The sequence below is a fragment of the Felis catus genome, chromosome X (genome assembly GCF_018350175.1).
Source record: "Felis catus isolate Fca126 chromosome X, F.catus_Fca126_mat1.0, whole genome shotgun sequence".
Taxonomy (NCBI): Eukaryota; Metazoa; Chordata; class Mammalia; order Carnivora; family Felidae; genus Felis; species Felis catus.
In genome coordinates, this window is record NC_058386.1 from 12,875,149 (window position 1) to 12,947,237 (window position 72,089).

At 39.2% G+C, this 72,089-nt stretch overlaps 1 protein-coding gene across 1 annotated transcript; it reads right to left on the reverse strand.

Annotated features, from left to right (window-relative positions):
• Positions 1–18,473: 18,473 nt before the first annotated feature.
• LOC101086540 (calcium and integrin-binding family member 2-like) lies at positions 18,474–57,523 on the reverse strand. The gene is given in 4 exon segments (XM_045051091.1): positions 18,474–20,071; positions 20,074–20,098; positions 20,101–20,299; positions 57,441–57,523. Coding segments are annotated over 4 exon segments (732 nt in total). The 3' UTR covers positions 18,474–19,646.
• Between the last annotated feature and the right edge of the window lie 14,566 nt (positions 57,524–72,089).

Genomic DNA, 72,089 nt, shown 5'->3' on the forward strand with positions numbered 1-72,089 from the left:
TCCAGGCTGCCCAAGGACAAAGGAAAGGACAGAAAACAAATGGTTAAACTGTTTAAGAGTCTCCACCAGTCTACAAATATCTTAGTAAATTACAAGAAAAAGGCAATCTTATCAATAGCCAGTGCAGCTCTTTCTGCCCATGGCCCTGTCCCCTTGTTTTAATAAAATCACCTTTTTGCATCAAAGACATCTTCAAGAATTTGTTCTTGGCTGTCGGCTCCGAACCCCACCATCACCCCAAAACCTCATCAGAAGGATTATGAATATAGCACCAAGTTCTTTCTTAATTCTCTGAAACAATGATAGTCTTTGTTCCTTCTCTGGATGCATCTAGAACTTACTTTTAACCCAGGCCAAATATATACATTTATACAGAATGGCCCTCTCAATATGCCAGAAGAAAGCATTTCTTTGTTTATACACTTTAATTTTAATTTTTTTTTTCTTTTTGGCTTAGGCCTGTTATGTAAGAAGCTCAAAGTTATGTTAACCAACCTACAAAGGATTAAAAAAATATACATAAAGCTGCACTTAATTATAAAACTGAGTATTCAAAGACCCAAAAGAGGCATGTTCTCTATATTTACAAGGGAAATAAACACCTTGCTAGAGTGCCACAGAAGAAATACTATGAATCTCCCCTTGTAATAACAGGCCAGCAAACACAGAAATCTAGTAAGGTATGCTGAGTTGCTAATGGTTCTAAGAAAGTCAACTTGTATATTTTTTAAGAGCAAAAAAAAAAAAAAAATCTTATTTTCGGGATCTATTAAAATATTTGGATTCTACAAGATTAACCTCTGATGGAAATTAAATTTCCAAATTGTTTATTGTGGTTTAAATGGTGGATGGAGTCTGGCTTGGGCAACAAGAGGTTGGTGCAACACTATCATCATTGCCAGCTCCTGCCATTCTCCCTGGAGCTATTGTGAGGGGGAGGTGGACAGAGTTTCAAGGCTTTACTAGGCTTCTGTGCCCAAAAGTCCTGCACTCAAGTGCATCTGTCAGCCCTTCTCATCTCCAATGATTTCAAGACACCACAGAGATTTAAAAAAAAAACAAACAAAAACAAGACCGCTGGTCTCTGCAGAAGGAAAGGGCATTTTGCTCTAGGCAAGAAGGGAAGCCTTGTTTTAGTACCTTGTAACTAAGAAATAGAAGTAGGGGGTGGGGTGGGAGGGGAGAGAAGGGTACTGGTGAACAAGGTGCAGAAGAATGAAACCAATGATTTTTGAAGGGGAACTTTTAAAATGGTGGAAAAACCTGGGTATTCAAACTAGTTTTAAATCATGAAATTGATTTCCACCCAGCATGTTTATTCTTATGTTTAATTTTTATTTTCTTTCTTTTTATCCTAGGACCAGCCACAAAAGAATTCATTCAAATTCTACATCTTGTCTTCAAAAACCAGGGCAGCTTCCAGTTACATTTGGGGCTTTTTTTTCCCTACCATTACAAGGAATATGACAGAAGTATTTTAGTTCCAAATGAATTAAAGTCTAATCCTACTCTCCAAAACACAACCAGGCCAGCCTCCTCCATGACTTCATGCACACCTTCCTTCTGTGCTCTGACCTCTCATTCTTTATTTTCCTTTCCTCCCCCCCCCCATTTATTGCTTACACTGAACCTCTCTCCATTAATATATTTTCATCATATCTTCCTTTTGGGCCATGATGCATCTCATAGACCAACCTTTCCATCTTCATCATCTTCACAGCAGCTAACATTAGCTGAACATCATGAACTTGGCACTATGGTGTTTTATGCAGATTGTCTCACAGAATCCATGACCTTATGCAGTAGACTTTTACAGATTAAGAAACCAAGGCACAGAGAGGTGAAGTAGCTGGCCCAAGATGACTCTATATTGAAGGGGGGCTGAATTTGCCACCCCAAAACATGTCTCTTTGGCATAAGGATTATTTTAGGTTAATTAATTTTAAGAAAGAGTAGAGATAGGAGAAGCTCTGAAAACTGAGTAGAAGTTATCCTTTTGTAAGAGACATTTACTTTTATGAAGGAAATCTCCATTTGTAAGGGGGTCTCCCTCTCTGTACCAAGAAGAAAAAGATGACTCTAAAGTTCCAGAAATTCTTATCAATTGAGAAGACATAGACTTAATCTGCATAACACTCTTACCCTAGCTTCCTGTGCTTTGCCTGATTATCTCCTATAATTGCCCCCCTACCCTTGTTTTTAACTGAAGATGATACTTAACATGATGAAGGCGTGGGACATTTCAGGGAGTTACTCTGTTTTCCTGGATATCTCCCATGTATACAGGAGTTATACATGTTATTAAATTTCTGTTTTTCTCCTGCTGATATCTTTTATTATAGGGAGTCTTGGCCAAGAATCTAGAAGGGTAGAGGAAAATATATTTTTCCTTACCTACAGTATAAACACACCTTTAAGTATACCAGTCTCTCTAGTCCTTTAGAACACACTGCTTGAATTTTGTTCCTCAACATTTAATTATGAAAAATTTCAAACATACAAAATGTTGAAAGGATATTACAGTGAATACCTACCATCTAGATTTTACCATTAATATTATACTCTATTTGCTTCAGTACATATCATCCACCCATCAATCTATCCTATTTCCTTTTTTGATTCGTTTCATTTCAAGGGAAACTGACACCATTACATTTCCCTCCAATACTTAAGCATGCAATCATTAACTCCTTGCATTTTAATGCTACAAGGAAACACTGATATGGATAGAATAATACTCCAATCTCTGGGGACTCGCAGTGGCCAAGTAGTGCACACCATTTTTGTTTAAAACAGTAAATGACAATTTTGAAAGACTACTTTTCTTTAAAATGTGGTGCCTTTCAAAGTTAGACAATACTTTCCATGATCCTTGGGATATTTTTATTAATATGAAGAGAAATAAATTCCCATCAGTAGACATAGAAGCCAAGAACAAGTATATACCTGAGCTCCAAATTCTTTCCAGAAGACATTTCTCAACTGCAGAATAGTCACTACTTCCAAGTTGGATGGAATCACTAGGGTGTTATTAGATTTAGATGAGAAGGAACAGCACATTAGTGTGGGGGATGTCTTGGGAGAATACCCATGAGCAACAATAAATTAAGAAATCAGAGCTGGTGACATTAGAGAAGATTGTGCATCTATTTGAGTCTGAGGAAAACAAACTATATGTGGTTCATTCTGAATCACACTGTACTGACTTTTAGTTCCCCAAAGGGCTTTATAAGAAAACAAAATATGAAATCTACAAGGTCGATATTTAATTTTCCAATAAGACATTTAACTTGGCTTAATTACAATCTGAAGTAGGCTCCAGGCTCTGAGCTGTCAGCACAGAGCCTGATGCAGGCCTGGAACTCACAGACGGCAAGATCATGACCTGAGCCAAAGTCGGACGCTCAACCGACTGAGCCACCCAGGTGCCCCAAGTTATGTTTAAATTTCAGATAAACAATGAACCACTGCTGAGTAAAAATATTTCCAACTGAATTTCATGCAAATATTTTTATGTATTTCCCAAATATTGCATGACACATTCTTTTTTTAAGTGTATTTATTTTGAGAAAGAGCATGCAAGGGAGGGTCAGAGACAGAGGGAGAAAGAATGCTAAGCAGGCTCTATGCTCAGCACAGAGTCCGACAAGAGACTTGATCTCATGACTGTGAGATCATGACCTGAGCCAGTGTCAAGAGTTGGATGCTTAACCAACTGAGCCACCCAGGCACCCCTGCATGACACATTCTTATATGTTTATGTGAAATTCAAATTTAACCAGGTGGATGTCCTGTATTTTATCTGGCTATTTCTAGAAGAGTTTGGAAGGCTCCCAAGAAGTTCACTCAGTTAAAAAACTCTCCCTGTGAGATCTTAATTCCTCTTATCAATGATTGCATCTTCATTAAGCTAAGCATTAATCTCTTCCTTAGGTGAAGAAAGAAGTACCTTTCCTATTAAAATTCATAATCCCACTATGCAATTCTTCCCCCCCCCACACACACACACTATGCAGTTCTTAAAAGGAAGACCTAAGTCTATATGTTCTGATATGGAATTATCTCCAAAATAAATAATTAAGTGAAAAAAGCAAGGTTAAGTAAAGCATGCATACTGGGTAATCAAGGTTGTCTCCGGGGGGGGGGGGGGTGGGGGGGGTGGGAACTGGGTGTAGGTGGAGAGTGGGAGGACTGTGGTAAGGAGTCTACTTTTTTATTCTATTCTGTACATTTTGAATGTTCTATCATGTGCATATATCATCAATTTAAAGACAAATAAGTGTAAATTAACAAGCAAAGAAGCCAAAAAAAAAAAAAAAAAAAAGAAAGAAACCAACAGAACAAAACACTATTTATTCCCAAACAAAACAGAACAAAACATCCCAAGAGATGCCTAATATTTGGTGGAAATTATTTCAACCTCTTTGATTTCCTATCTGACTTTATCAGGTCACCTTAAGAGTTCTGGAAAACTGGAGATAAACTATTTTATAGTCATGCATCGATTCTGTCTTGTCGAAATCAATCTGATATTTTAAAGTGGAAAAAAAAATCTCCCTTCTATAAAGGTGTTAACTTTTATCTGCAAGAATATACTTATTTTATATGCTTTTCTATATTTTATTCTCTTCATTTTCAATATATTCCTCCTCTCTGTTTTTTCTCACCACGAGCTTAAACACACACACACACACACACACACACACACACACACACACACACCTCTCCTAGTAGAAGATATGAAGGTGTCCCTTTGTGAATAACAAGAAACACAGTGATCTGCGTTGATCTAAGTTTCTCTGTCTATATTTTCAACACAAGCTTCATTACAAATTACAGAATCAATTTTCAACCTACATGGATAGGGGTTATGTTAAAGGAAAGACCAAATTCTTATCTAATGTTCCAAAAAAGTCAATGGAACACATACACACATCATTAGCAACATTTCAGGTTAATTAGAAATACACTGAGGGGCACCTGGGTGGCTCAGTTGATTAAGTGGCTGACTCTGGTTTTAGTTCAGGTCATGACCTCATAGTTTGTGAGTTCAAGTCCCATATTGGGCTCTGCTCTGGAAGGGTGGAGCCTGCTTGGGATTCTCTCTCCCTCTCTTTCTGCCCCACCTCAGTTCATGATCTTTCTCAAAATAAATAAACTAAAAAAAAAAAAAAAAAACACTGAGATGTTTGGTAAACCCTAGAAAACCCCAATCAGGAGTCTATTCAACCTCTCAGCTTATATTCAACATCAACATAAAATTTTGTTTACTGATCTAAGCTTTCTCCTGGAGGACATTCAATACTCATGCTTTTGAACTACCTCCTCCCCTTCCTGGCTCATGTTACATTTCCTTTGTACCCAACTCCAGTAGCTCCTAATTCCTGCTTTTCTTTTGAAATCTTTCCCAGGTAACAAATGGGCTGTGTGCCCCTCCGTTCCCAGCTGGACCTCCACCTCCCTCTTTATTTGGTTATTCCTTCTCAATCACTTATTAAGCATCTATTTTGTGTCAGACACCATTCCAGGTATAAAAACAAAATCTCTTCTCTTGTGCATTTTACATTCTAGTGTGGGGAGCTGGGGTGGGGTGGGGGGTAGTCAAAGGAATCAAAAGTAACAGGGGCATGATTACATTTTAGAAAGGAAGGTAGAGTCTGGAAAGGTCTTTATGACTTTTCAGGAGGATAAGATGGAGCCCTATAGATACCTAAGAGAGTTCTAGACAAAAGAAACAAAATACCAAGACATAAGTGTGGAGCCTTCTGGGTATGATCCAGCACAGAGTGCCAAGGGGACTAGAGCAGAATGAGAAAGAGAGATGAAGTTGAAGGAAATGGAGTCAGAGAGGTACCAGGCAGCAAGATCGTGGAGGCTTTCTGGCCATGGTAAGAACGTCACATACTTGAAAAGATTCATCAAACTCCACAAAGAAGTCACATAAGGCTTTTACTTCAAGGTAAAGGATATGGTGCAGCAAGAGAAAGAGAGTGTAGGTAAGTATTTGGGGTCCAGAGAGATCCCATGTGCAAGTGCCCCAGCAGCTAGGTGAGGCCATGCAACAAAGTTCTGGCCAATGAGGTAGAGCCAGAAGCCATGAGGATATAAATATGAATATGGACATGAATCTTGGAAGTGTAGCAACAGCCATCCTAGGACAGTGGGGATGACACTAAGGTTTTCAGAGCAAGGAAACAGAAAAAGCCCAAATCAAGGTTAACATGGTTCTGCGGCCATACCATACCCAGGTTTCCCACCTTCAAATTTTTTGTTGCAGAAAACCAATGAGCTCCTGAAGGAGTGCTGACAATGTTGTCTCTCTCTTATTCATGGATGTGAAATGACCTTCCTTGGGGTTACATGTTCCAGGCCCCATGGAGGTTAATGTATGCCCTGACCAGAATGTGGGAAGGCTTGTTCCGATCTTCCCTAAAGTGGTCCACAGAAGGCCCCACTTCAGATGACTAGTAGAGAGCCTCTGGCGCACAGATGGTGCCACTGCAGAGAACTACTCTGTGACCTCACTACCATGCCCCTCACTCCATAAAAGCTGGGGATTAAGGTCCATATTGGGTGGGAAATGGGGGCAGAGAATAGCTGTGTGCTGCCTGCATACTTTGCTCAATCCCTCGTTAGTAAGTTACCCTGAATACAACTCTGTGTAAATGGTATGGAGCGGCTTCCTTTGTTTTCTGGTCTGAAAGTGTTTTCTCAGTCTGGAGGAAACTTTATAGACTCTCCTCCAACTTCTCACAATTGTTTTCCTGTTTACACTATTATATTAGGATTTTCTGTTGAACATACAACACTTCAGTGTCTCCAAACAATGATGTTCAAGCTCCTTAGAATAGCAAATGCAGTAACCATGACTTGGCTTATTTTCTGCCACTCCCTATTATCCACTCTATGCTCATGATACTTTAATTTCTAAGAATTTCCATCAAGTATCTATTGATTCAACCCTCAGGGCCTTTGCTTATGACGTCTCTTGGCCTGCTATGCACATTGCACTTTTCTTTGCCTGGCAAAGAAACTCATTCTTTAAGATCCATATCTCAAACCCAAGATTGCCCTTTCCCCTTACTCCCACAGCACACCCTGCATTCCTTTACCTTGGCATTGACCATACTGCATGACTTTCTATTTATGCGTCTATTTCCGCCACTACACAGTGTGTTCCTCAAGGGCCTGGTTCATCATTGTTTCCTGAAGCACCCAGCACAGTGCCTGGCACATAACTGAGCACAACAGATGTTAAACTATTATGAAGTTAACATTGTCTTGTTTATGTGTGGCAGGAGGTCAAATAGAAGAAAGTCACCAGTTCTAAGTATAGGAAGACCCTATTGTGTAGTTCTAACTAATCTTTCATGCTTGAAAGTACAGTCCTGTAAACAAAAAAGTATAGGTGGTCCAGAAGCTCAAAGATGTTTTCTGAGGTCTTCCAGGGAGAATGAAAGAGAACCTGAGGGCAGGGTTGCTTCTGGTATCTTCAATCAATAAAACCAGAGATTTCATATCAGGGGATTCATTTGTGGTGGCACTGTAATATATCAACCTGGCTAGGCTGAACTACATTTCTACATTTTCCTTCCCTGTATGTTCCTTAAGGTGGGCCATGGGAGAAACTCATGAATTCGAGAGCAGAAGAGAAGCAGTAGCCATTTTGTAGCTCACACAGGTTGTCTCTGGCCAGCTGATTGGCTACAGCTGCTCACCTTCCCCTAGGGTCTTCTTTCTGCTTCTCTAACTTATGATCCAGGTGTGTGTTTAGCTGCATGATGAAACACCCTGGCTTCTGCAGTATACCCACACTAACAACGAGGTCAGGGGCAATGAGAACTGACATGGGTTTCTGTCCGGTGGGGTTTCAGCCCAAACTCACATCTATTCTCCCTTCCCGAATGCTTGCCCTGCAGACTTCAAATTTTAGCATCAGATCTAATAACAGTAGCCTTACAAAGACTGCTTAACCAGCTTCCACAGTTGTGTCAAATCACATCTCTGTAATAAAGCCCTTAAATATATATAGGAGGTTGTGTGTGTGTGTGTGTGTGTGTGTGTGTGTGTGTGTGTGTATGTGTGTCTGTCTGTCTGTATCTGTGTGTGGGTATACACACACAAGGAGATTTTATATATACCAAATTTCCTAGTAGTTCTGTTTCTCCTAATGAAAACTGACAAATGTAACATCAATTCTAGAAACTTCCCAATACTTCTTTTCTTTATCCCTGGTCTCTTTTCCTGAAGTGATTTTCTGTATAGTCTTTAAGTGGCAATTACATTATTGTGTTTTCCTGGAAGAGATCTGGGAGATGGCATCCCACCCTGCAGACTTCTCAATGTAGAATATGCTTTGGCAGCAATAAAAAAGAATCCCAGAGTCTGTAGGAACAGAGAGAGAAAAAAAGGCTGGCCTGCATTGGGATGATTCCAGGGTGTTAGGCTGCAGAACTCACATGAGGTCATCAATACTGAGGAATCCATTTTATTGTCTATGTTCTGAGTTGGCTCACATATAAGCATAGCTTATACTCTGCCCAGGAGCCAGTTGCCAAAGAGGCAGGGAGAGAAGTGATGAATGAGACTTCTACAGCAGTACACCCAGGGAGAAGCCAAACAAATATTTTCCACAGCAGATTTTGATGGTGGGAGCCTAGTGCCAGAATACACTTTATAACATGTCCAACTCTAAGAATATTTGTAGTATCACAGTTGCAAAAATGTCAGAGGATTCTTGAAGAAAAGAAAATGAGCAAGATAAAGGAGTCCTGATTTTACACTGAATTCTCAGCATCCCTTCAATTAGCCCCCTAAAAGTTTGAAGGATTGTACACATACTTTGGTGACTTCGAAGGCAGCCCCAATCTAACATTGTTCCTGGGGCACGATGAGAGAAATGGGAGCCAAAGGAAACACTTGCATCCATATGAATTGAAACATTCTGTATGTAACAGGTGTTTCCCTGAGTTTTACTTGCCTCTGATTCAAATGTGTTCACGTTAATAATAATCCTCAATTTTCTGATCCCTGTTTCTAGCGGTCGGTATAAAATCTGCATCTTCCTCATTTCAATGCCTAGCCCAAGTATTCCTGGGAATCCCTGGAGATGTGTTGCATGGGCATCAAAACTTTAAAACTCCTACCTCAGTCTGTCATACTTTGTCATCTAGACATGAAATCATTGCCATTCTGTCTCTATTGAAATCAGCTCTGTTAAAGACTTCTAGTGCTTACATAAATATATTTCTTCTCTCCTTCTGGGCAGTTGGTCAAGGTTCTAACATTTGTTGTAATCATAATCTGGGAGCATAAATTACATGGGTCACTTTCAAACTATAGGATTTAATTACACGTTTGAGACTTTCCAGCATTTTCTCCCCCTTCTGTGACAATCAAGGAGTCAGAGTATTTTAGATAGTATAGCCTCCATCAACTTGGGTCCCTGGATCTCTACAATGAGCAAATTGTGGATATGAGGAATAAACCTTTCTTACAGCAGATCACTGGGATTTGAGAATTAGAGGTTTGTTATTGTAGCATAACTTTCCCCACCGTAATATTAGTTCCCGTAGCTGCAAGCCCTCTACCACTTCAAGTTTTTGAAATGTCTTTAACAAAGGTTTACTACCCAGCCCAACTCACTTTTTAAAGAACCTCAGTTGCTCAGAATTGGAATCATTCTCCTTGACTTATAATCCATCAACATCTATAGCCCAAGTATAGCTTGCTAGCTTGCTAGCTAGCTAACTGGCTATAATCTATTTTTTAAAATAATATAATAAGCACAATGAACCCATCAACAAGCCAAAAACCTAGAACATTACAAATAACTTACATCCAATATGCAACCAATATGAATATGCATTCCTCCCCAATTCCATAATTCTGCCTCCTCTCTAAATAAACATAATTTTGAATATTATGTTTATTCTTCCTTTGTTATAAATGTGTGTTAAGTCATTTTATCATACATATCTGTGATATATAAAGTTCAAAATAATGAACACTAGCCGTGATTTTCATCAGTCCAATTGTTATGAAGTTGAACATCTCTTTGGTTACTGACCATACATGTTTCTTTTTCTGTAAAATACCCATTTGTGTTAGCTACCAATTTTTCCACTGAGTTACTTGTCTTTTTCTTACTGATATGCAGAAGTTCTTCTTATATACAGGATACTAATCCTTTATGCATTGTATGTGTAGCAATTCTCTAACCAATTTAATTTTGTCTTTAAAAACTTTAATTAGGGCGTTCTTTTGATAAACAGAAATTTTTAATTTTGTCTTTGAAAAGTTTGAGAGTGGGGGTATGGGGACAGTAGACTTCCTGGGAGGTATGAACCCAAATGTTATACTTTGGGTAAAGACTCTGAACTGTTATTGTTTGTATCTCAGACCGGTGAAGTCAAAACAAAGCTAGCATTACAAAATAACAATGTACACACACATTTATACATACATTTTTACAGAGACAAATACCAGTGTGTTTTTCCCTTATGGCTAAACATGCAGTTCAGACATTGCAAAAATCCTTTAAAATGGGTAGGCAGTAAACAAACAAATAGCATTCTTATGATGGTTGAAATCCACTGTTAAAAGAAAAGGAACAGGTGGTGCAATTAAAATCAGAAAGACTTTTTACTAAAGATAGTCAAAGTAAAGATCAGCATAGTGTACTAGACTGGACTTTGACAGCCATTTCTGTGAGGTATTTTTTTACCTCAAAGGACAAAAATAAGAATCAGAGGATGCAAAAGTCCATGAAAAATAGAGGACAGTTTGTACACTTTAAGGCAAGTCTGATGAATTATCTAATAGTAGATAAAATTACTATTATTTACATGGAAGCTTAAGAAACAGAATGTTTTCCTGGTTTTTAGACTACAGCATGACCAAAGATGTTTTTTCTACAATGTTTATGCCACTGACAAAGAAATTTCTAATGCAACAAAAAGGGTACCTAAAACCAACATCTCTCAATAATTTCTCAAAAAGTTCTTAAGAAAAAAAAGACCTTCCTCAAAAATGCCTGTCAATTTTAATTCCACATACTTGTAAATTTTTTTTCTTTCCTTCTTTTTTTTTCTTTTTTATAAAATGTTTGTTTATTTTTGAGAGAGAGAGACAGAGGGATACAGAGAGAGAGCAAGCAGGAGAGGATCAGAGAGAGTAGGAGACAGAATCTGAAGCAGGCTCCAGCCTCTGAGCTGTCAGCACAGAGCCTGACGCGGGGCTCAAACCCATGAATTGTGAAATCATAACCTGAGCTGAAGTTGGATGCTAAACTGATTGAGCCACCCAGGTGCCCCCCAATTTTTTTCTTCTTATTGGCAGAAATCAAAATAAGGTGGGATCATAAAACTGTATTCTGTACATCAGTACATAAGAGTATATTTAATATGATTTTATTTGACTAATTATAATCTATTTACTTGTACTTCAGAAAGTTTGCATCCCTTCATGTCGGGTTGATATACACATTTTATCAATAAGAGGTGAAAGTTTTTTTTTTTTTTTAATTTTTTTTTTCAACGTTTTTTATTTATTTTTGGGACAGAGAGAGACAGAGCATGAACGGTGGAGGGGCAGAGAGAGAGGGAGACACAGCATCGGAAACAGGCTCCAGGCTCCGAGCCATCAGCCCAGAGCCTGACGCGGGGCTCGAACTCACGGACCGTGAGATCGTGACCTGGCTGAAGTTGGGCGCTTAACCGACTGCGCCACCCAGGCGCCCCAAGAGGTGAAAGTTTTAATTGATTATGTATAGTATTTATAGACAACTCCTCTAAAATCAGAGCATTGGGCCCCTGGCTCTGTAATTTACCCTCTCATTTTCCATAATCCCCATGGGTAGGGGTAAAGAAAAGGTGGTAGGGGAAGATTTCCTATTTAAAACTTCTAACAATCACAGGGGCTTCTACTGGAGGACTGGCATGATTGCTTTCTAATACATACAGCTCTTTGGGGAGACAACTTGAGGTATCTTGAATTGAAGATTACACATCCACCCCACAACCACACATCCCTACATACCTCCCCATCCCCCTATACACACAGTGCCCCAACTTCCTGGACTTCTAAAAAACAGCTGAACTGCTCTGCACAATAAATTAAGAGAAAACCAGAGTCGGGGCGCCTGGGTGGCTTAGTCGGTTAAGCGTCAGACTTCGGCTCAGGTCATGATCTTGCAGTTCGTGGGTTCAAGCCCCACTTCGGGCTCTGTGCTGACAGCTTGGAGCCTGGAGCCTGCTTTGGATTCTGTGTCTCCCTCTCTCTCTGCCCTTCCCCCACTGGCACTCTGTTTCTCTCCCTCTCAGAAATAAACATTAAAAAAAGAAAAAAAGAGAAAATCAGAGTTTCTGGATATCCCCTAAGAGGAGGTGGTAGGGGGCCTGGGAAAAGGAAGAACAGAGAAGAGATGAAAAGAGTCTTATAAGAGAGAAGCTGAGAGTCTTAACAGGAGCCCAGGAGGCAAAGAAGAGGGCTTTTACAGGGATTTTAATGGGAGGAGCAACAAGCATATAATCATGAGGCAATTTTATTTTTGTCTCTTATTAGCCCAGTGGTTCTCAACAGCCGATTTTGCCCCCCAGGGGACACTTGGCAAGGTCTGGAGACATTTTTGGTTGTCACAAGGAATGGAGGTGCTACTGACATCTAGTGGGTAGAGACCAGGGATGCTGCTAATATCCTACAATGCACAGGACCCTCCCCACAGCAAACAATGATTGAGTCAGAATGTCAGTAGTGCTGAGGTCGAAAAACTTTTATTCACCTTTTAAATTTGTTTAGCAGGGTTGCTTCTTCCTCTGGCCCGTATGAAAATAACTCTATGAATTTTCAAGTTGCTCTCAGGAAATGCAAGCAGTCTTAGTCTACCACTAGAAATGTCCATTTACTTGTGTAAGCAATGCTCCAAATTTGCTGTCAAGTTGAACTATTCACCCAGCAGTGGTAGAACTATACTAGATGATGTTTTTGGTTTCCCCTTACATTAACATTCTATAGAACATGAAATTCATTTGAAAGTGTACTGATTCCTAACCCACCCCAGAACAAAACACTGATTAAATCTCAGTTACTATCTTCTTTGTTGTTGTCATTGTTGTTTTGGATTTTGCCTCTTTTAGTGAGAGAGTGTTGCAGAGTGGTAAAAAGTTTAGACAGTAGAGAACACTGCCTGGATTTGAATCTGTAGGAACCAAGGCCAACTCACCCCAAGACCAGCCACTTTGGCCTGAGCATTATTTTGAGTTAAAAGCAATCCAAACCCAGCAGATTCGGGGAAAGGTCTTTATCTCCCTCTCAACTGCCTGCAGGGACCAGAAGAGAGCTATTAACAGAGATTCTTCTTTACCTAAGAAACTTATCTGTAAAATAGGGCACCTCGGTTTTCCAAATATCTCTTTTCACCTTCCCACTAACGGTCTTTCTTTTGTATCCTCAGATCTCTACCCCTCTCCTGAGCACATATAAGCCTCAAGTTACTTGACTGTCTTTGGAATTTTCATGTCTATACGGATTCCTGTACTTATGCTATTAAATTTCATTTTTTCCTGTTAATCTGTTGCATATTAATTTGATTCTAAGTTCAGCTAGAAGGATCTTGAAGGGCAGAGGAAATTCTTCCTCCCCAACAAATCCCAGCTCTGCCACTATCGACTTTAACCTCTTGAGGCCTCTCATTTATAAAATGGGATGATAATAACCCTACCTCATAAAGTTACTGTTAAGATTAAATGAGTGAAATATATTTTTTCAAGAGGAAAGTTGGTATTTTAGTATCTTGTTTTATGGATTTCTGATCTAACAGTGATTAGCTTAGACCAGAGGACATATTATCTATATTTCTATGAAATTCTCTCAAATTCCACCACATTATCCTGCACATAGTTAGTAGAGAAATTTAATATTTAATGATTCGAGTTCAGTACAATTACCTTCGGATGATAAAATTCCAAGAAAATAGAAAAATAAAAAATATGTCTTCCTAGCCTCTTCACTTTCATCTTTTATATGGAAGAAATTGAAAAGTTCCCAGAAATTTTGTAACTATTACTGGAAGTAAATACTAATAATAAAATGTCACATCATTGATGAAAAAAATAATTCACATAAAGATTATAAAGTACATAGCCAAAAATGTGATTGTTCTTAAAACCTTCAAAATCACTGGTTCCAGATTCTTAATGAAAGTTAGAAAATGAAAGTATATATGGAAAGGCCCATGGACAGGAGGTCTATGGTCATCCCCTATTTTGGAAGTTTCCAAGGATGACTTTGCGTCATCACTGAATGGATGACCAAGAAGCAATAGATTTGTGTGTTTTTTTCAGTCAGAGAGATGCGTTTGTAGTAAATTCCACCAAGGAGAAAGGACCCATTATGGAAGCAAAAACATCTTCCTCTAAATTGACATTTGCCCCTTTGCTCACTGCTATTTTCCATATTTATATGTGAGTGATAAGGTCTGGTAATGGCAAAACCACTTATCTAGCACCATATCTTCAAAACACATTATGTAATTATTCCATTTTGAATTATTGTTGATTCTAAGAAAAGTACTTCTCTCATTTCTCAGCAACTGAAATAAGCCTGCTCAATGTTTAATTTTATCCATTTTCACCTAAATGGGGTACTGAAAATCAGACAGAAAGGGGTTCTCAGTCCTGTGGAATTTGGGAAATCTCCTCTCCAAAATATAGTCCCATTAACCCTTGAGCTGAGTGTATCATGAGGAAAGACTTCTCGAAGTAGGGAGCTGAAAGGTAGCAAATTGCCCTCTGAACACTCTGGAGGCCTAGAACAAGTTAAAGAAGGAGGCATATGCTTTTGTCTCAAAAAGATAAGCAGGAGCCATGAAGGCCATGACAGAGCCATGAGTGTTATAAGCCCTTTCTTCCCAACTGCATTATCACCTCTTAGTCCTCACAGAAACATTCTCACTTCTCCTGACCAATGGAGGCAGCTACGGACCTCCTGTCTCCTCCTCACTCTTCTCCTGTTCTTCTGATACAAGACTCATTTCCCTCTCTCAGTGAATTTGCTCCAAGCTTCCTCTTCCCATCAAATATCCAGCTACCTAATGTTTTTAGATTCATTTTATGTCACTTATTATTTACTAACCTTGCAGCAACCACCTGTAGGGGAGCAGAATTTGCTACCCCAAAATATGTTTCCTTGACATAAGGATTATTTTAGGCTTATTATTTTTAAGAAACTGCAAACACAGGAGAAGCTCTGAAAACTGAGTAGAAGTTATCCTTTTGTAAGAGCTATTTACATTACACCTGCGATTACAGATAGAGTCAGCTAACAAGCATCTTTTTTTTTTTTTTTTAATTGTAGAGAGAGGGCAGAGGGAAAGAGAGCATCTTAAGCAGGCTCCATGCTTAATGCAGAGCCTGACACAGGGCTTGATCTCATGATCCTGGGATCATGACTGGAACCAAACTCAAGAATCAGACACTCAACCAACTGAGCCACCCAGGCACCCCATAAGCATCTTATTTTAATATGCAACAACCATAACAAGCAGTTTAGCAAACAATGTATGTCCCTTTCCTCTTGTTGTGTTTTAGTTTAGTCCAGATCACTTTTAACAAACAAGTGGTTAAGATCAGGTGCACTGAAGAAACTGCATTTTTGCTGGGGGCTGAATTGGAAATGAGGAGAGGAGAGATAAATTAATGGTCCAAGTCTTTAGGGGAAGCCAGGTCTAGGTGAGACTGAGCAGGAAAGGGGGTGGGAATACCATTTACTGATCACATCACATGCTTTAGAAATGGCAGGCCCTGTTCTGATGTTTTCAATTTCATTATCTCATGTAATCATCAAAACAACACTATGTAATAGAAAAGTAGGTAAAAGGAGCATCCCCGTATCATGAATAATGAAACCAAGTCTTAGAGAGGTTAATTAATGACTGAAGGTCCTAGAATCATATGTAAATTCAAAGTAAGATTCAAACTCAGGGCTTTCTAACTCATAGCACATGTTCTTTCCTCAATGCTAGCCTGCCTGTCAAACAGAAATTATCAAAGCTATACCCAAAAAACCCTGTCAAGACTAATAAACAAATTCAGCAAAATTGTAAGATACAAAATCAGCTGTATTTCCATATGCTAGCAACTAATAATTCAAAAAGGAAATAAAAAAACAATCTCATTTATAATGGCACTAAGAAGAATAAAATATTTACAAATAAACTTAATCAAGGAGATGAAAGACTTGTCCACTAAAAACTTTAAAATAATAATGAAAGGATTTAAAGCAGACAGAAATAAATGGAAAGACATCTCGTGTTCATGGATTGAGGAAAAAATTAATACTGTTAAAATGTCCACACTACCCACACTGATCTATAGATTCAATGCAATCCCTATCCAAATCTCAATGGCATTTTTCACAGTAACAGAAAACACAATACAAAAATTCATATGAAACCACAAAAGACCCCAAATATTCAAAGCAATCTTGAGAAAGAAGAACAAAGCTGAAGGCATCACACTTCCTCATTTCAAAATATTTCAAAGCAACAGTAATCAGAAACAGTATGGGCAGAAAAACAAACACATAAACCAATGGAACAGGATATGGAGAGTCCAGAAATAAACCCATGCATATATGATCAACTGATTTTAGACAAGGGTGCCAAGAACACATAGAAGATAAATGGTATTTCAATTAAATTTTTTTTTTTCGTTTATTTATTTTTGGGACAGAGAGAGACAGAGCATGAACGGGGGAGGGGCAGAGAGAGAGGGAGACACAGAATTGGAAACAGGCTCCAGGCTCTGAGCCATCAGCCCAGAGCCCGACGCGGGGCTCGAACTCACGGACCGCGAGATCGTGACCTGGCTGAAGTCGGATGCTTAACCGACTGCGCCACCCAGGCGCCCCGATAAATGGTATTTCGATAAATGGTATTTCGGAAAACTGGATATCCAAATGCAAAAGATTGAAATTGTACCCTTAAGCCATATGCATATGCAAAAATCAACTTAAAATGAATTAAGATTCAAACATAAGACCTGAAACCATAAAACTAGAAGAAAATATAGGGGAAAAGCTTCTTGACATTGGCCTTGGCAATGATTCAGATAGGATACTAAAGGGATTCTGACACCCAATTCCAGTGTGTGTGAGGTGATATCCCCCACAAAAGCAAACAATTCTTTGGACATCAGCTGCGTGTCCTACAATTCAACACAATTCTGACACAATCTCTCCAGAGGTGGCACCGAGTCCCACAGGTCAGGGGCTCAGTCCTACAAAATTGACTTCAGATGCCAGTCGCAAGCCCAGGTTATTGCCTGTGCTTCTGACCAACTGGCTATAGATCGAAGGTTCCAACGACCCCCTCCAACTGAGGATGCCAACTGCAAGTCTAGGTTGTCACCTGTACTCCTGAACAACTGGTTATGAACCCTATGACCCGACTCCCCATCCTCAGATTTAACTAATTTGTTACAGTGGCTCACAGAACTCAGAGAAACATTTTAGTTACTAGATTACTGGTTTACTCTAAAAGGGTATAGCTCAGAAATAGTCAGATGGAAAAGATCCATAGGGAAAGGTATGGGGAAAGAGCATGGAGCTTCCATGCCCTCTCCAGGTGTGCCATGCTCCCCATTATCCACACATTCACCAACCTGGAAGCTCTCCAAATCCCATCCTTCTGGGTTTTATGGAGGTTTCATTACATAGGCACAATTGATTGAATCACTGGCCACTGGCTATCAATTAAACCTCCAGGCCCTCTCCCCACTTAGGAGGTCAAGGGGATGCCCCATCCTGAGGTGCAGTCCAAAGGTCACCTCGTTAACATTACAAAAGAACTCTTGTTGCCATCATTCCTTAGGCAATTCCATGGGTTTGGGGAGCTTTGAGCCAGGAACTGTGGTTGAACAGCCAATAAATATATGAGAAATGTGTATTTTGGTCATCTGGATGACCAAATGTATATTTGTTATAAATCACAATATTGCAGACACCTAAAAGCACAGGCAACAAAAGGAAAAAGAACAAATGTGATTGCATTTAAGTAAAAACTTTCTGTACAGCAAAGAAACCGATCAACAAAATGAAAAGGCAACATTCAGAATGGGAGAAAATACTTGTAAACCATATATCTGATAACGGGTTAGTATTCAAAATGTATTAAAAATGCCTACAACAGGAAAAATAAATCCAATTTTAAAATGGGCAAAGGAACTAAATACATATTTCCCCAAAGAATATGTACAAATGAAAAAGAAAAAATAAAAAAAGAATACATACAAATGGCCAGTATACGAAAAGCTGCTCAACATCACTAATTATCAGGGAAATGCAAATCAAAATGACAATGAGATACCACCTCATACCTGTTAAGGTGGCTATTATCAAAAATATTTATATGTAACAAGCGCTGGTGAGCATATGGAGGAAAGGGAACCCTTGTACGCTGTTGGGAATGTAAATTAGAATAGTAGCTATGGAATAATTCCTCAAAAAATTAAAAATAGAACTACCATATGATCTACCAATCCCACTTCTGGTATATATTAAAGGAAATAAGGTTCCTATCTCAAAACGCTACCTGCACTCCCATGCTCGCTGAAGTATTGTTCACAATAGCCATGATACAGAAGCAACCTAAATGTCTGCTGATGGGTGAACGGATAAAGAAAATGTGCTATATACAAACAATGGAATATTATTTAGCCTTTAAAAAGAAGAAAATCTTGCCATCCGCCGGAATATGGATGAACCTGGAGGATATGATAAGTGAATTAGGCAGACACAGAAGGAAAAATAATACATGATCTCCCCTACGCAAGGAATCTAGTCAAACTCATAGAAGCAGAAAGTAGAGTGGTGGTTGGCAGCCGCTCAAGGGAAGGATAAATGCAGAGGTATTCGTGAAAGGACACAAAGTCTCAGGTGCACAAGATGAAACAGTCCTACAGATCTACAGTGCAGCACAGTGCCTGTGGTTTTTGTTCCGTTTTGTTTTATGGGGACATGAAAGTGCTTTATTACCAGAAGTTCACAAATGTGTGGTCAGCACACACCAGTGAGAATTCCAGGTCTTGGGGAGGGTGGAGGAGAAGGGGTGCCCAGGACTCAGAGCTAGGGACAGGGACAGAGCCCTCGGCCTACTCTCCTCACAGCTTCACGATGGGAGGGTTGGGGGAGACGGAGACCTGGCGGACTGGTGTGCGGCCCAGCTGTGGGTTTGAGAGAAAGACCGCATAGCTCATAAAACATTGTCCTCTTTCATTTTTCACTTTTCCCTGCGCGACTGGGATGCCTGTCCAGCCCTTGGACACGTGGGCATCCCCTGCCCCATGAGGTCTCCGCCTTCCCCTCCCAGTGGGGCCGTTTGTGACAGGGAGAGGACCAGGGTCTGGGGAGCTGGAGTGGGTGGGGACAGATAGGAGGCCTTTGGAGGCCCTGGGGTCTGGGAAGGTCCCTGCTCCTCACACCCCCCTTTCCTGGGTAAGGATTTTTGCTGAAAGGGCCCAAGGAAATGTTGGTGGGAATAACCCCAGAGGCCACAGCCCCTTCTCTGGGCAGCTTGGAGGTCACACTTGTGTAGACAGCAGCAGAGCCAGATGGTCAGCTTCTGGGCCACCACACCCTCAGCAGCGTCCTCAGATCCGGATGTGGAAGGTGCTGAGGAAGTCGCGGGCCTTGGCAATCACGTCCTCAAGGTCCACAAAGTCCAGTTTACCATCCTTGTCCAGGTCGGCCTCCTCGATGATCTTGTCGCACATGAGCATCACCTCCTCGTCCAACTCCGACTGGGTGAGCCCGGCCAGCTTCCGCTTCAGATCCTCCTTGCAGACGAAGTTGTAGGTGTTGAAGGAATAGTTTGCCTTGAGCTCCCGGAGAGCCAACTCGCAGAGCACAGAGGACATACCCACAAAGTTGCCGAAGGTGCGGTTCCCCCTGCCATCCTCAGTAAAAGCCTCTACGATCCTTTCCTTGAATGGGTCGTCCCGGAGCTCCGGCATCACGATGACGAGGCTCATCGGCACATGGACGACGGGGCTTTTCCGACAGTCCACTGGAACGGGCTGGGGGCCAGCTGGTAGAAGCGTGCAATTGCGCGTGGAGCGTGAGGATGTCCTGCTCACTGAAGAAGGTGCAGTCCCGGTAGTAGTCCAGCTGCTCCTCCGTGGAAGTGATCTGCTTGTGTTGCCCAGGCGCCAGAGCCTGAGCCCCGCCCACTGCAGACCCACCCGGCAGCCCCCCCCACCCCCCCCCACCCCCGCAGCATCGGGGGGCGGGCCCACGGCCACACCTGTAGTTTAAAAGACCGCAGCATATATTTAAAATTTTACTAAGAGGGTAAATCTTCTATTATGGGTTCTTATCACACACACACACACACACACACACACACACACACACACACTAATAAAGGGAACAAAGAGGAAACTTTTGGAAGTTATGGGTATGTTTATGGCATAGATTGTGGTGATATTTTCATGGCCATATACTTATCTCCAAACTCCTCAAGTTGTATATATTAAATACACACAGCTTTTTGTATGTCAACCATAACTTAATAAACTGGTGGTGGAAGGCGGGGGTGGTTGAGTGATCAAAGGAGCACAAAGAGACACTGGACACCTGAAGGACAAGGAAAGGAGTGGCAGAGTATGGGGGTAGTGGACACAGAAAGGAAGTGAGAGGATGCCAAAAACAAATGGTGTCTGTTGCTTTACCATTTTTCCAAGGTGTATCTTTTTTTTTTTTTAATTTTCTCATGTTTATTTATGTATTTTGAGAGAGAGACAGAGCATGAGCAGGGGAGGGGCAGAGAGATTCCCAAGCAGACTCGATTTCATGAACCCTGAGATCATGACCTGAGCTGAAATCAAGAACCTGAGACTTAACCCACTGAGCTACCCAGGTGCCCTTCCAAGGTGTATCTTAAAGCAGGAACAAGAAATAGAGTTTCTAAACTGAGATCTATGGATATATTCTCAGAAATCAGTGAAATCTTTGAAATTTCTTATTGCTGATGGGAATTCTCATTGCAATGGGAATCCTTTTTTTTTCTTTTAACATTTTCTTAGATCGAATTTATTCTTATTTAGTATAAATCGCTTTTGAAGACTTGTACATTTTGTATCTGTACTAAACAGTGATATAAACAAATCTTTAGGCTACTGAAAATAAACTTAAGAAAAATACAAAGCTCCCCATTCCCCACCCCCTCCTCAGTCCCTGGAAGCCACCATTCTATTTTCTGTCTCTACCCACTGATAATCTTTAACAGGTGCTTTAACAAGTTATGAAAACAAGAGTTTCTTCTGCAGCAAAAAATATATAGAATGGCTTCTTCGAGGACTTGTAAATAAGGAAGATAAAATAATATATATCCTCTGAGAAGTAAACTTTAACCTCAACACATAAATCTTCAATAAAGTCATGCTGAAGAGTGAGAATGCCCTCTAGGTTATGATTGGTCATCTCCTTTCTACCCTGGCTCTCTGTTCCAGCCATACTGGCCTTCTCTCTGTCTTAAATCATACCTGGCTCTTTTCCAACTCTTACTGAATGCATAAAACAATATCTGAACAAATGGTAAGGTATTCTTTGATGGAAACACTAGCTATCATAAAAAGTCATTTTCCTAAAATTAGTATATAATTCAGTAAAATATTCATTATGATCCCAACGAGAATTTTTAAGTACATATAAAGTCCATGTAAGTCCAAACACCCAATCCAATAAAATTATTAAAGAGAAGATTACAGTATATTTGGGAGGGCTTATCTTAGATATTAAACATACTATAAAACCACTACCATCGAAATACTATAGTTTGGCACAGAAATGTTCAAATAGGGGTGCCTGGGTGGCTCAATTGGTTGAACGCCCAACTCTTGATTTCAGCTCAGACCATGATCCCAGGGTCATGGGATCAAGCCCCACATTGGGCTCCACTCTGAGTGTGGAGCCTACTTAAGATTTTCTCTCTCTCTCTCCCTCTGCCCCTCTCCCCTGCTCTCTCTCTCTCTCTCTAAAATTAAAACAAAATGTGCAAATAAAGCAGCAGAGTGAAGTAGCAATCCCAGAAATAGATTCCAGTAAATACATTAAAATATAGGATAAAGGCAACATTCAAATTCAAGAGGAAAAGAATAGTGTATTTGTTAAATGGTACTGGCACATCTGTCTATATAGGTTAAAGAAAATAAAATTGAATCCCTAGCTCACACCATATCCAAAACTAAATTCCAAATGGATTTAAGATTTAAATGTAAAAAACAGTAATGATAAAAACCAAACAAAAACAAAACCAAAAACAACAACAACAAAAAAATAGAGTAAAACCCACAGAATGAAATCTCCCTATTGGACATTACTGCCATTAATCTCCTCAGCAATCTCAAAAATCCTTTGGAAAGCCCTGCTGTTGACATCACCATGGCCATGGGGAGACCTTCTGTTCATCTCCATAAGATACCAGTCATCATCAGAATTCAATGCTTGGGGCGCCTGGGTGGCTCAGTCAGTTAAGTGTCCGACTTCAGCTCAGGTCATGATCTCATGGTTTGTGAGTTTGAGCTCTACATCAGACCTTGCACTGATAGCATGGCGCCTGCTTCAGATTCTCTGTCTCCTCTCTGTGCCCCTCCCCTGCTAGTGCAAGATCTCTCTCCCTCTTTCTCTCTCTCTCTCCTTCTCTCTCTCTCTCAAAAATAAACATTTAAAAATTTTTAAAAAAAGAATTAAAAGCTCGATGAGCTATTTTTAAAGGGTGATGTCTATCATGTAAAGCAGTTCTTCATTGTCTTTATATTTAATGACACTACTTCTTTGGAAGGGTGTTGCTTAGAAAGCTTTAACTTCCCCAGAGAGGGGATGTGCTGAACATTTCCAGGCAGGACGGGGACCAGCAATTCCTGAGACTACTGCAAAACATCTGATGTCCTCTCTCACACTCTCCCAAGACCTGAAGCAAAATTAGCCTGGAAAATCTTGTCTATGTCCTTCTTCCAAAAGAGCGGGATTTGTCAACTTTGCCCAGAGGGGTAGAAGAGCTCCCATTCTACACGCCCCCCCTTTGTTTTAACCAATAGATTATTAGTACACATGACACAAGCAGAGACTTGAAATTTGCTTGCATTGCCACTGCCAGGAGCCAAGCTGTCCTACATAACTGCTAACCATTTAGCTCTAGTCCCACGATGAGCCACACGGAGAATTCACCGCAGCCAACTCTCAGAACAAGAGCATAAAGCACAGCTTCCCCTGCTGAACCATGAGCAACATAAATGCCGCTAAGTTAGTATGCCACTAAGATTTTGTGATCATTCATGACAGAGCTATACCTGCCTGCTAAATACAGTTAAGATGTTTCAGTTAACATGCACAGACTTAAGGTATGGGAAAAGTTAATATTCAGAGGTTCTTGTCAGAAAAGCCCATATTGGAATTTTTCTCTTATATCTGACTCAAAAGTTGAAGAGACATGCTAGCTAGTTATATATTCAACCACAATATATGTTATTTCTTCCACGTGACTACCGCTTACAATGATAACGTGATAAATCTTTCCCAAATCTTCATTAAGACTTTAGCCCAGTAAAGCAGGGCGAGAGTAAACAGAGCATTTTAATCCCATGGGAGGAATATTATACAAGAAACACACAGCGCCATATAAGGATATTATACGAGAATACAGAGTGTCATACTTGATGAAGACCTAGGGAACCTAAGAAGTCTGAATGAGGAGGCATCTAAGTTGAGACCTGAAGGATGAAGAGCAGCTCTGAGGCTGACAAGGGCGTAGGAAAGCAGAGGTCAGTGATCAGGGGCCAACTTTGCAAGACGCAGAGATAAATGAGCATATGGCATATTGCAAGATTTGAGGTACTATCGTCCGAAGTAAAAGGAAGTGGGGAAAGGGGAATAGGAAAGTAAAAGAGAGAGAGAACAGTCCCAGATCTAATATTTCTTCTCTTTTCCTCAATATGCCTCTTCTGTGAAGGCCAGGACATTATGTATTTGGTATCTAAAGCACATTTTTTTCTTTCATGACTATTCCTTTATATGCAATCTCAAATAGGTTCTTGATCTCAGGAAAATTACTGAGGTTTATTCATACTAAAGTGTGATTGGCTGAGAAGGTTAAAAGAGCAATCACCCCAGGTATGTGCACTGCAATAAGCTGCCAAAACACTGGACTAAGAATATAATTTCAGGCATCAGCCAAATGGTGACAGATTGAGATCTGCCTTTCACCATTACATCTAGCCTTTTCTGAGAGACCGAAAGTAATCCATCCTTCCTTTTAAGATGTACAGTTGGTTCTCATTATCTCTGGCGTTATGTTCTATAAAGTAGCCATGAATACTTGAATACTGTGTTAATGAATACTGAACATTGCTCCTGGAGGTAATAAAGGATTGGGTTCCTCTAATTATAACATTTTCATCAACCAGTCAATACGTAACCTTATTTTATGTGTGCTTCTGTTTAAAGCTCCTGTTTCATGAGTTCAATGTTAATGAATCAATAATACCTACTAAATAAAGTGTCTTTAAACAGAAGCACACATATAGGAACATTAGACAGCATGTCAGCCCTATACCTGGGGGCCATTTTCAACAGCAAAATTGCCAACACAGAGCACAAAAATATGAAAACTGTACTACTAAACAAACCACAGGCGGGCACCTGGGTGGCTCAGTCGGTTGAATGTCCGACATCGGCTCAGGTCATGATCTCTTGGTTCGTGGGTTCGAGCCCCCAGATCAGGCTCTGTGCTAAGAGCTTAGAACCTGGAGCCTGTTTCAGATTCCGTGTCTCCCTCTCTCTCTCTCTGCCCCTCCCCAGCTTGCTCTCTCTCTCTCAAAAAATAAACAAAAAAAAAAAAATACAAAAAATTAAAAAAAAAAAAAACACACAGAAAGGACACTTATTCACGGTAGAAGAGCTGAAACAAAAAGGCGGAGCGTTGCCTTTTTCGACCTCAGCTGGGAATGTGTGTCAGGTAACTAAAATTTTCTGCTTCTCCGTGCATGGCTGAGAATTACCACTAAAGTCTTGCGAGTATTGATTTGGGTTTACAAATAAGATTCAGCAAGTGGTGAATTTGAAAATTGAATCTGCAAATAATGAGGATCGACTGTACAGGAACAACACATTTTTTACGCTTTCTGCCATATCCTCTGTTTACATACTGAGGAAACATTCTCTAGGACCCACATGCACAGCTCTTCCCACTTGCATTACCATGTAGTGCTGTTCCCTGCAATCCAAATCCTCTTACTACACACTGTATAAATGAGAGTCCTAGGACCTTCTCTTGGTTACATGTGGAAATTGCTTGCATTTTGTGATTGTTTATGCATGTCCACCAACACAAACAAGGCCTTATACATACTTCTTACATATGCATGTGCATTCTCAAGACGTTTAAATGACTACAATTTATTATTCTGGGACCGGAATATGTCTTTGAACACAGTGCTGTTTTCTCACTTTTAGAGATGGATAACTTGTCCCCTTTGGATAAGGAAATAGCTCATTATTCAGTCGGTATGTGCTTCAGAAATGTTGTCAGACATCATGCTGGATTGTTCTATCAACTTTTTATGCCGGGGATTAAGTTCTCCAAAATCTCCCTTTCTGTGTGGTTCTTTTGGTGCTTGTTTTTTTTTTTTTTTTTTTATTTTTTTTAACGTTTATTCATTTTTGAGAGACAGAGCGCAAGCAGGGGTGAGGCACAGAGAAGGGGAGACACAGAATCCGAAGCAGGCTCAAGGCTCCGAACTGTCAGCACAGAGCCCAACATGGGGCTCGAACTCATGAACCGCGAGATCATGACCTGAGCCAAAGTCAGACGCTTAACTGACTAAACCACCCAGGCGCCCCTCTGCATGGTTCTAAGTTAAACAAAAGGTGAGCTTGTACAAGATTTAGAAGGCAGAAGGAAGCAGCAGCCATTACGCTCTGAGGTCACAGGTGGTTAGAGGTGGTGAGACACAGATACAGGTGTGAGCACGTTCCGGCTGGTCCTCACTCTCCTCACCTCCACCCCTCCAGCTCTCTGGCCCCTGCTGACTGACAGCAATCCCAGGCCCACCACCACATAATTCTCTGCAATTTGCAGAGGCAGTGGCCACAAAGAGCCAACAGCTTGCCATGACTACTCTACCAGCTCCCATTTCTGATCTGACTCCAGACACTGGATGTGCCAAGCGCCAGGGTTTCCTTGGAAGCTCTGACTCATTCGCTGATGCCAGGGTTAGTTAGTGACCTTCCCACAACCCTTCAGCTCCCGGCTGCCACTGCCCAATGTTTGCTTCCCCAGCTCCTCTCCCACTGCCAAGATCTAATTCTTATAATAGATTTCTTCTTCCATAATACTCATCGTGGTTCTGCTACCCTGACTCATACCGTTATCTGCTTGGATTTCTCCTATTTCAGTGCCAGGCTGTAAAAAGCATGTAACAGACACTCCTGTGGACAAACTAAGCCACAGAGCTAGAACAATGATCCCTCCTGCTTGTAGAGTGCTGTTAAGAGGCCACATGGCCTCTCATGCATCATGCGGGAACTGGCTGAGTGCTCCGCGTTGCGACTCCTATTCACTGTGCCTTGAATACAGTCACTCCTTACGTTTGTATGACTCCTAGCAACCTACAAGGTGCTTTCGTGTGCGTATTCCAGGAACTACCGATACAGGAAAGACTTGGACTTGGTTTCCCCATTTTACAGATGAGGAAACTAAGAAAGGTTAAGGTCATGGGGTTAGTAAGCGGCAGAGTTAATGCTCAAACTCAAGCCTTCCAGAGGAATTTTTTTTTATTTCACTGAGGAGACTCAACCATAAAACTGAACATAAAATATTTAAGTGGGCACTTGTTGCTAATGGCTAATACTTTTAAAGCAACAAATTTTCCCTAAGACAGTTGCTCCTTCAATGATTTAATTTATGCCCTGCCATTAGCCATCTCCATTAGAAAGAAAAATTACAGACACTTCGAGCAGGGCAAATAGAACAAAACTGAACCGCAGAAAATTTTATGGGCCAAAAGAGACCTGAGTAATTTTCTAACATAGTGGTCACCTTTTGAAAATAAAGAGAGCCTTGTCTCAGACTTCCTTGCTCCTCCCAGTATGGCCCCGAGGCCAGCAGCATCGGCATCAGCTGGAAGCTTGTTAGAAATTCAGAATCTCAGGTCTTATTCCAGGCCTAGTGAACCAGAACCTCTAAGGGATGAGATCCAGGAAGCTGTGTTTTAAAACCCCTCCTTGTCTTCTTTAAGAACCACTACATTTTGAGACCCAGTGGGCCAGTTGACTTATCCAAGATCACATAATTAACTTGCAACCAATCCAACTCTTCTAATTTATAAATCCAATGTTTTTTCCATTATATCAAATAGCAAATAAATATCAACATTACCTGTCACTGCCCATTCACCATTTCCCCAGGCAGATCATAGCTGAAAGCATTTATTTTTCTATTATACCATGACTATAACAAACAAGGCCCACAAAATAGTACTTTATACAAATCTTTTTGTCTCATAAAATCCCGTAGACATCGGTTTTGAAATAAACTGTAAGGTATTCTCCTCTGGCCATAACAATCTACCGTTTACTCTCTCTTCTGTATTGACTTGTCATTTGCTTGAAGCTGATAAGTAGTTACACTTTGGTCCCCACCTTGGGGAGGTGTAATAAGAATAATCATGATGTTGGAAAAACCTTAAAGTTTCTAAACCAGAACCCCAAGTTATTCTGCTGATTCGTCTCTTTAGGAAGCCTGCACTCCCAAATGCAAAAGAGCTACTCCCACTTTATTTAAATAGCTGGCCCAGTCTTCTCCAAAGTTTTCCACACAGGCCTAAGATAACATCTGCCATGGAACTTGAAATATTTCCAGTCTTTGGGTGCTATTCTATTATTGCAAACCATTTTATAAGTTGCCCTGATCAGGTTTTTATGTTATTCCAGAGAAGGCTCACCTGGTGGCACATAGGGGAGAGATGAAATTTGTGTCAGGTGCCCCTGAACTGACCTTTATTTTGAAAGTTGGTAATTTTTTGTACCAACGGTGCTCAGAAGAGACCTCCTGGAGTGAAGCTCTGCGCAGAGCTGCCTGGAGTGTCAGAGCAAAGGACACAAGTAGGGAGTTCTCTCTTATGGAGATCCTAGTGTGCTGCTTGCTCACCAGATCGCTGTTCTTTGGAGACCCTTCTCTGAAGGAAAACACTTCACAAATAGCATCAGGAGAAAGCACGGAACAGTTGGCAAAGTAATGGCTTGAATGAAAATTCAGAAACTTTAAAGACTACCTCAGTACCTGCCCCTCCTACATCCCTATAGATCTCAGAGAATCATTAGATTTTAACCATTGCCATCTATTATTTGTGTCATTCTTCAGAATGCCAAAGTTAGGATTTCAGCATAAGTTGATTTAGTCATTTTTGTCTGGAGACTCCACAAAGCAAGACCATTTCTTTCTCTTTTTTTAATGCTTATTTATATATTTTGAGAGAGAGTGTGCGAGCAAAGGAGAGGCAGAGAGAGAGAGAGAGAGAGAGAGAGAGAATCCCAAGCAGGCTCTGCGCTGTCAGAGCAGAGCTGGACTCGCAGCTCGATCCCATGAACCGTGAGATCATGACCCGAGCTGAAATCAAGAGTTGGATGCTTAACCGACTGAGCCACCCAGATGCCCCAAGACCATTTCTGTTCCCTCACCATAATTCTTTTTATGTAACATTTTCCAACGTTGACAGTTTTCAAAAAAATATTAACAGTAGAACAAACACTTGTGTCAAACAGAGTCTTATGACTGAACAAACAAAACAGAAAAAATTACAAGCTTAATTCAGAAGCAGTAAGGCATATAAAAACGAATCTTGAAATGATATCCAAGTAAACTCCCACGTGTAATAGTTGAAAGTTTCCACTAATTAGTTTCCTGACCTTGGGTGAGTTACTCATCTTTTCTGGGGACAATAATATATCAGCCTTACTTTTATAATTTATTGTGATACAATATGATATATGCAAAATGTTCTAAACTATAGTACTATAGTACTAAATAGTACTATACCCAGAACATCTGGGTATATAGTGACTTATTAGTATAGCTCTGAAAACCATGATGTTCTCATTTATGTAACCTCAACATTAAGCTAGGGTGCACCCATGTTCTTTGGAAGAATTGGACAAATTTTACTGGTACTGCAAACTACCATTTTTTTGCTGTCACCAAAACTGAATTTATTTTAAAAGTCACATTATTATGCTTCCAAACAAGAGGATCAGAGTTCTATTTCTTTCACTCCATACCTAGCACTACCTAATAAAAACTTAAAAACATAGTAAAACCATTTTTACCTCTTTTCATTTCATGCATATATGATGGATCCAAAGGGAGACGATGCCATTCCTTGTGGGAACAGAAACCACAGTAATAAGCCTCCACGTTCATCCAGCTAGCATGTCCTGCATCTTTGGCAAGGATCTTTGGTTTATATGTACACTGATTTGCTCCTTTACTGGACACTACAAACATTAATTTATTGTAATTTTGAGTTAGAAGGAAGTGCAGTGACCATTTATATCTGTAATCCTCTCATTTCAGCACTGCAGGAACGAGGCACAGAAAAGTGATGAGACTTGCCCAAAGCAACACAGCTAGCCTCTGGCAGAGCCCAGCTCAACTAATTCTACAAACCACGAGGGGAAAGGCATGGAAAGGTACTTATTTTGGTCAGCCATACTTCTAAGTTCAGCTGTTTGTTTTTAATCAGGAATACCCTGAAGAAGGCTTAATCTCACTAGTAAGAACCTTCACAACTGGTTCTTTTTATATATACATATATTTATTTTTGAGCAAGAGAGACAAAGCACGGGTGGGGAAGGGGCAAAGGGAGAGAGGGAAACACAGAATCCGAAGCAGTCTCCAGACTCTGAGCTGTCAGCACAAAGCCCAAACCGGGGCTCGAACTCATGAACCATGAGATCATGACCTGAGCCAAAGTTGTATGCACAACGACTAAGCCACCCAGGCGCCCCAGTCACTCATGATTCCTAAAATTTTTTTTAATGTTTATTTATGAGAGAGAGAGAGAGAGAGCAGGGGAGGGGCAGAGAGAGAGAGAGAGAGAGAGAGAGAGAGAATCTCAAGCAGGCCCCACACTGTCAGTTGCAGAGCCCAATGGGGGGCTTGAACTCACAAACCGTGAGATCATGACTTGAGCCGAAATCAAGAGTCTGACGCTTAACCGAGTGAGCCACCCAGGTGCCCTGATTCTTAAACTTCTGTTGCTTAGTGCTGAGTTGCAGCACTGCCAGCTTATCTGCCAAAGGAATGCTTTTTGGCCACCTGTCTCTAGTAAAAAGCAATGCATATTTCAAAACTTTCCATTTTCCTCCTTCTTCTCAGCAGACAATTCTTTAAATCTTTTAAACCTTTAAATCCTCCAGGAAAACCTGGGAAGGGGGGCAGCAATGTTAATAGCAGATGTCCCAGGGTTCCTGGGTTGAAATCCGGACTTTGCTCTTGACTCCGTGATAGGATAATTCTTGGAGCTTTTGGCAGATTCCCTCCACATTTCCTGGCCATTCTTGAACCTTTCCTGCTTAAGTGGATGAATCTTGGTCAAAGGGAAGAGATGATATAGCAAAAGAGCATTAAAAAAAAAAGCGCTTTTCAATTTCAGAAGTTCAGGTTTTATAGCCACAGAGTCCTAGGCTTTGAAGGACTCAAGGAATGGATAAAATATAATGATTTAAGAGTGAAATTAAAAATACTCTTGGGACCTCAAAGACCTGATGTTGAGTGAAAAAATGCCAGACACAAGAGTATATACTATATGATTCCATTGATACGCAGTTCTAAATCAGGCTAAAACTAATATATACTGATAAAAATTAGGAAAGTGGTTGGGAATGGGTTGACTGGAAAGGGGCATGAGGGAAGTTTCTGGGGGTGATGAAAATGTTCCCTATCTTAATATGGGTGTGAGTGACATACTTATAAACATTGGACAAATCTTACTGAATTTCATAATTATGATCTATACATTTTAATGTGTATGCAAATTATACCCCAATAAAAAATGTTTAAATAAAACATTGAGATGTAAATAAAGAAAGAACCAGTAGGGAAGTAAATACAGCTTATGTACTGGGGATGAACATGTTCTCTGAAAGGCGGAGAGTCTCTATGTACTGTGCCTGCCCCTCTCTGAGGGACAATTAGAGGAAAGGAGAGGACAGAAACCACAAGATGAGTTTGGGGAATCTGAGAGCAAAGGTGACCTTGCCCTACTTTTCCAGGGCAGAACCTTGTAAAGTGGCAAGACTCCAGAGTAAAAAAGGCTATGTGGAATGTCTGGGCAGATGCTGCAAGAACAACAGAACATTCTCTTTGTAACCAAGAGCAGTTGAGACATGGCATTGAGAGCTAGGGCCCCTGGAAAGTCTTCATTAAAACCCACCACACTGTAAAAGATGGGTTGAATCTAAACAGAATGGCACAAAAATAGACACATAGATCAATAGAACAGAACAGAAAACCCAGAAATAAGCCCACAATTATATAGCCAATTAATCCCCAACAAAGGAATAAAGAATATACAATAGGAAAAAGACAATCTCTTCACCAAATGGTATTGGGAAAGCTGGACAGTTATATGCAAAAGAATGAAACTGGACCACTCTCATGTATCATACACAAAAATAAACTAAAAAATGGATTAAAGAATTAGATGTGAGACCTGAAACCACAAAAATCTTAGAAAACAAAACAGACAATATTTTCACTGACATTGGCTGTAGCAACATTTTTCTAGATATGTCTCCTGAAGCAAGGGAAATAAAAGCAAAAACAAACTATTGGGATGACAAATAAAAATAAAAAGTTTCTGAACAGCAAAGGAAACAATAAAACTAAAAGGCAACCTACTAAATGGAAGAAGATATTTGCAAATGACATATCTGAAAAAGAGTTAGTATCCAAAATATATAAAGAACTTATACAACTGAACACCAAAAAAAAAAAATAATAATAATCTGATTAAAAAATGGGGAGGGGCTCCTGGGTGGCTCAGTCGGTTAAATGTCCAACTCTTGATTTTGGCTCAGGTCATAATCTCATGGTTGTGAGATCAAGCTCCAGGTCAGGCTCTGAGCTGAATGCGGACCCTGCTTGGAATTTTCTCTCTTTTTCTCCCTCTCTCTTTGCCCCTCCCCCACTCATGCTCTCTCTGTCTCAAAATAAATAAATAAGACTTTTTAAAAAATTAAAAATGGGCAAAAGACATGAATAGACATTTCTCCAAAGAAGACATACTGATGGCCAACGGACGTATGAATAGATGCTCAACATCACTCATCATCAGGGAAATGAAAATCAAAACTACAAGGAGAGGTCCCCTCACACCTGTCAGAATGGCTAAAATCAAAAACACAAGAAACAATTGTTGGTGAGGATGTGGAGAAAAATGAACCCTGGTGCACTGTTGGTGGGAATGCAAACTGGTGCAGCCACTGTGGAAAATAGTATGGAGGTTCCTCAAAAAGTTAAAAATAGAACTACCTTATGATCCAGTAATTGTACTACTGGGTATTTACTTAAAAAATACAAAAACACTAATTCAAAGGGATACATGCACCCCTATATTTATGGCAGCACTATGTACAATAGCCAAATTATGGAAGCAGCCCAACCGTCCACTGATAGATGAATGCATAAAGAAGAAGTGATATGGGGCACCTGGGTGGCTCAGTCGGTTTAGCATCCGACTTCAGCTCAGGTCACGATCTCGCAGTCTGTGAGTTCGAGCCCTGCGTCGGGCTCTGGGCTGATGGCTCAGAGCCTGGAGCCTGCTTCCAGTTCTGTGTCTCCCTCTCTCTCTGCCCCTCCCCCGTTCATGCTCTGTCTCTCTCTGTCTCAAAAATAAATAAACGTTAAAAAAATTAAAAAAAAAAAGAAGTGATATGTATGTACAACGAAATATTATTCAGCCATAAAAAGGAATGAGATTTTGCCATTTGCAACATGGATGGAACTAAAAAATATGATGCTAAGTGAAATAAGTTAGTTAGAGAAAGACAAATAGTATATGATTACACTCATAGGTGGAATTTAAGAAACAAAACAAGCAACCGAAGGGGAAAGAAAAAGAGGAACAAACCAAGAAAAAGACTCTTAACTATAGAGAACAAACTGATGGTTACCAGAGGGGAGGAAGATTGGGGGATGGGTGAAATAGGTGAGGGGGATTAAAGAGTACACTGAACACGATGAACACTGAGTAATGTATAGAATTGTTGAATCTCTATATTATACACTGGAAACTAATATAACACTGTATGTTAACTACACTTGAATTAAAATTAAAAAATTTAAAAAATGGGTTGAACCTCTGCTACTTTAATTTCTTTGCTTTCTTTTTTCTCCCAATTTTCTTGCAGTAATATTGACAAAAATTATATGTACATATACACTGTAAAATGATTATCACAGTCAAACTAAGTAACATATCCATCATCTCACACAGCTCTAAAGTGTAGTTCAAGTCTGATGTTTCCTGATTTTCTGGCTGAATGATCTATCTTTCGTAGAAAGTAAAGTACTGAAGTCCTCTACAATTATTGCACTGCTGTCTATTTCTCCCTTCAGATCTGTCAGTATTTGCTTAATATATTTTGGTATGCCAAATGCTGGCTGCATATATATGTACAATTGTTACATCTTCTTGATAAACTGACCCCCTTTCATTACATAATGACCTGCTTTGTCTCGTTATAATTTTTGACTCAAGGTCTGTTTTGTCTGATATAAGTATAGCTACCCCTGCTCTCATTTGATTTCCATTTGCATGCAACATATCTTCTATCCCTCATTTCAGCCTATGTGTACCCCCATACTCACTGCAGCATTATTGACAATAGCTAAGATAGGGAAATAACCTAACCGTCCACTGATAGATGAATGGATATGGAAATTGTGGTATATATGTATACCATGGAATAAAAAATAAAACTGAGCTCATAGATACAGAGGACAGATTGGTCATTGCCAAAGGCAAGGGGCGGGGGGGGGGGTGAAATGAGTGAAGTGGGTCAAAACGTACAGACTTCCAGTTATAGGGGCACCTGAGTGGCTCAGTTGGTTAAATGGCCAACTTTGGCTCAGGTCATGATCTCACAGTCCATGAGGTTGAGCCCCACGTCAGGCTTTATGCTGACAGCTCAGAGCATTGAGTTGCTTTCGATTCTGTGTCTCCCTCTTTCTCTGCCCCTCCCCTGCTCACACTCTGTCTCTCTCTCTCAAAAATGAATAAACATTAAAAACATTTTTAAATTTTTTCTTTTTTTCAACATTTATTTATTTTTGGGACAGAGAGAGACAGAGCATGAACGGGGGAGGGGCAGAGAGAGAGGGAGACACAGAATCAGAAACAGGCTCCAGGCTCTGAGCCATCAGCCCAGAGCCCGACGCGGGGCTCGAACTCACGGACCGCGAGATCATGACCTGGCTGAAGTCGGACGCTTAACCGACTGCGCCACCCAGGCGCCCCTAAAAACATTTTTTTTAAAAAACAAATTTCCAGTTATAAAATAAATTAGGCATGGGGATATAATATACAGCATGGCTACTATAGTTAACAATACTGTACTGCACATTTGAAAGTTGCTAAAGGAATAAATGTTAAATGTTCTCATCACAAGAAAATCTGTAACCACATGTGGTGACAGATGTTAACTAGATTTATTGTGGTGATCATCTGCAATATATACAAATATTAAATCATTATGCTGTCCACCTGAAACTAATATAATGTTGTATATCAATCATACCTCAATTAAAAAAATAAAATAAAGGGTTGCCTGGGTGGCTCAGTGGGTTGAGCATCCCATTTCAGCTCAGGTCATGATCTCACAGTCCATGAGTTTGAGCCCCTCATCAGGCTCTGCGCTGACAACTTGGAGCTTAGAGCCTGCTTCGCATTCTGTGTGTGTCTTTCTCTCTGCTCCTTCCCTGCTCACATGCTCTCTCTCAAAATAAATAAATAAATAAATAAATAAATAAATAAATAAATAAATAAATAAATAAATAAATATTTTTAAAATAAAATAAAATAAAATAAAATAAATGAAATGAAATGAAATGAAATGAAATCACAAAAAAAGAGCAAGGGCAGAAAATAAATAAGCAGCTGTTTTATCACTGTCAATTGGAGGAGACAAAAACAATAACATCAATAAATGATTGCTGAGCTGTGCTCCTATTAACATTTCAATATTCTTCAATCAGGCACTTCTCATGGAAAATAAAAACTTTTTATTTGTTCATTTTTTATTTCAGAGAGAGTGCACACATGAGAGGGGGAGAGGGGTGGCAGGGGAGAGAGAGAGAATATCTTAAGCAGGCTCCACGTTCAGTGCAGAGCCCAATGTGGGCCTCGATCCCACCACCCTGGGATCATGACCTGAACCGAAATCAAGAGTTAGACGCTCAACCAAATGAGCCACCCAGGTGCCCCAAGAAAAACTTTTTAATTGGTATTTTATATTTGGAAGATAACCTGTGCCACTGAGTGGGAGATCAGTGTGTCTTAGTGGTAGATGACATAGAATTTGATCAAACATCTAAACAAATTATATTTCTAAGTTCTTGTACTCTGCATCTGAAAAGATAGAAAAACATATCCAGATAGACATGCACATTTCTTACCACGTGCTTTTGAGAGTAGTTCATAGCATTATTTTATATAAAGGGAAGAATAAATAGTTCTGGGTAAGGTTAACACTAAGAGGATTAATTATGACACTCAAAATTATTTTAATTAAATCTCCAAAATCTATTGAAAGGAAATCTAAGGGTGCCTGACTGGCTCAGCTGGCAGAGCATGTGACTCTTGATCTTGGGGTCATGAATTCAAGCCCCACACTGGATGTGGCCTACTTAAAATAAAAAGGGTTAAACATATTTTTTAAAAAAGGAGGGCGCCTGGGTGGCTCAGTCGATTAAGCATCTGACTCTTGATTTCAGCTCAGGTCATGATCTCATGGTTTCGGGAGTTCAAGCCTGTTGGGCTCTGGGCTGGCAGGGAGGAGCCTGCTTGGGATTCTCTCTCTCCCTCTCTCTATCTCTGTCCCGCCCTCCCCCCCCCCCCCCCACTGACTTGCTCTCTCTCTCAAAATAAATAAATAAACTTTAAAAAATAAAAAAGGAAATCTAAGCCAGCATGCAGTGCAGATATAAATCCTTGACTCTGATTCTTTCTTAGCTCCCAGTCGCCAACATAATGATTTAGGGGAGACAGTGCTTTGCTGGTGCTCAAGAAGTACCCCAGAAGTTTCAGAACCATATAGACTCACATATAATTGCACATCCTTGCCACAAGGAAAGGCAAATATACTGCGATTTGTTTATCTCTTTTACTAGCAACTTAATCAAAGTACAAGTAGAACATATACCATGTATAGTGTACAGAATACTCCATAATGTTAAAATTTCAATTTTCTACCAAATTAATCTATAAACTCAATATAATACTAATCAAAATCTCAAAAATCTTTTTATGTGGAATTGATAAGCTGATTTTAAAGTTTATAAGGAAATGCATAGGATCTAGAATAGCCAAAACAATTTTGAAAATAACAGAGTTAGAGGACTCACACTTCCTAATTTCAAGACCTGCTATAAGTCTATAGTAGTCAAAACAGTGTGATATTTATGTAAAGATAGACACATAGATCCATAGAACAAAATAGAGAGTACAGAAATTGACGCACATATATATTAATTGACTTTCAACACAGGTGCCAAGCCAATTCAAAGGGGGAAAGGAAAGTCTTTTTAACAAACGATGCTAGAACAACTGAATATCCAACTGAAAAACATAAACCTTAACCCTTACCTCACATTATACACAAAATTAAATCAGTATAGATTATAGACCCAATGTAAAAGCTAAAATATAGGACTTTTAGAAGAAGACATAGTAGAAAATATTTGTCAGCTCAGAATAGACAAATGTTTCTTTCTTTCTTTCTTTCTTTCTTTCTTTCTTTCTTTCTTTCTTTTTTTTACGTCTTTTATTTATTTTTGAGAGACAGAGAGAGATAGAGCTTGAGCGGGGGACAGGCTGAGAGAGAGGGAGACACAGAATCCGAAGCAGGCTCCAGGTTCTGAGCTGTCAGCACAGAGCCCAACATGGGGCTCGAACTCGTGAACCATGAGGTCATGACCTGAGCTGAAGCTGGACGCTTAACCGGCTGAGCCACCCAGGTGCACCACAAATGTTTCTTAAATAGGATACAAAAAGAAGAAACCATAATATTAAAAAGTTGATAAACTGAACTTCATCAAAATTATTTTTGTCTCTAAAGTATCCCATTAGAAAAATTAAAAGGCTAAAACAAGACATATAAAAATATATTTGCAATATATGTCTCACTAAGGACTTCTATCCAACATAGCTAAGTATCAGCTGAAAGAATCTTTTGGAGGAAACTGGAGAAATTTGGACAGGAACCCACACAAGGAACTTTTTTAGACATTGTTTTCCTAACTGTCCCCTAAAAGAAATTTTAATACCACAGGCGTACTGCATTTCTGTGTATGTACTAAGTGTATATCTGTGCTTTAAAAAGAGTAAGATACTCTTCACACACACTTCCAAGAAAAAATTTTCACCTGTTAAGAACTCTTAGATTGTATTAAGGTAATGCTGCTAATTTTACTAAAAGTGATCATGGTATTGTGGCCTTATATGAAATATTATTTTTAAGAGCTGGATAACAAAAATATTTTAAGTGTGAAACACCATATAATATCTTAAATTTACTTTAAAATACTTCAGAATTTAGGGGTGCCTGGGTGGTTCAGTCGGTTGAGCGTCCGACTTCAGCTCAGGTCACGACCTGCATCCTTGGGCTCGAGCGCCACATCAGGCTCTGTGCTGCCAGCTCGGAGCCTGGAGCCTGCTTTGGATTCTGTGTCTCCCTCTCTTTCTGCTCCTCCTTTCTTTGCACTCTGTCTCTCTCTCTCTCTCAAAAAATAAAAATAAAACATTAAAAAATTTTTAAAAAATACTTCAGAATTTAAAAACAGATGAAACTAACATGTCAAATGCCAATCAGATGACATGATTTCTATATAGGGTTCGTTAAACTATTCTGTCTGCTTTTCTTTATGTTTTTTTTTATACCAAAAATTAAAATATGAAAAAAAGTTAGCAGAGTTATCTTGGTGATGGAGAATACAATAATTTTTATAATTATAATTATAAATTTTTAATAATATTTTTATAATATTTATATAATATTTTAATAATATAATTATAATATAATTATTCTTTGTACTACTCTGTATGGTTTAAATTACTGATATTAAATATGTATCATATATTAAAAATGACAAAGCTTTGGTTTATAAAAAATGAAAACATGAATTTTTAGCAAATAAGAATAAAAATAAACTTCTTTGTCCTGATAATCAATCTCTATAAAAAATAAACCTACAGCAAATATCACACTTATGGCAAAATATTGAAAGTATTTCCTCTATTATGAGAGCACAAGAGGGATCCATTACTACCACTTCCTTAACATTGTCCTTAGCCAGTGCAGGAAGGTAAGGCAAATGACTCAAAGATGTAAAGATTTAGAAAAACTGTTATTTATTATTCACAAAAAAATCCTAAAATAATTTACAGATTGATAATAAGAATTAACAGTCTTTAAACCATCCACTTTAGGGGCACCTGGGTGGCTGAGTCGGTTGAGCGTCCGACTTCAGCTCAGGTCACAATCTCATGGCTTGTGGGTTCAAGCCCTGTGTCGGGCTCTGTGCTGACAGCTCAGAGCCTGGAGCCTGCTTCAGATTCTGCGTCTCCTTCTCTGTCTGCCCCTCCCCCACCTGTGCTCTCTCTCTGTCTCTCAAAAATAAGTAAATGTAAAAAAAAAATTAAACTCTCCACTTTAGAAGACTCTTTGGCATTATCTACTAAAAATAAACATACGTATAATGTACCACCACCCATGTATTCTATTTCTGGAAATATATCTGGTTAAACTCTTGTACATGTGTACTAGGAGACATTTATGATCATATAAATAGAATCATGTTTATATAAACAATAAATAAAGGAATCAATCCAGATATCCATGAATATGGTAAATTGGGTACATAAATCATAATATATATGCACATAAAATGGAAGGCTATTCAGCAGTGAAATGAATGCTCTATCTCCTGTCTACAGACTCTACCCTGATTCTAGAGAATGTCTTATGGATGCTATGACAGGCCACAGGGAGGACCAGGCTAGAAGGGGAAAAAGGATCAAGATAACCCCAAACCTTGGACCAATTCAGGAAATTTACTCTGATGGCATCCTGACAGACAACGGACTAAACATTTTTATATCCCTGGGCCATCAGGGTCTCAGTTTGAATGTATCACTCTAAAATGATTCCAAAAGAAGAAATTTTCACATTCAATTTTAAATCAAATGCACACAGTATGGAGTTAGATTAAATCACTTCATAGTGCCCTGAGTCTTTTGATCAAAATAGAAGTTGTTCTTCTCTTCTTTCTTTGTGACACATAATAGTATATGTCTTATTCTAGAATTGCAGCCAATTTTTCAATAATAACTTTGTTTTCCATTCAGCCTAAATAAAAGCTCACTGTTTCAACCTCTGCAAACACTGGTTCAAGTGAGGATTACAAGCCTTCTAAAAGACTAGGATTTGTTAACATCTTCTAGTTATTATTCAATAGTACACTTCTCCCTATTTAAAACACTGAATATTCTCAATTTACCCAAGTATACTTCTCCCTTGAAGCTGAAGTTAAGACCCAGAATAGCATCAACACACTTTTCAATCTTAGAGAACTGAGCTGTTCTTTCCTTCTCCACACACCACCTCCAACATGGCTCCCTTGTTGTTGAAGGCAGATCACATGCCAGTACCAGAGACTTCACACTGATCCTCTAAGCCAGTAGCTATAAGTCAGCTTGGGCTGCCATGACAAAATGTTACAAACTGGGTGGCTTAAACACCAGAAATTTCTTTTCTCACAGTTCTAGAGGCTGGGAAGTCCAAGATCAATGAGCTGGCCAATTCATTTCCTGGTAAGATCTCTTCCTAGCTTGTAGATGGCTACCCTCTCACTGTGCCTTCACAGGGCAGAGACAGCCAGCTCTCTCGTGTCTTCTCTTATTGAATCAGCACACTACTCTTACACCTCATTTAACCTTAAGGACTTCCTTATCCAAATACAGCCATCCTGGGTGGTTAGGATTTCAACACAGTCCAGTATATAGCATAGTGCATAGCAAAAGTATCCGTACTGAAGGACTAAGTTGGTTTTGTTGGTATCGTTTTTAAGTTTAATCTGCTGTGGACCAAAACTTTTGTACAATTCCAAGAGAAACGAATCCCTAGAATAATGAAATCAGGGGAAAAAACCTAAAGACATGCAAACTACAAGACCTGGCTTATTTTATTTTTAAATTTTTATTTATCTTATTTTCTTTTTTTTATTATGAGATTTTTACTAGATTTTTATTAGATTCAATAAACAAAATTTTTCTGCACATTGTTTTTTTAAAAAAATAATTTTTATTGTGGTAAAATATATATAACATAAAATTTACCATTTTAACCATTTTTGGCATGGCCATTGACATTCCTTCTTCTCCTCAGCCAATGGTAACCACCATTGTACTTTTTGTCTCTATGAATTTGCCTATTCTAGGTACCTCATGTGAGTGAAATTATACAATATTTGTCCTTGTGTGTCTGGCTTATTTCACTTATTTCACTTATTTGAACTGTTTTCAAAGTTCATTCATGTTGTCGTTTTTAAATGCTTCTAAGGCTGTTCCTCCTGATCTATTTACTTGCTGGGAGTGTTGACTTACAGTTAGTGTACTAACTTTGAGATACTTTGAGACTGCACTTGTATGTAGTATACAAAGTTTTCAAAGTTCATTCATGTTGTCGTTTTTAAATGCTTCTAAGGCTGTTCCTCCTGATCTATTTACTTGCTGGGAGTGTTAACTTACAGTTAGTGTACCACCATTAGCCCACAGATACTTTGAGACTGCACTTGTATGGCACTACTCTAAGCTACTATGTAACCAGACAAAGACTCCTATGCATACTTTACTAGACGTTATCCCCCAAGTAAAACCTAGGAAGGACTGGGTAACACCAAGGAAAAAAAGAGTTATTTGTTTAGTAGGTAAGACCATTTATATCAGAGGTATTTTCAGTGGGGAAACAAAAGGAGAATTTTCTCTTATATTTACCTGCATATATGTATGGCATCTCACATGCTGCCAATATGGTGAGTTGAAGATCAGATTATATAAGTAGTACTAATTAAAATAACCAAAATGTAAGCACACTGAAAGCATAAATCTTATCGCAGACGGTCATACATTTTTTTCTCTTTAGAACCAAGCCTCCAAGCTGCTACCTGTTAGTATGAGTTCCATTATCAAATGGTCCAAATTCAAAACCATATTCCATTAGCCTTCTAAGCAGCCTTGAGAATTATCACCAGACAGTTCAAGATGATAACCTCAGCACACTTCTCTCTCCTCTTCTTCCTAACAGATCCCCACTCCTCCAGGATGTTCAACTTCCAGCCATTTTCTAGTTGACAGCAAATCTCTCTACCTCTCCCTCTTGCTGTCCTCAAAAACACTTACTTCTCCCTGCTTCTCCTTACTTTACATGAGCAAGTTGAAATTTTCTGGCCTGCAAAAAGTCCCTGAGGCAAGGAAATACTAGGGCTCATTTGAAAGAAAAGAAATGGATAATATAAAGGGAATAAATAAAACTTCATACATAATAAATCATCTTGCCATATTCTCCCCCAATCGTGAGGCAAGGGGACTAAGGGAGGGTCAAGAGGATGTGCTCACTCAGAGCCTGTGTCTCCCTGCTCTAGACCATGTTTTGGAGACCTCCAGATCCTAGAATTCCCTGCCCAAAAGGCCTCAAGCCTACTCCCAGGGTATGGGCAAACATCTTGCCTAAGACTCCTCAGCTAGTAGGGACTCAGCTAAGCTCTAGGGGTGGCCAAAGAATTGCTCCATATTGTGAAGGAGTGGTGGAGCCTTAATATGTGGACTGGGGTATTCATATGTGTGAGTGGGAGTCTTCTCATGGGACAGATCCCAAAGTAGGAAGAGAAAGGGCATAAACCTCTCTGCTGCCACAATATGACGTGGTGCCCAAGGAGTCCAAGAATACGACATTCCAACCTGGCCTCCTGCTCATGACAAAAGGATAGCTATCAAAATAGAGGGAGAGAACATATTTTACTTAAGTTTGTTAGCTTGACTGACAACTTTTAAATATTCAGACATATGGTATTTAAGCATCCGTTATAGTTCTGCTTCAGGCCCCACCAAAATTACCAGGACCGTCTCTCCTAAAATATGCTCATCCTGATAATCACACTTCATTTTGTCAATGCTCTCCTTGTTTTCTCCAACATGACAAAGAATGTACACTGAGGATGTGCAGCACAAGCTCTATGTTTTAAAGTCTCTTGGAAGATATTTTATCTCTCTGCAGCTATGCTATCAATTTGATATTGAGTTAGAGCACTTGTTTCCTTCTATTTTCAAGTTAGGCATTTGTTGACATTCGGAATTAATTTTATCTTTTGCATATGTAAAACACTGATGTGTTTCAAAGCATAAGCTATGTGAAAAGGTTAATTCTGGTAAGTCTTATTTCCTTCCTCCATTCTCTTTCCTTCCACCTCCCACTCCCTCACCTGTTAATAGGTTGTTTATCTTTCCAGCATTTCTTCCTACAAATAGAAGCAAATATATAGATGTATTCTCATCTTCCACCCCTGAAATGCACAAAACATAGCTTGCTGCTACATGGTTCTGCATCTTGCAACTTTGCACTGAACAAAATAGCCTGGAGACCACACCAGATCAGTATCTTTCTTGGTCCATTTTTATGGGTGCATAGAACCCCATGGTATGAACTCACAATAGTTTAGTCCTGTATCATGCATGTTTGGGTTGTTTCTAATCTTTTGCTATTACAAATAATATGCTGCAATCGATACCCTTGTGCATCTGTCATTTCATAAATGTTCAGAAATGTATTTTAGATAGACTCCTGGAAGAGGGGTTCCCGGCTCAAAGAATAAATGCATCTGTAATTTCATTAGACATTACAAAACTCCCTTCCATACAAGTTATGGTTTGCCTTCCCACCAGCAATGTTTTATGAGTGTTTGTTTCCTCTCAGCCTTGACTATAGCGTGTGCTGTCAAATGCTGAAACACTTGCTCATTTGGAATATGTAGGTGCGAATTGGTCACTTGATGTATTTTAATCTGTATTTTCGCTATTACTGGTGAGAGCTTGGTCATCTATTTACGTTTCTTTTGCTATACTGCCCATTTTTTCTATTCTGCACTCGGTCTTTTTCATATAGATCTTAGGAAAGATATTACCCTTTATTTTGTGACATGTAAGTTACAAAGGCTTTTCCCAGTTTGTCATTAGTCCCATGCCTTATTATATTTATTATTATATTTAATATATTATATTATATTGTCCTATGCCAGGCAAAAGTTTGGGTTTTTTTTTTTTAATGTAGTCTAATATGTAAACTAATCTTCTTCTTTGTGGCTTCTAGATTCCAAGTCATAACTAGAAAGTCTTTCATCACTCCCAGGTTATAAAGGAATGCACCCATGTTTTCTTTTATTGTCTTCTTTTAAGATATTTTTGAGATCTTTGATTCATTTGGAGGAATTTTGCATTTGTGGCATTGGGATCAGTCTTGGGAACTGTTGATCATGGGTGCCCATACTTTGCTTAGGTTTTGTCTTGAGTGTTAATCCACATGCTCAAGGACTTGGCCATCCCGACAGTCTCTCCACTCACATCAGTCACCTGCAATTATTTTTGCCCATTAACGGTCCTAAGGAGCCCTCATTAATATGCATTTTCCATACATAAGAGCTCCATCCTTTCCCCCAGAGATCCCAGGGGACTCAATTCTCCCCGAACAACTCTATTTATTTAATTTTTAAAATATTTATATTTATTTTTGAGACAGAGAGAGACAGAGCATGAGTGGGAGAGGGGCAGAGAAATAGGGAGACACAGATCCGAAGCAGGCTCCAGGCTCTGAGCTGTCAGCACACAGCCCGACGCGGGGCTCGAACTCGTCAACTGTGAGATCATGACCTGAGCCAGTGTCAGACGCTCAACCTAGTGAGCCACCCAGGTGCCCCTCAAACAACTCTATTTATATAGGAGGCTTGATAACCATCTTTTTCATGACATGCACGGTGCAAGTGAAAGTCTTGCATTTCCAAGGGTAAGGTTTTTAGGCCTTTGTTGTTATTCCTACTGCATATGGATATGTCTGGGGAATGAGAAGTTTGGGGGGATGTCTTGGGGCAGGAGGTGGTAGGGAAAGGTAACACTGTAAAATAAGATGGAGACGGGCACCTGATGGTGAGCTTCAACTTGCCTTCAATCTTCCTGTGGTCCCCCCTCCAGCTTTCCTGTTGGCTTCACCTTTGTCTTGGTGTTCATTGGATGAGGGTGATTCATCTTCTTCATCATTTGGGCTTGTTTTTAAGAATTTTGAAATGCAAGCCTGACTCTTGAAGTTTGCATAGCAGGCTTTTCTTCGGGGAAATCTAAATGAGCTGTTTCACTAATGAAGAAAGTTCTCAAAATGCAGGAAAATAGATGTGTTTGCTCCTCATGAAAATTATTTTCATGCTTAATAATGCAGCTGTCATTCCCGAGTTAATTTCTCAAAAACATACTGCCAAGCTGTTACTTCCTAGTCCATGCCTACAATGAAAGTTTTTTATTCATTTATAAGTCATAAGCCTTGTCTGTGTACTTTCTGCTCAAAGCAAAATGCCCCATGTAGTCAGTGTAAATGGTCTAAAGCCCAATTTCCTTTGCCATCCTCTAAGATTTTGACTATTCTGATGGCTTAATCTGATCTTTTCTTTTAAATGTGGGAAGTCATCATAAAATGGACCAGCTTTTCCTTTATTCTGATCTTTATATCAATTTATTCAATTTATCTTTATCTCAATCAAAAATGCATTGATTTTTGAAACTGAGATCACCAACAAGGGGATGAGGACATATGTATTGTGCTACCAGAAGGAAAGCTCTCAAAATGGCACATGATGAACTGGAGTGGGAAAATATTCCCAAAATATTTTTATGGATTATAAAATTGCTATGCTATCCCGCCAAATGACTCTTGATCAAGAGTGTTAACTTGAAAATAAAGAGGTGCAATGAGAAGCAAACGAACATTTATTTGGGAGTAAACAATTACAATTTGGGGAGCACAGAATCAGATAAAAACCCAAATAGCGTCCCCTTTGTAGAATAAAAGCAAGGGGTTTCTATGAGGAAAAGGGAGGGGGAACAGTTACATGAGTTAAAGAAAAACTTTGCTATGGGTGTTAATAAGCTAAGCAACTCGGGGTTATACATGGATTAACTACTGATTCTACCTTCAAAAAGCCCACATCCATCAGGCCGCTGATCAGGAGACTTGATTCTCTCACTGACTTCTCAAGCAATTGCTCAGAACAACTGTTGTTTTGCCTCGTCCAAAGGTTTTGCCCAGTTCAAACAAATATGAGTAAGGCAGTTTCCCCACAGTGACTACTCTGGCTCTATTCTAAAATGGCTCCAGTCATGCCAATTTTTCACAAGGGCAATGCTTTTCTTGCTGTGAGGTGTCCAAATCTTTTTGGCCTGAAAGTTGCTTGAGGGGCAAGCATGTGTTTAATTTTGAGCGTGTCCTAAAGCTACAGTCTGGGAAAATTTATTGTTATATCAATGAAATACTTTGATAATTATAATTTCTGAATGTTTTTCATTTCTAATCTTTAAAATGTAATAAAACAAAGGAAGTTTAATATAAATAACCTTACCACTACAGCTTTAGATATATGTAAAGCACAGAGGAAGAAATGAGCTAAACCCACACATAATATTCTATCTGTGAGATGTGGGAAATCTATATAAAATATTTTCTTAGTTTGGGTTGTCCTCCAGAAGCAAATCCTACTCAAGGATTTAAGGGCAAAGAGATTATTTGGAAGATGAGCCCAAGAAATACCAGTACTGGAATGGGCCAATGAGAAAGAAGTTCTGTTGTGTGGGCAGTTGTGTGGGCAGCTACAGCTAATGCCTGTGAATTCTGTAAAATAGTGCAGATTATGCCTCAGAGTCGCCCAACTAAGGGATGAGGGAATCTGTGGTTGATTGAGGGCTGCTCTAGGAACATTTACCCTCGGGCACTTCCTGCTTGCTCCGCAACTGGGTCACGGATGAACTTGTGTGTGAATGTCAACAGAATACAGAAGGAGCAGCAACAATGTTTCCTCCTAAGTAAAAATGATGGAAAGTACAAGACAAAAAATACCATACTCTTTTGATACACTACTGGGAGTCTAGAAATTAGTTTTTGCAGAAAGTAATTTATAATGACTAAAGCAGGAGAGAGAGATCTATAAACCAAAAGAAGTAACCAAAGATTTCCATTAAAGCAATACGTTGAGCTCATTAAATATTCATAACACTTTCCATAATCCCTTTGTAATAACTCAAGGGTTTCCTAACTAAGAAATACAACCTCTTTAATATGATGTCCAAAATTTCAAGTCACCATGCCAATAAACAGGCATCCAGAGATGGTTGGGATATATTCTTTGCCCGATTTGAAATACATGTTGATTTTGGCTTTCTCAAAACTCCATTAATTTTTAGGTTGCTTTTGTTTTGTGTGTTGTTTTTCGGTAGAGTTATGTAAGTGACTCATAGATGGGATTTTAACTCTCTGTCCCAGTTGTAAGCTTCAGGTTTGAGGAGTGGAAGATGGAAACTAGAGTCATCCAGAAGATAATGAAGCTGATGATGATGTAGCCACAAGTCATGTCATAGGGAAACTAATGACTCTGAAGATCTTTGGCTTAGAAAATAAGGGAGAGTGGGAGAACTGTCTTCAAATCATGTCAAAATCTAAAATAGAGGTAAAATTGGTCTATTCTATTTTGCTCCCCTATATCCATCAAACTGGACTGTATGTGTGGGGAGAAGGGCCTGAGAAGTGGGCCAAGAAAAGAGAGAAGGGGTTAGGTAACTAAGAAGGACAATTAGAGTAGAGGTTCCTGCTGACTCAAGGCAGGAGTTGGTGTTAATCCAAGTTCTGGGGAAACAGCAGACACCACGTTATCAGAATTGCCAAGAACAGAAAGTCTAGAAGCCAACAGGCAGGATTTGTTTTGTAACACAAGATTACATGGGACACCTAGGTGGCTCAATCAGTTAAGCATCTGACTCTTGATTTTGACTCAGGTCATTATCTCACAGTTCGCATGGGTTCAAGCCCTGTGTTGGGCTCTGTGCTGACAGCATGGAACCTGCTTACGATTCTCTCTCTCCTCCTCCTCTCTCTCAAAATAAATAAATAAGCTTAAAGAAAAAAAACCCAAGATTACACAACTCAGAGTGTGGATTAGGGCAAATGGGTCAAAATGAAAGCAATGTGAGAATAAGTGAAGAAGGCAATGGATAGTGTGTGCTGGAAGCGGGAGGGGGAAGTATCTTAACAGGCCAAAAGCTGGGCCAGAGCTTAAACCTTTAACCAAATGATGGAAGGAACAGGAAAGCACAGCCACCAGACAGTCCAACATTCTCCAGTTGTGCCCTGCACTCTCCTACCTCTCTGCCTTTGCATGTATAGGATATTCTAACTCTATTTGCTGGCTCATTTCAAATGCAATCTCCTTCATGGGGCTGGTGCTAATCTTCTCTCCTCTGTGCTTCCTTTGTGCCCCATGATAATTTTTAGGACATTTTGCCTTGCTTCTTCTGCAAACACAAACATACACACACACACAGACACAGACACACACACACACACACACACACACACACACACACACAATTCGAGAATGAAAACTGTCTTGCTCATTTTTTCACTACCTTCCCCCAAACTCTGGCACAATGACTGCACACGGCAGTTCATCACCATATTCTCTGAGCTACAGAAGCTCTTCCTCCATACCTCCCTTGGGATACTTCCACAATAGGAAAATAATAATAATAATAATAATAATAATAATAATAATAATAATAGCTACTACTTCTTGAATACTTACTATGAACCAGAAACCTGACACTGATACTAACCTGTGCCTCACCTTCTCATCTGCAAAATGGGAATAATCATACATACTTCATGGAGATGTTGTCATGGATACATGAACAGATGCAAGTGAGAGGCTTAGCACTGGGAATAACAAATATCAAGTACCTAATAAACATTTTACCCCAATGTCTATTTTAGTTAAGAACAGGAAAAACCCATGAGAGATCACTAGGTGAAAAGGGATGCTCTTGGCAGCAAGAGAAGTGACATGTTGGGGGATTGCTGAAGACCAAAATACCTTGTCTTACTTTTCTGTCTACTATTTTGTCGATTCTTTATATTTGAGAAAAAGAGACCATCTTCTATGGGCACTATCCTTTTAGTAAGTCACAAAAACACGTTGCCTAGTTGTTACTTGGTTTGAGCATGAGTTGTCTGAGGGTTTGCATCAAGGATATGCTGCTTACAAGTCCTTTGCCTGAGGAAGTGGTCATTTATTCAACAGCCATTTATGGAGCACGTTAACATCAAATGTTGTACTAGATGCTGGGGAACAGTGGTGAATAAGACAGCATCTTGCCTTTATGGATATTTCAGTATCAAAGAGGAAATAACTAAACAAGTAAGGGCAAGAGGTTCATCACACATACTTTATCTCACACACACATATACGTGTACCATGCATAGTTTAGTCCTAATTCTCAAAAATCTGGCCACAGAACAAAGAGCCAGGGGACACTGAGAAAATATGAACCCAGGAGATTGGGTCACTCCAAGATGGGAGGAAAACAAGATAAATTATTGAGTGGGGATACAAGTGACAAAGGGTAAGAGGTTTTTTGAATATCTTTGATTTGGGAAAGTAGATAAGCTTTCCTAACAGATCCCAAGCTTAAGAAAGGCTGCATCAAATATAGTGAGCTTAGCTAAGAGAAGACAGTGAAGACAGGAGCTTCCATTTTTAAATGTCTAGTCGAAACAGACAAATTAAGAAGGAAAAAGTTATTACTCAAGGCAGATAATGTAATTAATAGATAATGTATTAATAGATGGTTGAGAAAGTGGCCCTACTCAACCCAAAGCCATTTTCTTATTCTTCTCTATTAAGAAGAATGATCTTTGGACTGGAAAGTTAAAAGTGAATTGGAGAGGGGTGCCTGGGTGGCTCAGTCGGTTAAGTGTCTGACTTTGGCTCAGGTCATGATCTCGCAGTTGGTGAGTTCAAGCCCCGTGTCGGGCTCTGTGCTGACAGCTCGGAGTCTGGAGCCTCTTCAGATTGTGTGTGTGTGTGTGTGTGTGTGTGTGTGCGCGCGCGCGCGCCCCTCCCCTGCTTGCACTCTGTCTCTATCTCTTTAAAAAATAAATATTAAAAAAAAAAGTGAATTAGATGGATGAGAAGACCTAAAGAGGAAAACAAGTCTTTCTATTTTAAGTTTTTCAGCTTGAACTAGTTACATCCTGGGACTCTGGAAACCTTGGACACGAGATGATATTTAACAACTCTAAAGAATCATGAAATATGTGAGAAATTGTAAAAGCATGAACAGAGCAAGTGGTCTTAACTTTTTAAAGGGTAGGGGCGCCTGGGTGGCTCAGTCAGTTGAGCGTCTGGCTTCAGCTGAGGTCATGATCTCGCCATTTTTGAGTTCAACCCCCGCGTCGGGCTCTGTGCTGACCGCTCAGAGCCTGGAGCCTGCTTCAGATTCTGTGTCCCCTCTCTCTCCGCCCCACCCCTGCTTGTGCTCTGTCTCTCTCTGTCTTTCAAAAAAAAATGAACATAAAAAAATTTTTTAATAAAATAAAAAATATTTTTAAAAAAGGGCAAAGAATTCTGTATCTATAGACTAATGAGTAATTTATATCACAAGATTCTAGAACAGTTTATTGAAAAAACTATTTATGAAGACTGAAAGGCTGACATGATACGTATGAGGGAGAAAGATTCTCTCAGGACCAGTAACCCCTGGCCATTTGAATCTCATTTCTGATGGAGACACCTGAATGGTAGATCAGGGAATGTGGTAGCCAAAGAGAATCTGAAGACTAGGTCAGTGACAAAGTCCATCAAGATATCATTAAGGACAGGCAGAATGAGATTTGGATAGATATGTAATGGTTGAATATCCTTACCACATAGCAACTCATTGTTGAGTCAAGTCAACCGAGGGGGAAGTTCCTAGTGGCTGCCAAAAGGTTCTATTCTCACCTCTGGCCATTTAACATATTGGTCATGAATTCAGAAGAGAATATTGGTGATATACTGACCAAACACAAAAGTAACAGGAAGCTGGGTATGTTAAGTAATATGCAAGATAACATAATTCAGATCCAAAGAAGGTTTAACAGACGAAATTTTCAGTTGTTTCATTGTATGGCCCCTGTCTCATGAACTTCTACATTCCTCCAGTATGTATCTCAGGGCCTGACATTAAGTTCTCAATGAAAGTTTTATGAATGGACAAATGAATGAACAAATAAATGAATGATAGAAAGTGTCTAAGACAATGTGGTTAGTAGTGGAAACTGATAGTTGACCACCAAAGTCCGTACTTCCCTTCTTACAAAGAAATGGAGTTGTGGGGTGCCTGGGTGGTTCATTTGGTAAAGCACCTGACTTGGGCTCAGTTCATGATCTCACAGTTCATGAATTCAAGTCCCACATTGGGTGAGCTCAAGCCCCGCTTCAGGTGAGCACGAGCCCCACCTTGAGTGAGCCCCACTTCTCTCTCTTTCTACCTTTCTCTCTGCCCCTTGTTCACTTGCACCCTCTCTCTAAAATAAAAAAAAATAAAAAAATAAAAAAATAAAAAAATAAAGGAAAAGAAATGGAGTTGTGGTTGGGTGTATGATGTATCAACTGGACTATATTTCCCAGCCTCCTTTGCAGTTAGCTGTGGTCATGTGACTAAGTCTTAACTCATTGACTCTTGGCACACATGATGAGTCCTACTTCCAGGTCTGTTAGGATATTGAGGTGCCTCTTATATATTCTTCTTCCTTTTCCCACTAGCTAGAAATAAAATAGACATGACAATGGCCCAGCACCAAGGATGCAGATGAAAATAATGCCATAGGAGAATTGCTATGCTACAGACAGAAGGGACTTGAGTCCTTGGATGACCAGATGGAGCAAAGCTTGCTCACATCACAGCTGTTATATGATATATAAACCACTGTATGAAGGGTTTCTTTGTTATGGTTTCTTAGTCTTCATCCTAACCTGAGGTTCAAGGTGAGATTGCCCAGCCAATAAGCAGTGAAGCAGGGACAAATGTCATGGAGTACTCTTTCGTCAAATGAAAAACCTAATGGCCACACAAATATAGGATAGGGGAAATTTAGCTTAACAGCTCCATGTCTAAAAAAACTTGAAGGTTTTGGTTCACTGGAAGATTAATATAACTCAATAGTGTGCTATAGCTGCGGGGAGGGGACAGCAGAGTGGGGAAATAAATGCAGTCCTACAACTGTGGCATGTAGAACGAGGGCAGTGCTGGTTGGACTGATGTTTTTCTGCCCTAGTGGGACCACAGCTGGCAGCCTTCAGTTTACAGTGCAGACTCATGTTTTTTCAGCAGGACTACTCAAGCACCTTATAGGAATGTGATTATACCTTAGTGTTCTATGGATGCTAGTAGATTTGATTAAAATTTTTACTTTTGCCTATAATTTTCCACTAGACTACATGTGAGTCAGGCAACCTGGATGCTTCCAACAAAGCATATCCAGAGTAGATAAATCAGGATCATGAACAAATTTAAAATTATGCCCTATAAGGAGTATTTGTTGGAGTACGGCATGACTCACCACAATGAAGAGGAACCTCAGGGGGACAAAATAGTAGATATCTTCAAATATTTGGGGGACTGTCTTGAGACAGAGGAATGAGATTTATTCTGAATGGTATCTGAAAACCCTAAACTTGAAACTGCATGAAAAAAAGCATCATTCCATATAAACCCGGTGTATAAACTAGATTTTTAAAAAATTAAGAGATGCCCATTTAGATTTATAAAATTCTTGGGGCACCTGGGTGGCTCAGTCGGTTGAGTGACTTTGGCTCAGATCATGATCTCGTGGTTCGTGAATTTGAGCCCCACATGGGGCTCTCTACTGTCAGTCTATCAGCACAGAGCCCACTTCGGATCCTCTGTCTCCCTCTCTCTGCTCCTCCCCTGCTTGCACTATACCCCAAATAAATAAATATTAGATTTATAAAATTCTTCCCTGTATAAAAAGAGCCATCTCAGTGTTTTTTGAATAGTAAGTTCCTCTATGCATTTAAGATTTGGGTTCCCAAAAAACCTTAAAGGAATATACTGAATTCCTCAATTCCCTGACATGGCATAGTCCGCTGGGTTAATTTGAGTTTTATAAAGAAACTGTTGACAAATGTGTGGGAAGCAATAGGCAAATCACTGAGAATGGTGAAGTACCCCAAGGCTAGTAACAACCAGGCAAAGAAGTGCTAAGGGAAAGGCATTACTGGAACCTGTAGACAGTGAGAATCGAGTGAAATTGGCCATGTGTCTTTCCTTCAGCCAAAGGATGTGGCTTATGATGATCCTACAGGAAGAAACAGGGAAATAAACACCCTGAACTTCACTTCCTTCCCTTTCTGCAATCTACCAGGGCTTCCCATTGGCTGAACTCAACCAGAAGCCAGGGGGCAGGAAGCACATTCATAAAATCCATGCAGGTCAGCCTTTCTATCCATAAAGGAGAGTAGAAAAGGTAGAGAATTGGCCTGTGGGAGCAAAAGGAAGTCATGAAGGAAATGTAACGTGAACCTGAACTTTCTACATTATGTATCAATCATTTATCTTCGCATTTTGTTCCATATCTGAGAAATACTAAAGAAACCTTAAATATAACAGCCTCTAAAACAAATAGTGGGAACTAATTTAAAATGAAGATGAAAATTGGGGTGCCTGGGTGGCTCAGTTGTTGAGCATCCGACGTCGGCTCAGGTCATGATCTCATGGTTCGTGGGTTCAAGCCCTGCATCGGGCTCTGTGCTGTCAGCTCAGAGCCTGGAGCCTGCTCAAATTGTGTCTCCCTCTCTCTCTACCCCTCCCCCACTCACACTCTGTCTCTGTCTCTCTCTCAAAAATAAGTAAACATTTTTGAAAAAATGAAAATGAAAGCTCAGCATGCTAGAAGTGAAGCTGATGGTTTTTCATCTCCCTCCATTCACATGGATGAATACTGCCTTCATTTTTAAACACATTTACAGATTGATATGCTTCTATTATTTGCTAGACCTATGGTAAACCAAAAGAGGAAAATAAATTTTACTTCTGTGAAAAATGCCTATGACAGTAAGATGCAGATTTTACTTTCATGAAGCACCAAATGAGCCACTATAAAAGTTTAAATAGGTCAGCATTTAGAAAACAAATCTTGCTGCATAGAGTTAGAACCATGAAAAAAATAAAATAAAATAAAGACAAGCCAGTGATATTCCTGGCCTAAACATTTGGTTTAGGTTTTGAATTAGACAAATGTTCTTTCACCATCTTTGTTTGCTCAGAAAGAGTAAAACTTGTGTCACTGGCAATTTTTATTTTAACATGACTCCCTTTAGTGAATACCCTCTTTCAGTTATAGTGCATGATTTTTTTTTTTAAAGGCCTTGGGCAGATTCACACATTTTGTGCTGTCGCTGTTGTTCCCACAGCACTCTTTCCCTCTCTTTCTCACAGCACTTGTCATTTTGTTTCGTAATTATTTAACATGTCTGACTCCCCTGCTAGACTGTGAGCCCCCAAGAAGAAGGATCATGTGTTATTTGTCTTTGCAACCTGCAGTCCCAGGAGTACCTTCCCACAGCATCCGCCCCATGAATCCTTGTCAAATAATGATACAGCAGCCTCACCTTCTGTCCTTTCTCTCTTGAGGGGAAGGATTCTTAAAGTCAAAGAGAATGCCATCCCCTGTGTACATTCTCAAGAGTGAAGCTGGTGGTTTATGTTTTCTTTTTAACCATTTTGTATTTTAACAACTTTGTACTTGTACTTGCATGTACTATTTGAGCATATGTAAGATTCTGTTAAATGGAATCACTTAGGCGGGGGAGGGGTGGGTGGGGACAGGGATCAGTAAACTTTTTTTTAAGGGCCAGATAGTAACTATTTTAGGTTTTGTGAGCCACATAGTCTTAGTAGCAACCACTCAATTGTGCCCATGTAGTACAAAAACAGCCTTAAACAATATGTAAATTATTGGGCGTGGCTGTGTTCCAATAAAACAGGCCTCTATTGAGGACACTAGGTTGTCAACCGTGCTGCAGTGAGTATCCTTATACATACTGCCTTTCTTCCATGCATGTATATATCTGTAGGGGCAATGTCTAGAGGAAGAATTACTGGGGCAAAGAATAAATACATCCGTAAAGTCTGATAGATATAGCCAAATTTGCATCACCTTTTCATAAAAAATAATTAACAAAAAAATAAATATGCAGGCTTTCAAGATCAAATTATTCACAGTTTCTAGTGTCAGATTTGCATTAGGAATGAAATCACAAAGTATTTATTGAATATCTATCATTCATGCCTGTCCTAGACAATATGGGAAAAACAAAAGAATAAGACACTGTCTCTTCAGTCAAAAATTCTAAAATCTGGTCAAGAGAAATCAGTCAAAATGATTGTTTAACTCGAGGGTTGTTTTTTTTTTTTTAAATGAATTGACTAGTTAACGATTTAACTAAATAAGAGAAGATCTGCCCAAAATTCATTACCATTATGGCTGAGGACATCCATGGCTGAAAGGAGTCATCTGAATCTGGACTAATATGATACTTTACCTTTGCATCTTTAGCATCTCTTTTTTCATGTTTTACCTTATCTTAAGAATCTCCATATACTTACTTATGTCCCCTACCTAACTATATAAATAGTCTCTGGGTTACTCATCTTTGTTTTCCTCCAGTCTTGTTCTCAGGAGATGTTTAAGATAATAGCTCTTGGCCAGCCCATCAACACAAAGTCTGCTTAAAGCAAGAAGTACCCTAAAATGGACACATACTGAAACCTTTCATAAGCAGTGACTCTAAAGACCAGCATTTTTATCACATTCGAGGAACCATTCAGATTGTCTTTCTAGCTGCATCAATTAAATGCCACAAGGGATGAATACGTTAGGCTTTATATACATTATCTAGCTGTCATAAGGAGACAATATCTTTTCTTTACTTGTACCCTGTTGACTTTGGAAACCCTCTGAGGACCTAAGAGCAAATGTGGGATTGTCCAAAAGCTGAGAGACCCTGGGAGAAATCACAAGACTGCTGAATGCATCATTACCCAGGTTCTCTCTTCTACGGCCAATGACTGCAGTCACCCTGCTGTCCTGTCTTATGTCATGACTCATGGACTATCTCATCAGAAAGCTTTGGCACTGGACTGTCATGTCACATAACAATGTGACCTCACCAGCCAGGTTGTGAACAGAAAGTTCAAATAACCAGAACTGGTTTTGACTACCAAAGAGAGAGAAAGAGAGAGAGAGAGAGAGAGAGAGAGAGAGAGAGAGAGAGAGAAGAAATAAATAAACTGGATTAATCGATGAGACTCAAGATTTAACAACCATAACTAGTTTGATAATGAGGATATGTTTGCTAAATCTAATATTTGTAACATCTTGAAGTGCTTTACAAACCTATCAAAGTCTAAAGGCAACATTTTTAGTTTTCATTATATCACATTATCTCCTACCTCTTGGAATTTGGTTCAGTTAAATGTAAGTCTTTGATTTGCAAGTTTTTCCAAGTCCTTTAATCTCTTTATTGGAACACAGAAATATTAGTGGTGGCTCAGTCAGTTAAGCGTCCAACTTTGGCTCAGGTCATGAACTCATTGCTCATGGGTTCGAGCCCTACATCAGGCTCTGTGCTGACAGCTCAGAGCCTGGAGACTGCTTCGAATTCTGTGTCCCTCTCTCTCTGCCCCTCCCCTGCTCATGCTCTGTCTCTCTCTCTCTCTAATGTAAATAAACATTAAAAAAAATTTTTAAGAACATGGAAATATTATAGAATCTACAGATAATTTGGTGGCCATGTGGCTTTTTTAGTATAGTTACATCATTATAATTAGAACTGACAACCCAGAAGATTAACACTTGTAACACTGTTGGTAAAATTCAGTACTGAGTAAGCTGGTTAATGCTCAAACTAGAAAATTCAGTTAACTAGACTACCTAATTTCCCAACATTTCTGAAATAATCTGTTTATTCAGGTGTGCTCTCTTAAACATATTGAGGCAAACTGAACTAACTCATTTGCCTTCTGTATTAGTTTCATATAACTGCAGTAACAAAGTACCACAAATTAGGTGGCTTAAAACAACAGAAATTTATTCTTTCACAAATCTGGAGGCTAGAATTCTGAAATCAACATATAGGTAGGGCCATGCTCCCTCTGAGGGCTCTACAAAAGAATTCTTCCTTGCCTCTTAGAGCTTCTGGTGGTTGCCGGAAATCCTCAGCGTTCCTTGGCTTATAAATACATCACTCCAATCTCTGCCTCTGTGGTCTCATGGGGTTCTCCCTGCATGTCTCTGTTTCTGTGTCTTCTCTTCTTCTAAGGACACCAATAATATTGGATTAAGAGCCCACCCTACTCCTAACTTATTAAGTCTGCAATGACCCTATTTCCAAACAAGGTCACATTCTGAGGTCCTGGGGGTTAGGACTTCAACATATCTTTTGGGGGCACAATTCAGCTCAGAATACCTTCCGAGCACTAGGTACCATAATTTAGTCCCAGTGAACACCTACCCATCCATACCCTAAGGAAAAAATAACTTTTCATTTAACAGTCAGCTGGTGCATATCAGGAGAATGGGATGGCATTGGGGTTGCCTCTGACCTGCTGAAACAGTGAACAATTTCCACCCTCTTGAATGCTTCTCAGTCTAGATTTAAACTGGGAAGCAGCATGCACAAAGCCAGGCCTCCCAAGGACGACCTCAGAAGAGAAAGGATCCACTGAATCCTTGATGACAGCAGCAAGCTTGAGGTCTCTGGGTTGGGGATCACTACCATGACATGAATAATGCATGTCAAGGGTGCCCCTGAAAGTCCAATTCTGCTCTGTGCCCTGTACAAACACCCAGATATTACAGATATTATTTATGGAGAAATCAATGCCAAGTGACAAGCCTATTTCTTCTCGATTATGTCAGCCATCTTCCCAACTCCAACCAGACCTTCCTTTGTTTCAAGAGGTCACCTTTTGTCATCTCTGGCTAGAGCTGCTAATGAGTAACGCAAGTTTTCAGACCCAGCCTCCTCATCCTTTTCCTTGTCTATCATCAAGGCAAAAGACCTTAGCAACATCTAGTTCCAGTAGCACTGTCTTCCAACATAAATTAACTACACAGAAGATTGCCCTCGCCAATGAAAAGAAACAAAATTTTGTCAAAAGTTTAAGTTGATATGACCACAGCCTACTCTCTCTAATGTCTCTGGCCCTAGAGTAGCAGTGGTTCTCACATAAGGATCACCTGGAGGGCTTATTTAAGCACAGATCAGTGGGCCCCACACCAGAGCTTATGACTGTGTGGATCTGTGGTCAGGCCAAGAGTCTGCATTTCTAACAAGTTTCCAGGTGATGCTGAAGCTGCTAGTCTGGGGACCATGCTTTGAGAACCACTGCTCTAAGGCAAAAAAGAAAGAAAAGCTTAACTGAAGACTGATTTTTATGTGGACAATTTATAACTGATAGCAGAGTTTGAAATCAATGGTAGAGGTATTTTAGATAATCATTTTAGATGAGAAATAATATCAGTTTCATTAAAATATTCATTAATTTATTTGGGCCCAAATAGATCCAAGGGAAAAAAAGAGTTCTATACAGGATTAAGAATACCAAGGGTTGAATTTGTTTAATAAAAATACAAAATATTCCTAGACAGATGTATATAACATGTAATACATGCATCATTTAATGGCTAGTTTTCCAGTCATCTGTTTTGGGAACAAATAAAGACAGAAAATCTCAATCTCTCATGAGGCAGCCTCCAGTCCTACTACTTACACTAACAGCTCCCACCCTGATCCCCTAGCGTTTACATCACACACCTGTCACTCCACATGGTTGCCTTCCAGGTCACGCCTGCCAACTTTCCAGATGTTTGTTATTTTATATTTCGCTGCTGGTTTCCCAAGATCCCTTAAGATTATTCGAATTACTGCAACATACAACCTTTAATGATGTGCTCTGAAAAGAAACATTTTGCTCTTAGAACTGTTTCTGAGAGTCCAGTTTCACAATTTGCATTCACAGAGCATTTATTTTCAAAACCATTTGATGAATAAACCATTTTCCTAAAGTTATGCCTTGATTTCTTGCTGCAATCCAAAAATCCTTGAAGATATATGCATGAAAATCCAGGGGTAAAATTATAAAATTATAAAAGCCCACGACCATGTACTTTAAAATGCTACTGTCACAAAGCTAAATTAATCAATGTTTCCCATGGAGAGCAAAGGCAAAACAAGTCTGCCAAGTGAAGAGTGGTTGTTGCTGGTTTTCCCCCTTCATGGCATCCAAGAGAACCAGAACTCTTAGCAAAGCAAACTATGAAATGAGAAAGAAGGGAAAATAGTAACAGCCTCCATCAAAGTTTCTTAGCTTCAATAAACAGGACTTCACCAAGAAGTCTTTTCACGTCATACCACCTGCTTCTCCTTTCCCCGGAACATGGACTCTGGATGCTCAAAGCCTCACAGCATAACAACAGCTCACAAAACATTACTTGTATTGGGGCATAATTCAAGATTTTTAGCCCCAGGATCTAATTCAACAAAATAATTTCTACATTAATTTAAGAACTTTCCCCTTTGGTTGTGGAATGAAAGCTCAAGATCATTAGCCAAAAACTATTATCCAACACCCCTAGGCTCCAAAACATCGTGATTGGTGCATGGGAAGATAAGAAAAGGAAGTTGGAGTCTGTGACCTGAGTCAGTTTATTTTTGTAATGGACTCACGAAAGCTTCCCAAAACACTGGCATAAGCAAAGGAGAACCAATATTGCTACATAAAAAAGTATAGTAATAATAGTATTAATCTCAATTAACTAGAATGGGCTGTTGAAGCTAAGGCAGTTTTATATTCTGGGAACATTAAGCAGAACATTTTTCCTTCTTATTGTTCCAATATTGTTGCTAGCACATAGCTGTAGTGGGTTTGGGGGATTGGCTTGCTCAATTCTGTTCCAACCCCCATCTGTGCCTTCCTGGATTACAGAGACTTGAAAGCAATAAGCTCTATTTTCCAGATTCCCTTACAACTAAAAATCGTGGGTGAGATTTAGATTCTACATAACAGATGCACACTCATCCAATACTTGGATTTGGAACCAAGTTATGTAGAAAGAGAGGCCAGGTGTGAGAAATTCATTTTGGGGATGCAGATCGTAGCTGAAGTGGTCTGGTTCCAAAGCCAGCAGCTGAGGCTATGGTTTCCTGATGTAGCAGAAGTGGCTTCCCTAACACAGCAGAGGCAGTGGCTCCCAAGCCAGCACTTTAGTGGTAGGAGCCCACTCAAAAAGCACCTTTCAGACTGTGGAAGGAGCAACAGTATCCCTGGAGACCTGGTTTCGTGGTTTGTTTCAAAAGTCAGTCCTGGAAATGCCGCTCATAGTTTGTGTCTTCAGCCCTTTCAATGATATTGCCATGTAATATACCCCTTAACATTCCCTTTCTGCCTAAGCCAACTATAACAGATTCTATCTCTGTAAGTAATCTCCAGTAAATACAGTAGGTGTTCACTTCCTTGCCTTCATAAATGCAGTATGATAAATGTACTTGATGAATAGGTGCCCTAAAATTCTTTAAAATCATTGTTAAAAAAAATAAAAGAGTTTTTGTTCAAATGAAATTAATGAATGCTAAATCACTTTGAACTTCTAGGAGCGACCTAACTTCATGTGAACAAGAATCTCCTTTCACACTATCATAGCAAATAAAATATTAGGTCTAAAGAGATAAGGAAGCCAAGTGAAGAGAATGCAGAAAGCATAACCTATAATGAAATCAATAAATATGACTGTGTGTTGGTAGTGAGTTTAATATTTCAATAGCTGCAAAAAAAATATTTCAGGTAGAGACTCCAACAACTGTCCAAGACAAGACAATGATGTCTTGGAATGGGGTGGCAAGAATGGATGGAAAGTAAAGATGGTGAGTGTCATAGTTTGCATTCTCCCAGAAGCAAACATTGAGAGGGCAATTTGAATGCAAGTACTGTACTTTTTTAAGAGATAATATCTGTAGAGGAGCAAGCAAGTATAATAGTTCTCTATTGCTGTTGTAACAAATTACCACAAATTTGGTGGCTTAAAACAATACAAAACCATTCTCTTCCATTTCTGGAGGTAAGAAGTCCAAAATCAGTTTCACTGGGCTAAAGTCAAGGCACTAGCAAGGCTCATTCCCTCTGGAGGCTCCAGGGAAGAATCCATTTTCATTCATCTTCTAGCCTTCTAGTGTCTGTCAGTATTCCTTGGCCTCTGGCTTCTATTTCTATCTTAAAAATGCATCACCCAGGAGCACCTGTGTGGCTCGGAATAAGCATCTGACTCTTGATTTCAGCTCAGATCACGGTCTTGTAGTTCGTGGGTTTGAGCCCCACGTAGGGCTCTGCGCTGATAGCACAGACCCTGCTTGGGATTTTCTCTCTCCCTCTGTCTATGCTCCTCCCTGCCTCTCTTTCTCTCTCTCTCAAAATAAATAAATTTAAAAAAAAATTTTTTTAAACCTCATGTGACACTATAAGAAAAGAAAATTACAGGCCAATACTTTTGATGAGCATAGATGCAAAAATCCTCAACAAAATATTAGCAAACCAAACTCAACAGTACATTAAAAGGATCATACATCATAAGTGGGATTTATTCCAATGATGCAAGGATAGTTTATCATATACAAATCAATAAATGTGATACACATTAACAAAATGAAGGGGAAATCATAGGATTGTCTCAATAGATGCAGAAAAAGCATCTGAAAAAATTCAACATCCTTTCTTGATTAAAATTTTCAACAAATTAGATAAAGAAGGAATGTACCTCAACATATTAAAGGCCATGTATGACAAGCATACAGCTAATATACTCAATGATGAAAAGCTGAAAGCTTTTCCTCTAAGATCAAGAACAAGACAAAGATACCCACTCTTTTCACATTTATTCAACATAGTACTGGGAAGTCCTAGCCAGAACCATTAGGCAAGAAAAAGAAATAGAAGGCATCCAAATAGGAAAGGAATGAGTAAAATTGTCTGTTTGCAGATGGAATGATCTTAAATATAGAAAACCCCAGAGACTCCACCAAAAAAGCTGTTAGAGCTAATAAACAAATTCAGAAATTTTGCAGGATACAAAATCAACACTCAAAAATAAATTGCATTTCTGTACACTGAAGATGAAAAATCGAAAAAGGAATTAAAAAAACAATACACATATAAAACAAGACAAAATCTACTAGGAATTATTTAAATTGATAAGAAAGTTCAGTAAAGTGGTTGCAAACAAGGAATGTATAAAGAAATTAATAGTTTTCCTTCCCCAGAGTAGACAAAAAAATACTCGAAAAACAGATCACACTTACATGAACAACAAAAACATAGAATACCCATCTATTTAATAGGCAGAATCCCTATGATAAAAATTATAAAACTCTACTAAAACATATAAAGATAAGATTAAATATATAGAATTGTGCCATACTACTGGCTTTCATAACAGATTGTTATAAAGATACCAATTCTTCCTAAAATAATATATACACTTAATGCAATTGCAATCAAAATTCTTTCTTTAAAAATATTCATCAGGGGGCGCCTGGGTGGCGCAGTCGGTTAAGCGTCCGACTTCAGCCAGGTCACGATCTCGCGGTCCGTGAGTTCGAGCCCTGCGTCAGGCTCTGGGCTGATGGCTCGGAGGCTGGAGCCTGTTTCTGATTCTGTGTCTCCCTCTCTCTCTGCCCCTCCCCTGTTCATGCTCTGTCTCTCTCTGTCCCAAAAATAAATAAACGTTGAAAAAAAAATTAAAAAAAAAATATTCATCAGAAATGTATGTTGTGATTTCACCTTTCACACTGACCATCTTCGTCGATTAGATGACTTAAGTAATGAGTAATGAGTAATGATATTTTAAAAAATTAAGTAATGAGTAAGTAAGATGAAAAAAAACTAAAGCTTTGGCCTATGATATCATCAATGGGATTAAGGGAGTATTCTGGGCTTTTGAAACACAAATGTTCAAGAATCAGAAAACATGTCCATGACATTCCATCTTGTCCCAAACAAGGCTACTGTTCTTCACTCGGTATTTCCTCTTCTATTAAACAGAGTCACCTGGTGATTACCTCCAACAACTTTTTTCCCTTTCTAAACTACTTAAAATTTAGTATTTATGAACATCTGAGTATTTACTACTTAGCTATTGCTTACAAATATGGTGGATGACCCTAAGGCTCAAAATATCTAAAACAGTCGAGATTCTTCATATGTTGAAGATCATAAGATGCAAAGAGCAGACAAGGAAAAGATGGAAGATGAGTGCAATCACTGTTTGCAACATCAGTCTGATCATCACAAATCCCTACACTGTTCCTCCAACCCCACTATTATGCACTGCAGAAGAGGTTGTCTAATGCTAGGCTGATTTGGAAGATTCTTTTTTTCTTAATTTTAATTCCAGTATAGTTAACATACACTGTTATATTAGTTTCAGGCATACAATATAGTGATTCAACAATTCTATACACTACTAAGTGTTCATCATGATAAGTGTACCCTTAATACTCTTCACCTATTTCACCCATCCCCTGCCCCCCCACTCACCTCCCTTCTGGTAATCATGAGTTTGTTTCTATAGAAAAGTCTGTGTTTTGGCTTGTTTCTTTTTTCCTTCTTTTTGTTCTGTTTCTTAAATTCTACATATGAGTGAACTCATGTGGTATTTGTCTTTTTCCAATTGACTTACTTCACTTAGAATTATACTCTCTAGGTCCATCCATTTTGTTGCAAATGACAAGATTTCATTCTTTTTTACAGCTGAGGAACATTCCATTGTATGTGTGTGTGTGTGTGTGTGTGTGTGTGTGTGTGTTCATAGTAAAACCTTGGATTGCAAGTAACTTGTTCTGCGAGTGTTCCACAAGATGAGCAAACATTTCTAATAAATTTCAACTTAATAAACAAGTAATGTCTTGCAATATGAGTAGTATGTGACATCGAACATTACATAATTACAACAGAAATGGTTCTTCTCTCTCTCTCACTGCAAGATTGTGGGTGATCATCTCCCATGCTCAGATGCTCAGTCTCAGGCCACGGTGTTTGGCAGAAACCAGTGATTTTTCAGAACATTGGAAGGTGCCCACAACTGGCACTAGTGTATTTTTTGTCGCTTCAAAGCACCCATGGCCAGTCCTTTGCTTTTCCAGACAAGAGTAAGCTTAGGAATGCTCTGCTTCATTCTAGGTCAGGCTGCCTGCAGATACAGACCCTTTCCTCTGCTGCCTTCCTGTCAATTACATTAACTACAGTCTATGACAAGAGTTGATTAATACTGTACTGTAGTCAACATCCATGCGAGCATATACAGTGGCCCCCATGCAGAAAAAGCTTGAAAAGCTTTGAAGAAAAAGGTTGAAAAGAAAGGCGGTAAGAAGATGATGATTACGGTGGAAGCTAAGAAGGAAATTGAGAAGTACAAACGAGGTATGCAAGTGGCCAAAATTGCAAGATTTTATAAGAATTCTATGTCTGCATCTCAACTGCAGAGGAGAAGGAGAAAAAGGCAGAGGAAACTTTCACTTCAAATGGGATTAGGGAGATGTGTAAAATGTGGGAAACAGTGCAAAATTTTGTAGAAAAGCACCACCCGAATAAGGTTGTAGCAGTGCCAGCGATGAATCTGTTTAACGACAATGCAATGTCATATTTCCACGAAATCCTCAAAAGGAGGCAAAAGCAAGTGTCAATTGGATAGGTTCCTTGTTAAAGTTACACAAAAAGAAAAAGATTCCATTGATAGATAGCAGTGATTCCGTTAGTGATAGTGGAAGTCTTTCTACACAATAACCCTCCTCTCTCTTATCTCCCTCACACCAGCCACAAAGGTTTTCAAAGGTTAGTGCAGGTTAATTTGGTTTTTTTTCTTTATATTTTGAATTTTCTTAATTATTTTGTATTATATTACAGTATTGTAATCACTTTTATATGAATATTTTTGAGTTGTGGAACAAATCATCTGAGTTTCCATTATTTCTAATTCACTTTGATATACAAGTACTTTGGATTCCAAGCATGTTTCTGGAACAAATTATGCTAGCAAACAAAGGTTTTACTGCACATATATATTTTTTAATGTTTATTTATTTATTTATTTTGAGACAGAGAGAACAGGGAAGGGGCAGAGAGAGACAGAGAATTCTAACCAGGTTCTGCGCTGCCAATGCCGAGCCCAATGTGGGGCTCAAATCCATGAACCATGAGATCATGACCTGAGTTGAAACCAAGAGTTGGACACTTGACCAAATCAGCCACCCAGGCACCCCAAAAGACTATATTTTTGAACAATGTCTCCTTTTCTAAAGTTGCAGTACATCTTAGTCGATTGTATTTATTTTGAGGAATATATTATGGCCTTGGGGAAGGGCTGACAAAAACTGAGGAGGGCTATTGCATTTCTTGGTTCTGTAGTTAAGTAAATCAGATAACTTTGTTCTCTCCTTTTCCCCCAAGGTGTCTTAGTTTGAAATAAATGTGTTTCATTGTTAGTAAAAAAGAGACTGTAAGTTGGCCTTGGGTTTAACAACATCAAAGCAGGTGATAAATGAAGAACACAAAGCCAGAGAAAAATGCATTAGGAGGCCATTTTGGACTTGACTGATAATAATTGACAAGCCCTTCCCCTAGAGATTGGTTTTGAACATCAGTGAAATATGAAAGGGGATAGGGAGAAAGTTACTTAGCCAAACCTAGAAGGACTTTGCTAAATTTGAAACTGTCACATGTAATCAAATGCCAGTTGACAATTTCTAAAACATCTTTTATGGGCCATTTACCACAAAGGTGTTTATTTTATGTATGTATTTATTTACTTATTTAATGGCCTCATTCAACAATTTATAGCACTGTAGAAGATACGAAAAAGAAGGGGACCAGTCTCAGCTTTCCATAAAGGATTTCCAAATGAGCACAAATTCAGGCAGTTCTAAAAGGCACTGTTCCCAATTCTCTCCACTCTTCAACCCTGTACAGGAACTACTTGTCCTATATCCATGTTTTTTTCTAATTTCTTCATAAGGGTTTACCAAGTATACTTTTCTGTTTTTGATCATCCAACACCCAAGCCAAAAGGCATTAAGCAAAACAGACTATGAGTCAAGTCAGTTCGAAAGACACAAATCTTGGTTTAAATATTAACCATGAGATTTAGATATATCCATCCCTCTTCCTCCTTTTACATTATTGACTCCAAGATGCAGACGTCGATGTCTTATAAAATCTTGCAATTTTGGCCATTCGCATACCTCATTTGTACTTTTCGATGATTTCCTTCTTAGCTTCTACTGTAATCATTTCCTTCTTATCACCTTTCTTTTCAACCTTTTTTCTGCATGGGAGCCACTGTATACACTCACATGGATATTGACTACAGTACAGTATTAATCAACTCTTGTCATAGTCTGTAGTTAATGTAACTGGCAATAAGGCAGCAGAGGAAAGGGTCTGTATCTGCAGGCAGCCTGACCTAGAATGAAGCAGAGCATTCCTAAGCTTACTCTTGTCTGGAAAACCAAGGACTGTCCATAGGTGCTTTGAAGGGACAAAAAATGCACTAGTGCCAGTTGTGGGCACCTTTCAATGTTCTGAAAAATCACTGATTTCTGCCAAACACTATGGCCTCAGACCAAGCATCCGAGTGTGGGAGATGATCACCCACAATCCCCCAGAGAGAGAGAGAGAGAGAGAGAGAGAGAGAGAGAGAAGAACCATTGGCTCAGTTGTGATCATGTGATGCTCGGCGTCACGTACTACTCATATTGCAAGACACTGCTCATTTATCAAGTTGAAATTTATTAGAAATATTTGCTTGTCTTGTGGAACACTTGTAGAACAAGTTACTCGTAATCCAAGGTTTTACTGTATAGTCTTTTGACTAAAAAAAAAAAAACTAGTCATCTTATTATGGACATAGATCAGAATAATGCAAACAATTGCATTTCATCTGAAGATTCATCTCAATGGAACCTGGGATTAATGCTAAAACTGGGGAGTGTTTGAAAAAAGAAATCAGTCCTTCCTTAGGTAGCTAAGTCTCTGAGTTGCTGATTACATATCTGCATTGGATAACACCTTGAACTGGATAAAACCTCATGAATAATGAGGCTTCTCTGTGGCAGCTTTTCTATAAACCACACAACACTTGTTTACTTTTACTAAAGAATGAGATGAATATAAGTTAAAGAGTATAGTAAATAAAGTGTCTGTGAACAGATATTTCTAAGGGATAAATCTTTTCCCCCCCAAATCAGATTGTTTTATGGATTGGGAGAAAAGTAAAATACATGCTGACAGAGCCACCAGAGACAATTTATCTGGATCTCAGGAAGATATAGCCTTTGATAACCTTTGGCACAATAAACTAATACATAAAATTAAGGAATTTCAAAATCACTGATAATATCCATACATAAAAATTATCCTGGCTGGAGTTTGAGGTGTGATATTTTAAAGGCAATAGTATCAAACTGTCACAGTAACTAAGACAGAAAGGAGTTCCTGGTATTCATTTAGGCAAGATGAACTATCAGGTAAAATTCTATTCTAAACAATAAAGTTCTTTTATTGGAAACATTGATTTGTCACCTGAACCAGCCACATAATTTGTGGAGCTACGTGCAAATGAGAATGTGTGGCCCTTTATTCAAAAATTAAGAATTTTAGGACAGAGATAGCAGAAAGCCCTTCTAAGTATGGGACCCTGTAGGTTGCACCTGGGAGACTGGCTCTTGTTCTCACTACTGAACAACACTATTTCCTTAGAAATGGCTTGGAGCCCCAAGGTAGAAAGCCAGCCTTGTGTACCTTCTGAGTTAATGAATCAAAATTCAAAAATGTTTCAGAAGGGCTCTGGTGCATAATAAGATGACCTGGAGAAGCCAGTGTTTTGGTTAAGGATATCTAGGAACCCACTAATAGTGGTTCATCCAAATAGAAATGTATTTATTCCAGGTTCCAAGAATTCTGGAAATAGGTAGCCAAAGACGGTTCAGCAGCCCATAAATGGTGGAAGAAACTAAGTTCCTTCTGTCTGTCCCATCCTTCGCAAGAGGGCTGACACCCCTAAGTATCACAGATGCTCCAAGCAGGAAGGAAGAAGCAGAAGTGCAGCACAGCAGATTCTGTTTATGTCTCATTGGCCAGGATGAAGTCATATGTCCAACATAGCTAGAAGACAGGCTGGAGATAGGAGCTCTGAGCCTTCCGGCCTCCATAGTTAAAGACCATAAGCTAAGAGAAGCTTAGAACAGATGACGAATAGCTTAGAATACACAGGGTAGAAGAGAAATAGACTGGAATAACTACTGACATGCACTAATATAAAAAAAGAAAAAGGAACCCCAGCTGTCCATAACTGAGGAAGGAGCCTATGTCAGGAAAAGAGCAACCATGGAAGCCTCCTGCCCAGAATGTCCAGATGAACTTGCCAATACATCCCTCTCTGCAACCACCATATATCCCTCCTTGTGTTATGGCTATTTGTGCAGAAGTGCACAGAGGTGGAATGAAGGGATACTGGACTCTGAAACTATCATGGTCCCACTCATAGCTTTTCCACTCACCAGCTGTGTGGTCCTGTCCTATTTACCACTATATTTACACCATCCACTACAATACATATCACCTAAAGCAAGAGCTCAAGGAACAGTCATTGAACAAGTGAGAATGGTACCCTCTCTAAGACTCAGTGCTTCCAACTATAAGTTGGGAGCAGAATCCAGTTCACTATATCAAGATGTTTCAAGCCCAAAACATCTAAACATTGCCTGGCACAGTCTTTAACCCAATATTGCTGCTCCATAAATGTTGGGTTTCTTTCCTTTCTCAAAAACTTGTATTTTCAATGGATAAAAAAATGGCCCTGGAGTATGATCCATTTTATATATTCAGATTAAGCCAGTGATTAGCAATATTTAATTACATTTGAACACTTGTTTTAGAAACATAAGTATGTGAGCCAAAAAGAATCCATTTCAATTTCAACTGAAGATAATTGAAATACATATTTCCATAAAGAGGCCAAGCAAAAAAATCCTTTCTTTGTTCTTTCCCTCTTCATTATTCCAGGAGGTATCAATTCATTGACATAAACCCAGAAATGGTTTTGATGAGTTTCAGAAGAACAGGAATAAAAAGGACACTATTAAAATAAAGCAAATGCTCACTATTATTTTTAGTTCCAAAACTAGAATGGATAAAACTGAAAACCGCTTACTTCTGCAAAGTGTTAAGGACTGGTCATTCTGAAAACAAATTTATACTTTCTTTAAGATACACTTGGAAAATAATATCACTGTAATAAGATGAAATCCAATGTGGGCTCCTTTCCCATTAAGACCCAACTACAGCAAACAATTTTTTCCCAATCTGTATTTTTGTACAAACACAGGCACATGAAAAAATAGCTTGGGAACCTGGTTTGCTCTACAATAAAATATAAAAGCTGCTCTTTTCATTTGAAAATCTTTCAATTACCTTTTGCCTCATGCCCTTCTATCTTGCAGATGGTTTTCTTTTTTCTTGATTGTTTTCTATTTCACTGATAGAAGAGGAAACCAACTGTATGATGGCACATCTATACTCTTGTCAATGACACAGCTATTATAATTTTCCAATTGTGGGCTTTAGCTACAGTATGCAAGAATTCTATGGTTTTTTTCCCCCCTCTCTAAAGTACATTGACAGGAATTGAGCCATAGCAAAACATCTGTGTATTTGTGTGTGTGTGTGTGTGTGTGTGTGTGTCAATGTGTCTATGTGGGTGTGTACAAAACATAGAGGATGCTACAGCTTAACTTAAGTGATGACTGTTTTTAACAAAAATTTATCTTTATTGTTAGTTCTAACTTTTAAACCATATATAAAAATAAAAATTAGAATGTGACATGGGCCACAGATTGATCACCAGCAAAGCTGGGCTTTCAGTTCTCATTTCACTGCTAACTGGGTCTATGGCTATAGTAGCCAGCCTCCAAGATGGCATCCAACGGTCTCTTCCTTCTGGTATTCAGGCCCTTGTATAGTCCTCTCCCACATTAAGTCAGGCTTGGTCTGTGTGACCAACAGAACGTAGCAGAAGTGATATGTATCACTTCCAAGCCTAGATCATAAAAGACAGTGTGGCTTCTCTACTTTGCCCTTTCTTGGATCACTCACTCTGAGGGAACCCAGTTGATTTGAGAACACTCACAGCCCTATGGAGACACTCACATGATAAGGAACAAAGATTTATGACCAAAAGTCACTTCAGGGAACTGGAAAGATCTTCCAACCCCAATCAAGCCTTCTGATGACTGCACTCTTGGCCGACATCTTGATTGCAACCTCAAGAGAGATTCTGAGCCAGAACCACCACCTAAGTAGTTCCCAAATCCATACCCCACAGAAACTATGGCATAATAAATATTTATTTTCTTAAGCAACTAAATGTTGAGGTAACACTGCATAGGGATCAATAACTAATACAATGACCCAGTAGGAAGAGTCATTCTATGTTTCCATTTCTCAGGTTATTTTTATTAAGTCAACAAATATTTACTGACATATTTAATATCAGGCATTACTAAGAGGAAAGAGTTAGATAAAATATTCCTTCCAGAAATAATATTTGATTTTCATGGACAATTACAGAATCTGTCAGACTATTCTTTTTTTTTTTTTTTAAAGTATTTTAACGTTTATTTATTTTTGGGAGACACAGAATCAGAAACAGGCTCCAGGCTCTGAGCCATCAGCCCAGAGCCCGACGCGGGGCTCGAACTCACGGACCGCGAGATCATGACCTGGCTGAAGTCGGACGCTTAACCGACTGCGCCACCCAGGCGCCCCCAGACTATTCTTTCAATAGAATCTGCAGTTTGCTAGATCAAATGCTCACTTTGAGAAAAAGTCCAAATACTACCTGAAACAAATACTATTAATTGGCTGACCCAACCATCATTCCCTTATTCCTTGTTGCTTTCAAACTTTAACACTGGAAACTCTACCAACTGGCTTTCCCAGCTTCCCTTGCCACTAGTAGTGGCCATGTAATGTAATGCTGACCAATGAGACAGAAACAAAAATTTATTTAAAGGGTTTCCAGGAAAGATTTTGCTTTCTTGATAAAAATAGGCAAATATGGCTAGCACCACTCTTTCCTCCTTCTTTCTGCCTTGAATACTGCCCAATGCCTGGAGCTGTAGTAGCCATCTTGTGGCCATGAGGGAAAGGCCTAGAGAATTAAGACATATTAGTCGTGACATAGTTGAGCTGCAAAGCCAATGCCAAGAGCTTCCTGCCTCCAGAGATGCACAACTCTCTATTTAAGTCATAAAAGTTGCACTTTCTCTTACTTATATCCAAGTCTAGTCTTAATCAACATAATACCATAGAAAGTGATTGGTTTCAAAAGAAATAATAAGGAAGAGTTTTCCCCCTAATAGATCTCCTTTGCTTTAAAGTCCATGAGTTGCTGAAATATATTTTCGCTAACATCAGCACCACCGCCAATAAAAAAGCCTCCTGTCCTCCTAAACAATAGGTTAACAGTATATCAATAATACTTAACATCTCTTGAGTGGTCACCATGAAAAAAAGCACTGTTGTAAGTGTTCTTGAAGTGTTCATTCACTTAATCTTCACAATAATTCCTTGAGGTCAATACTGTTATGGTCTACATTTTACACATGAGAAAACTAAGGCACAGGGATTGAGGAAACTCACAAATTTTCATAACTAATTAATTAATAAAGATGAAACTTAAACCAAGATCATTTAATTTGTCTTCACCATTTTGCTTCCTTATCTGACATTACCAGATAAAGCAACCAACACAAGAAAAAATGACAACCATGCATCCCCAAATGCACAGGATCTTCCACATTTTGAATTTTTTAAGCTCCTTGAATATTTTCTCTTTCCATAACTTTAAATTGTATGTTTAGTCAGCAGATGGAGAAGAGCCAGGCTGAACAACAGAATAAGATGTGAGACAAGGGAGTTTGGATGGAGGGAAAAATAACACTAACAGCTGTCATCATCATCATCATCCTATCTAACATTTATTGAGTTTCTGCCGTGTACTATGCACTACACTAGTAGTTACTATGTCATCTTCATATATAAAATATTTAGGGATGTTTCCCCAAGGGTAAGTTAGGCCTGATTTTCACATGACCACCTGAATCAATGGAGACATAAGCATCTACCAATTAACAAAAAACCAAAACCATACTCAGATGAACCTTAGGGAAATGTATACAAAACCCTTTAATAGACAGAAGGAAATTTAAATAGCTATGCTTTATTGAACATTTACTCTGTGCCAGACCTGCAATCAATGCTATACAAACATTCTCACCTTTAGTCTTCAAACAACTCTAAAAAGTAAGTCCTATCATTAGCCTTTTATCTCCTCTGTCCCTGTCTCCCAACCACCTGCTGGGGAGGTGGTCAGGAGAGGGAATGCAAAGGCGGGAAGTGACTAGATAAAATCTTTCATGCGCCAGCCCCATCCTCTATGTTTCATGCATATAGAATGATTGAACTCTTGGGTCAGAGACAAAGGACAAAAGACAGCAATAGCAGCAGTCG